Raw genomic sequence first — 72089 nt, 5'->3', positions numbered from 1 at the left:
ACTGACTTGATTAAATATCACAAATTGTTTACGGCTTTTTAAGTACAATGAAATTAATATTAAAAGGTTATCTGATAAACCAAAAGCTGATAAATTTTTAAGCAATATGTCATGATCTAATTTATCAAAGGCTTTAGCGAAATCTGTATAGATGGCATCTACATTATTCTTGCTATCAAGTGAATCAGAGAGATATTGAGTAAAATTAATTAAGTTAGTTACTGTAGATCTCCTGGAATAAAATCCATGCTGGTATATAGATAAATAAGATTTCACATGATTATATATTTTAGCGTAAAGAATCTGTTCAAATATTTTAGACGGAGTAGAAACTAATGATATCGGTCTATAGTTTTCAACTTCAGATGGATTACCTTTTTTGTGAATTGGGCGGATTTTACTAATCTTCCAAGTTTCAGGGAAAACTTGTGTTTTTAATATAAGATTATAAATATAACACAATGGTTTCATCAATACTTCGCCACAGCCTTTGAATATATAAACTGGTATTAAATCAGGTCCCGAGGATTTTGATGGCTTCAACTTTTTAATTGCTTTTACATAATCCTCTTCAGTAACAAAATTTATATTCAAGCATTGGGATAACTTCAAGTAAACCGAATCGGTTATATTATAATTAGCAGGATCTTGAGAATATACACTTTTAAAGAACTCAACAAAACCATTGGAAATAAAATTGTTGGTATCTAGAGATTGTTTTCGATAGGTTATATTACTAGTTGCTAATTTATTTTCTTTTTTGTTGTTGAATAAGTTCTAAAAGGTTTTCGGATTTGTATTTATCATATTTTCAGTTTGAAAAATATACGATTTATGTGCCTTATCCATGATACTTTTTAATTTTCTACGCAATTCCTTAAATTTGTTTAGATTATAATCTGAATGCAGTTTTCGTTTTCTATAATATTCTTTCTCTTTTAAAATATTAATTATTTCTGTAGTAAATCAGCATGGATATGAATGTTTCTTATGTAACGTCCTCTTTGGAGCATATGTATCAATAATATTGTTGAAAATATTATAGAAACAATCTAGAGCATTATTAACATCCTTATTTATAATTAGTCTATTCCAATTTTCCCTCTGTAGACCCTTGTATAAGTTATAAAAGTCTGCTTTCGCATAATTGTATACAGTGATCGGACTACAGTTGATTTTCTTAACCTGCTCCTTGATATAAAATTGACAAGTAAGAGAAGGATGATGTTTATCTTCTTTTACAAAAGGACACATATTATGACTTACTGCAATACCACTCTTCAAATTAGATAACACTAAATCCAAAGTTTTGTTATAATCATTTTTATAGAGTTATATGATTGTAAATTATATAAAGACAAAAAAATTTGCTAATGAGATACAAATAGATCCACCCTGCATAAAGTTATAAGAAGAATCTGTAACTGACGGAATATTGAAATCACCAACAATAATCATTTCATGATATTGAATATTTTGTATGCTCTCAACCCTGCTTAAATAATCATGATATGTATCAATTTTAGAATTGGGCGGAAAATATACCGATATTAAGTAGTAAAGTTTGCCACCCATTACCAATTTGAGACAAACCACTTCCATATCTTCAATATTCATGATCAAACTTTCAATATGTATTTCATTTGATACTGCAACAAGAACACCCCCTCCCGTTCTAGTAGGTCCGTCTTGTCTAAATACATTATATCTATTATCGATAAATTCACTATTGTAAATATTGTCACACAGCCAAGTTTCAGTTAAGATAATGATCTTAAAGTTTGCTGCAGCGATACCTATATATAATTCCCTTAATTTTGTTTTTAAACCTCTTACATTCTGATAATTCAATGTTATACAATGCTATCATCAACCATTTAGCTCACAGCAAACATTTGACCTCGTCTACAGTATTTAGAGTGTATACATACGTATCACTTTCCTTCTTTTTCAATTTTATGTTTCCCGCATTGTCGATCCAAAGAAAATCAAAGTTTTTTCTCTTTCTTAACTTTCCTAGCTTCACTAAATACAATTCTTCTATTTAATGACAGACTTTGGTTGACGTAGATAGTTCCCCCCCACAGAAAATCCTATATCTTTACAACTCAAGTTTCTTTTAACTTTTCTTTTCTTGAGGAAACTATCCTTATCAAATCGTCTAACAAACTTTACAATTATACCTGGGTTAGGCTGGCTTGGTGACTTTTTCAACCTATGGCAAACATCTATCATGCCATCCTTGATGTTTAAATCTAAAGCATTACCAACTTTTTTAACCAAGCTAGTGACATCCTCATTAGGAAGAAGAGGGACACCGTGATTCTCTACAGTATTTCGTCTACTGTATTGATCTATTTTATCAATCTGTAATTGTAATTTATCAACCTGTTTTTTAGAGTTAAATTTTCGTTTTTGAGTTCATCAATTACTATCATACACTTCTTTAACTCTTCACTTTGAGTTTTTAAAGCGTTTGCGTTTTCGTCCAGTTTTTCATGAGCTAAGTTAAGAGATTTGTTTAAGTCCTCTTCAAGCTGTTTATGAGACTGTTTTAGGTTGTCGGTATCTTTCTTGATGGAGAGTAATAATTGGTACATGTCACTTAACGAGGGAAGACTTTCGGCAGTTTCCAAAGGGGTTTCACTTGTCATAGACCTACGACGCACTTTCTTACAGTTTTTGCAACGCCAAATTTGATCCATAGAGCGAAGATACTTCGCATCTTTTTCATTTAAATTTACGCAAGAACTATGATAAATATTACCACATTCCCCACATTGTACTTTCTGGTTAATGTCTTGTCGAGGTACGACTTTTCCACACCCTTCACAAATTCCCATTTCGATAGGAATGAGCAGACAAGTTTTGTGGCCACTAAAAGTTTAATTAAAATGTCGATTTTTGGTAGTACCTATATCACTGTTCGAAGTCTATTTTATAAGCTTAGTAACTTTCTGATCACATTACAAGTTATTATTATATACGATCTGGTATCACTGTGTTATAATTATGAGTTTGCAATACTGCTCGTACAAGAGAGTTTGCAATACTGTTTACGGTTTGTTTACCTTCTATTGAAGTATTATTTTGTCACTTTTTTGTCTAACTAATTAAATACAACAAAGATTAAGTGTTCACTATTGACTGGAGTACTTACATTTCAGTTCCTAATATCTTCTTGTTACCAAAAATCAAAATTAACACTAGAATACACGAAAATATCGGACACAAAACTGCATTCACGTTCTTCTTCTTCTTCTTCCTTCCTCTATGTTGTATAGATGTTTGGGCCCATAAGTACTATTACTAACATTTTTAGCGTCATTTATATATATATTATAATTTCAGTGTTCACGTGCCTGCCTTGTACATTAAATCTCCACTTTTTAAAAAATAGTTTGAGAATATAAAGTGTCGTCATTATGCACGGTTAATCAGTTGTATGGTCGAAGTTTTCTTTATGAAGTGTTGCAACCTTAGAGTTTTATTAATTGGGATTATTGATTTGAAAGGTTAAATGATAATTGAGTATATGTATGTTGAGATATAAATACGTGTTGAATATAAATGTGATATTGAAGTAAAATGTACAACGTTGAATTGAGTAGATAAATATGTATAAAGGGTTTTGGTACCTGCCCCAAACGGTTGGTGGTTGCCATAGTTTCGAAATATTCGACGACTATAAAATGTGAATTAGAGTATAGCGCCGCATGTCAGATATTCTCTTTAACCTTTGTAATATGATTAATTAACATATTTAAATATCAACATCGTCTGTTTTTATACTAACTGATGTAGCATGAAATTAAGGCAGGTCATCGTAACCGTAATTTATCATTACTCTACCCACAAGTTCATGAACCTGGAATCTTCCTGTGCAAATATATTTCCATTTCATTCACCCTATACCAATCCTTGAACCTAAATGGTGTTTTCGCTTCATTAATGGTGGTTTCAATATAAAAGCAAAGCCTCATTGATCTAGAAAATTCTCGTTTCCTGTATATTGTGTAAATATAATTATAACTGTGTGCACCTAATGTGATACAAGGTGGTTGTGATTCAAGGTGCTAGTAAATAGACAGGATAATAAATAGAATAGAAAAGTGGCGTAGTCATTGTGAAATTAGTGACGAAACATCATTTCCTTAATTTCAGAGAATAAAAAAATGTATAAATGAATAAGTATACGAAGTGAATATATGTTGTTTACATATTATAAAGACTAGTTCATATGCATATATCTAAATAAAGTGAATTTAAGTACATGGACACCAAAAGGGTGCCTTACGAACGTGTGATACAAAAGTCGTCTGAAAGTACGAGAAGAGACTCGTTTCTTTATCATCGTTTAAATTCTCGTGAAGCAACGTTTCAGGAATAATGCACGAGACATGAAGACACTGCCAGGAGCGGACATTGATTCGGATCACAATCTCCTGGTGGCGGAAGTGCAAACCTGGTTAAAGTCGATCAAGAAAAATGGGAAGAGAAATCGAAAATGGAACTTGGAGCGACTAATAAATATCGACGATGATGTGAAAGAAGAAAATGAAGAAAAATTATGTGCAATGGGCGATATGGTTGACAATATAGAGAATAGTTGGGGAAAAGTTAAACAGATTCTACTTGTCACACTTCACAATAACATTCGAAGGATAGAAAGAGCACCGAGAAAACCATGGATAATTGAAACAATACTTAAGAAGATGGAAGAACGCAGAAGGGTGAAAAATACGGACATTAAAAAATACAGAAAGATGAATAATGAATTGAGAAGAGAGACAGACAAATCCAAAGAAAATTACATGGAACAGATATGTGAAGAAATAATGGAACTTCAACGGCGCAGCAGATATGATCTGATGTACAAGAAAGCACAAGAATTAGGAGGGAAAGCTAACAAAAGTATACAAACGTTCGGCATCGAAGATCAAGAAGGTAATGTAACCACTGACCATCAAAGAATCCTTAGAATTTGGGAGGAATAGATAAAAGATCTGTATGATCAGAAGAACCACCTCAAAGATATTGCGATCGAAGAAGAGGAAGAGGTGGATGATAATGAAAAGGGACCCAGTATATTGAAAAGTGAAGTAGTACAAGCAATCAAAGACATGCGAAGGTAAAAGGCCACTGGAGAAGACGACATACCAGTAGATTTGCTCAAGAGATTAGGAGACAACGCAAAGAAAGTACTGACTTCACTTATTAACAAGATCTATCTGAGTGGAGAATGGCCAAAGGATTTTCTTGATGTTACAATGATTGCGTTGCCCAAGAAAAAGCAAGCAAAGAAGTGCAGCGATCACAGAACCATGAGCCTGATTTTCCATACTGGAAAGATCATTGCACGCGTACTGAATAGGCGGCTGGAAAGTAAGATAGAGAGAGGTTAGAAGATCAATTTGGATTCCGGAAAGGAAAAGGCACCAGAGATGCTATTGGATTGATGAGAATTATATCAGAAAGAATTCTTGATGTAAAGAAAGACTTGTGTTTGTGCTTCATTGACTGGCGAAAAGCTTTCGACCGAGTCAATTGGACGAAACTTCTGAAAATAGTTAAAGAAATCGGATTCAACTGGAGAGACCGACGACTCATTCAAAACCTGCACACAGGACAACGAGTGAAGCTGCGGTTGAATGAAGGAGAAACCAATGGTGTGGAGATTGAAAGAAGTCAGACAAGGATGTAGTTTGTCGCCCCAATTATTCAACATTTACAGTGAATGTTTAATGAAGGAAGCATTAATGGGAACTGGTGACTTCAAGATTGGAGGGCAGATCATTAACAAAAGCAGGTATGCAAATGGTACGGTTATAATAGCTAAAACCGAAGGAGGACTACAGGAGATGATTGACAAAATAGTTGTCACTGGAAAACTGTATGGAATGGAAATTAACATCGAAAAGTCGAAAGTCATGAGAATATCCCGTGGAAACGCGCCCTTATGGATCAGAGTAGAACAAAGAGAAATTGAAGAGGTTGATAATTTCAAGTATCTGGGAAGTATTTTGACGAGAGACGCTTACTGCACCAAAGAGACCAGGTCAAGAATTGTCATAGCTAAATAAACATTAAACAAGAAAAGATCACTCTTAACTAGCAGGCTCAATATTGGACTTGAGAAGAAGTAGGTCAAGTGCTATATATGGAGCATTGGACTGTATAGTTCAGAGACTTGGACATTACGGAAATTAGAGAGGAAATATTTGGAGAGCTTCGAAATGTGGTGTTGGAGGAAGATGGAGAAGATGAAATGGACAGAGAGAGCAACAATCTAGACACCATCCTTCGTGAAAGGCCAATTGGATTGGACACATTTTGCGAAGAAATTGTCTTCTTCACACCGCCATAGAAGGAGAGGTGGAAGGGAAGCGAGGAATAGGAAGAAGAAGAACACAGCTGATCGATGATTTGAAAGATAGGAGAAAATATTGGGAGTTAAAAGAGAAAGCTGAAGATCGACAAAAGTGGAAGAAACATTTCCAGGCCAAAATCTAAAATTGAAAAAAAAAAATTCTCATTAGTTCCAGGACCTGCCGAAAGGCAGAATACTTAATAATAATAATAATAATAATAATAATAATAATAATAATAATAATAATAATAATAATAATAATAATAATAATAATAATAATAATAATAATAATAATACGTTTTTCCTTTCCTTTCATATGAGATATGGACTCATTTAACTATCATCTTAAGTTTTTTTTTTTAATACGAAATATCATAGAATGTAACTAGATCTTTTTTTCAAATGTACATTTTATGTTATCAATAAATTATTTTTTTTAATTATTATTTGTCTTTCTCACTTTTCTGCTAAGATTAAATTCATATTGATGTAATCAAAGATTTTGTTTGGAATGATACTTTTATATGTGTATTCAATTGCATGTTATATATATTTTCTTTACGTTTAATTTCTTAATAGATGTAATAAATGCTCACGGACTGTAGTTAGATAATAGTTACTCTTATAGGTACTGGTTTACCTATATGAATACATTGTCCTGTATGTATATGCGTGTGCGTAAATGAGTGACAAATTTAGTTTTAAGTGGTAACCTGTAATCTTAATTTATGACGATAGTGTTTGTAATATGTGTGGAATACTATATTATATGTGAATTGGTGCATGGCCGAGGTCATGAAAGATAACTAATTCTAAATTACCCCAAAATCGGCTCTGGGATTAAAGTCAAAACAATGGAATGAGCTTGGATAACGACAATCTTTTCAAAACATCTCGAAAACTTCTATTTGTGGAAGATATGTAAATCACTTTGATTTATTCCTTGGCTAATTTAGATATGTGTTCGATCTCCACTATGGAAATTCAGCTACTGGATAAAGATTATTCAACGTGTGGAAATAACAGACGAACGATTAAATTAATACTTCACATCACCTGGGCTGGGTCAGGGCAACTCCCACTTGTGCAGTTGCCTGGATCCAGGTCAGGATAGTATGACGGAACATGTCTCTTCAGGATGAATTCAGAATTGATTCTCAAATAATAAAATTCGTGTATAACTCACTCTTTTAAAACCATTCAAGTTCCTTTACCATATTTCCATTATTATATAGAAATTCTTTATATCTAGTTCCTTCTTCCTTTCTTCTTTTCCTCTTCTGCTTTTCCTCCTTTTCTCCTTCTTCCCCCTTACTATTTCTTTTCCTCTTTCTAATGAAACTGAAGAGGGGTCGTGACTGGGAGTTGTCGCTATAGACACGGTCATTAGATTCTTTTGATGTTTCTCTTCGGAAGTCCGATACTAAATTAACCGGTAACAAAACATATGTATAAGGTGAGAATAGTGAAATTCATATTTATTTATATTGACTAAATTAACTGATTGAAGATTAATACATAACGACTCCCCTTTCCCACTCACGATTTACGCATTTTCTCTTCAAATAACAATACTAATTACAAATTATGGGACCTAGCATATAGGACTTAATTCTAATAAAAGTCGAAAGTAAAAATCGAAAATCATTGCAAAATGTCAAATTCTACTTACAATCAAGTGAGATATAAATTCACAGAAAAGTGTATGTAATATATAATGAACATGAAAAAATATAATCAACATATATAAAAAGTTCATTACAGTTGTTGAGAAGTACACGTGCTTGCAAAATTCCACGTAAGCCACTCCATAACATAATCAATAGTAAAGTCATTAGCAAACATTTTGTATCTGGTATCTTGAAGTGTCTCAACTATGTACGCGTATCTAAACCAAAGAATTGTAAATTAACTGTGATGTTGTGACGTAATACTTATCCAATAAAAAAAAAAGTCGATTGTTGGAATAGAAAACACGAAAACGAAGAAACGAAAATAACCACCGCATCAAATGAAGTGACAAAGCTCTTTTGTATCGGTTGATAATGGCATTTATTAATGACTGCAACGAACTACATAGGGAGAGATAGAGAGAGTAACTATTTTAGGGTTATAGTGAGTGGTTTCATAATAAAAATCCTTGTCCTCATTTAGATTTGATTGTAACACTAAGGTAGAGAAAGTCTTGTTAAACGTATTATAACAGCATATTCATTTGTGCTAGTAGACCTATATTAATTTAAAGAGGGACAATATGCGTTAGCCTTCAAATGAGTATACGGCTTAGACGCTACGTTTCGCATTTTGTTTAAAACGTATGTAGCAGGGACGTACGCAGAGGGTGGGTCCTGGGGGTCCGGACCCTCCCCGAAATCTTGACTTTTCTGTAAATTTAGTCTAATTTTAGGGGACGAGTTTATAAGTTTTAATATAATTTATCCTGATATTGAATTTAAACCACACCCAAAGAGCTCTAGACCCCTTCCAAAATAAAATCCTACGTACGTGTCTGGTATGTAGAATATGTATGTACAACATCAAACATACATAGTTAAAATTTATTTTTTCCAAGCCAGCTACAGGAGTAGAGGAGGACAATAAATATCTTAGAGGAGGCAAGTCATTAACAACTCTAAACGTCTCTACATCAATAATTACTTAGATATTATGCATGGTAATCATAATTCTCATTATATACCTTCACAATAGCTACCTACTATAATAATAACTAGGTGTGCAATAATTGCAAATTTGGAGCAAAGTGATCGACCTTTATTAATTGCACTACCCAGCATTTTAAAAAACATTTTCTGCGGCAAGAGTTGTGATAGATGACTTTAACTAATTTGGGGTTGCTGATCGCGAATCCGTCGTACGTTTCTACGTATCAAGCCAGGTTTTCTCCTAATAGATACACCAAGATAAATATATTGCATATTATAATAAAAAGTACTGTCTAAATATAAGTTTGGAAACATTTACAAAGAAACACAATGATATGTTTATACAGTCCCTGACATGTATTCCATATTGAGGACGTGGGTAGATAAAAGAGAAGTTTCATCTCATAATTGCCAATACCTAGATTCGAACCCCAGTACTTGAGAATATACGTGACAGTCGTGATTTCTGTGCTCCAGCAACAAAACCTATGCAAGGAATTTACCATAAAGCGAATTTATATATAAAATAACACCTTAGTAGGCCTAAAAGAGACACTTGTGAAACTCACCCTAATTTGAGCAGTAATAAGTAATTGTTCCTTCGGAATAACCGCTCTGCTGCCCAGCGTCTGACTGTTGTATGCTTGCCACCTCTTTTTAAACACCTGCAGTAGTCGGCCATCTTGGATACATCCCTCCTTCCCTAGTATTTTCTTTCTGCTTCCTTGATGTCTTAAAGAAAACCCTCTCCCATTTCTTCACTAACAGCCCCAAGATTTTCCGGAAAATGATCGAGATGAGAATAAAGGAAGTGCAGTTTCAGGCTCATTTTACGTCCCAAAACTTTCATGTGACCCACCATCATTTTCACTATTGTTTCATACTGCACATTCTTGACACATCCTATGAACTTTGTTATGACTTCCCTCATTGAATTCCATGCAGCATACTCTACGGCAGGGGTTCTCAAACTCCCTGTTCATTTGGAAAGTTATCTGCGGACTCTCTTGCAATGCTATCTGAAATTTCACATGGTATTAAAAAAATATATTAATTAGAATTACCACTGACAAGAAAATGTTCAAGAAAAATAATGCAATAAGTAACTTATCCTAAAGATACATGATTGTTTCCTAGTGAACGAAATTTCGATTAAAAATACAGTAACTGTCAAGACTGAATATCAATGTTTTTTTTTTTTTCTTTTTAAGGAAATCCACTTGATAAACAGTGCTCTCAAATGTGGGGTCACTAATGTGAGGGATGAAATTCTTTGTGTTTTTCCATAATTTTAAGGGAAAGTAAAGTAACTTGTAACGCGTTACATTTTTACAAGTAACTTACCCAACACTGACAGAGTAACACTCTTATTGCATTCTTTTAGTTTAACGTCCCATGGTAATGCACCGACGGTAAGGAAGTTGGTGATTATGAGGGAGATGATAATGCGGGGATGGAGAAAGTGGAAGGAAACGGAAATACCCCAAATAAACTCATGCACACGGTATTTCTCCAACATAAATTTCACTTGGTGCGCAGCTCCCATCATTGGATTCTTGAGAATTTTCCCATTTTGAAATTCTATTTATCGGAGTGCGTTGTAAGAAGTTCAGCGTTTTAGTAGCGTAATAGAGTTACTAATTTTTCTTTATTAACCATTTAATTTTTTCATTCTTTTTGCCACAACTTCAGTCAAACCAAATATCGTTAAACTGTTGTTTTCTTCTTTAGCCTGGACAAAGTAAGTATGTTTCTCTTAATTTACGACCGATCACCGTATATACACGGCTCTGCTGTTTGGGTTGGTCACGGCATATTGCAAATCTTATGACATATCCTTGTATATTCCTTATTTGATAAAAGTTCCATTTCATTTTCCAAAAAATAAACAAATAAATAAATAAAATAAACGAGCTCAGTACGAAATGCAAAGCATATATATTAAGTTTGATTTGTCCTAATCATTCAGACGCGTCTTGATCCTGCGTCTTGTATCAAAAAAGAAACTAATATAATTTTTAATTCAAGGATTTATATTTAGTCAAGCGTATTTATTCTGACACACAGAGCAAAAGCTGAGAGATATTCTTGACTCAAATGCAGGGTGATTTAAAAAAAAACACGGGTTTCATTTGGCTCTAGATTTCTAACTGAAGTCCGATTTTCACGCGGTTTGTGGCAAATGATTAAGGAAGGGTGGGAGCTTTATGGAACTATGTTTACTGGTTTAAATTCATCCGGGGTAATATCGGCCACCCCTCAAGAAAAACAGCAAATATTCGCCAGTGTACCTTACAATTGTATTAGATGCGGTGCAGTGTGGAGATTTGAGTTTTCTTCCTTAGATGGCAACCTCGCCAAGGTCAATAAGAAACAGGAAACTGGGCCGTTGTATTGAGAATTGTGCTCTACAGTTCTGTGCTACTGTGTGAGTATGAGCAGGACACAGTGAGAATAGTGTACTCTTTTGGAGCAACATGAGTTTATCATTAAAAGTTTTTAGAGAATTTAATCTGTTTTTGATACGCAAAGATCATTTAGAAACAAAATTCGCCTCACGTTCTGCCCCAGACAGGAACATAATATGGTCACTAATGAATAAATTGGAAGAAACAGGATCGATTCTGAGTGAGACAGGGAAGCATCAGACCTCCAGCGGGTGTTGTGAGAGATGTCAGTTAACGACTCCTTAGGTCACCCAAGAAATCTCTCCGTCGTTTGTCGCAAGATACCTGCTGCAGTCATTCAACATGTGATTTATGGGTGTTACCACTAACACTTAAGTTGTATTCTGCAATTTCGCTTCAAAAATTTGAAACCTCATTCCAATTGTAAGGCACACTATCGAATATTTGTTGTATTTCGTGAGGTGTGTTTGATATTACCCCGGATGAATTTAAAGCAGTAAACATAATTCTATAAATTTCCCATCCTTCCTTGATCATTTGCTACAAACCGCATGAAGACCGAATTTCAGTTAGAAATTCTAGAGCCAAATGAAATCAGTGAGTTTAAAAAAAAATCACCCTGTATTTTGTCTAGCACTGACACATAGCATGTTTGAATCGATAGTATAAATCAAGCGTAAATCGTTTGATTGTTTAGCTCATTTGATAATAAACTAACAATAGGTGTCGTTGAAGTTGTAGTGAATATAGTGATGTAAACATATTCGTCATAATTTTACGACGATAACCTAATGACGCAAAGAAATTGTTTCTTTAGGTGTTATTACGTCAAAAAAAAAAAAAAAAAAGACAATAGATGACCTCTACAGATCAGATTACTGGAAATCTTTAAGGTTAAAAATACACGCCAAATACTTAGTTTCAGTGATTGTGAAAATCTAACTTTAATTTCTTTATCTTTACTGTTTCTTAGGAGTACGTATTTTGTCTTCTTCTCTACGAAAAGCGACGTAAAGTAGTGTTGCAAATCAACTTTGGAATTATCTTCTTATAACGATGGAAATAGGGATTTTAAAACTATAGTCAGACAGGGGAAGAGGAAATAAGTTCTGAATCACCAATATTATATTCTTCAACCCTTTTTCACTAGGAAATATTCACTTTAGGACAGAGGTGTGTATGTTCATACTTCTCTCCTTAGGTTTTGCCTCTTGTCAACATTATTTAATATATCTGGAAGATATAATGAAGAAGGGCTTGCATAATGAAGATGATATTTCAATAGGAGATAGAATATTTATGTGTACGTTTTGCAGATGATATGGCGCTTGTTGTGGATTTTGGAAAGAAAATTAATAAGATATTAGAAAACTTGAGTAAAATATGGTAATAATATAGAATGAAAATAAACTTTGAAACACATAAGCAATGATGATTGAACGAAAGATAGGAATGACGTAAGAAAAGTATAATTTGTGGGTTTTTAAATAAGTTAAGGGGAACGCTCATAAAATGTTTCGTGCGGAATTAGAAATATGAATATCACACAAAACAGTCAACAAAGACTGGAGGCTTTCAAAATGTGAGTATAGAGAAAAATGAAGAGCTGAGTCGAATGTACATGAATGAGAAAGTGTTCGAAATAGTATGCTAAAAAAATAGAAACAGGAAGAAAATTGGTAGAACATTGGTTAAGATGTAACTACATAATGAGAAAATGGGTCACGAACATCGTGACTCGTGACTCGGAAGATTCGGAAACAATCAAACCTATGACCTATCTGATCTTATGAACCGTACAATCCATTGGACCGGAGTGACGCGGAGACGACGAAACATTGTCATTTACATCAGTACGGTTTTATGACGGCTGTGAGGCTACTAAGGTAATTCTAACAAACACGATTCTGTCCTCTCTCTGTCTGTCTGTCTGTCTAATCTCTAAATTTTTAATTGTTTCTCACTTGTCTTCATTGTGTGTCAAAGTATTGCACTGAAAGATAACTCCAAAGTCTAAACGTATAAACGCATTAGAATCACAGAAAAGATAAGCTACATATTTTTTGTATGAGGGATCGTCAAAGTTTAATCGACCAAATCTGTTAGTTAAACTTGTCGTTTAAAATGACACTAAGGCCAAATAGTGTTGTGTTTAATCTTTTTTGCATAGTCTATGAGCAAACACCACTGTATTATTTTTTTTAGTATGGGAAGACAAATAAACATATATTAAAATATTCAGAACATTGTACTTTAAGAAATGTCACGCCGGGAATCAAATGCAAATGAATGTTCGAGCTCGAGTCGTGAGCATTATTAATCCACTCTGAAGTTAGAGCTGGTATTTTAGCTGCTTAAAAATGAAGTTACTGAAGATCATGCTGCATGGAAGTTTTCAGTTTGCGGCCAGTGATTTGCCAATAATGACAGAATACCTATTATGGAGTTGAATACTCTTTATCCTATTCTTCCTGTCTCTTTTAATACGTACTCAAATCATCATAAAAACGAAATAATTTTCGACCTCACTCCTTAGAAAAAAAGCAAAATATTCTACACTGCAAGAATGAGAATAAAGTTACTGAAGACAAACAAGGGACTCCCTCCTGGCTATATGGTGAGCATATGCGCCTTTAGCACAGGAGATCAGAATTCTATTCCCAGTGGGAGCTCATATCGATGCTGAAAGATACATGATTATACTTCAAATTAATTACTTTGTAAAAACAAATAATAATAATAATAATAATAATAATAATAATAATAATAATAATAATAATAATAATAATAATAATAATAATAACCGAAAACATCTGTGCGATTGCTTGTCGACATAGTTTACCTTCTAAAAATGAAATTTTAACTTCCTAAGATTAAACTTTATGTGAATTACATTCTGCTGGCTCCAAATCAATTGAAATCAATATTTTTTAGTTTAATGTTAAACGTTTAGGCCATTTATACTAAAGAAGACGAATGATTTATGAAAGTGGATGATTGTGAAGTTAAATTTTTTATACGCTCTCATTGGGAATCTAATCCCAGCATGTGCAACAAAGATGCATTCGCTAGCCACAAGACCAGCAGGGAGAGCTCTGTTGTCTCAAAGAACAGGAATCAAAGTTAAGTTGAAAATGCCGTAAATTGTCCTAAATACGAACCCTTGAATAGATTTTGATATATTTCAATCCTTAGTAATAATTATTCATTGTTTCATGTGTCACAGTGGCGTGGGGAAGGGGGCCTCCCAAATGGTTCCGACAATATACTTTGGTTATTTGATGTTTGTAATTTTTCTCGAAAAAAAAAATCAATTTCCTTTCAAGTACTCTATTTCAAAACAAAATATGTCACTAAACAGTTCCTAGACAAGCTGTGTTCACCAACGTCTTCTGTGTTCTTTAAACATGTTTGCATTTTGAGGGTATGGAACTCGAGTTTTACAAGAATCCTTGCTGTTCAAAGCGAAAAAGAAAGGAGAGCCTAATGTATGCATATGGTGACCTTCAAGTTATTGTTCTACTGTTTGACGTAGCAATGACCACAGTTTTCACGTGACTTCTTTCACCCAGAGCCAAAGTTTGCAGACTGAACTAGGCAATACTGAAAAAAATCAGTTCCTTTCTAATCATAAAAGGAGATTCCGAAAAAAATCTTTACTTTGTTCAAGAAGCAACGGACATATTTGAGCCCAAGAAATCACTGACCTCGACAAAAATAACCAAACACGTGGATGTGACCCTTCATCATCTATTTTGAATCATTCACCGCTGTTCCCAATAGGATTAACTACAACAGGAAAACTTGGTTTAATACTACTAACTTCTAGTCGCAATTGGCATCAAACAAAGCGACGATCAATTGATTTCGATAAATGCTTTACAGCTAGTTTCCTTAACCTACAAAGGAAAAAAGAAAAATCAAAGAAAGGAGGAGTAAAAATAAGGATTTTCATTTGCTGTTTTGGTTTCATTCAGATGAAAAATATTTTGCAAAAATTGTTTAGAGGAGAGGGTGGAAAACAATAGTAAAGACTTGTAGCGTGTCACTATGTCACAGCAATCTCTGATGTTTGATTAGTTATACCATTCAGAAAATTTGCAGAGTTAGACGTGTTTAGGGTGTCAAAATAAGAACTTATTTTGCAATTGCAAAATATCGGAAAATGTTTTGCAAAAGTGGAAAAAGTGAAAAAAGACAATTGTCTTAATTTCGGTGAGGAAAACATGCAAACAAAGAAACCAAACAAACTAAGCAGAAAAATCTATAGAAGATACTAATTCAGGTAAAGACTCGTAAAACGTTTTAGGAAAGAAGTTAGAACGAGAAATAAAGACATAAGTGGTGTAAATTTTGGCGAAGAAAATTTGTAAAAACAACAATCGTAAAATATTTGAAGAAGCCAGCACTTCAGATAAATATGCAAACATTATTATTATTAAAACTATAGCTTGCGGCGCAACAAAGCTATATATATCCTGGCTATGCTACTGATATGTAATGTTTCTTTGCGAGGGAAAACACGATAACCGGTTCCAGACAGAACATTACAATTAACCAGTCTTCACAGCGATAGAAAAAAATCAGGTTCTCAAACTCAAATTATACTTAAATGATAACTCATGAGTGATATACTGGTATTTCAAACGTTGCTACTTCTTGAGAAGGGTTTGTTTTGTATAAAATTTGATTTGGTTGGATAGAGAATTAACATTTATATTTCCAGTTTATAAAGATCAATAAACTGTACTTCATTCAAGAAAAAGTTTTTATTTCTAACCAAAACCTACTTGGGAAACCCTATACAACTGCAAAATATACGTACTTTGCAACACTGAAATTAAAAGGTGATAAAACTTGTTTGGTGACTAAATCCGTAATTAAATTTCTATCTCCATTGTGTCCTTTATCTTGAACCTCTTGAAATGCATCAGGAAGCAAAAATTGGTTCGTTATCAGTTACCGTACTTGAAGATGTAAGTAAGTAATCGTCCTCAGTGGAGCGCGGCATGGCGTTTTAACCTGTTGGCTTTGGTATTGTTCTACCCGTCCTGTACTTGAGAAAGCAGCAATGGATTCACAAGGTTCTTCTACGAGTATTGTAGCAGAATCCGATTCAGAAGACTTAAATGATAAAAAGTCAAAATGGAAAGATTTTGTCCATAACATAACAGTGGAGCCAAGTGCTGCTTGCTATATAATAGCTACATCAATAACAGGTATTTGTAATCAAAATCTTTTGCTGCAAAAGACGTGTTATTCATATCTCAATTACACAGACCAGCAATGTGATGCATATGCCGCAGGAAACATTACGAATGTAACAGCAAACATTGAGGAAGAGGCTCAAAAGATTGTGGCAGGAATTTACACTTGGAAATCCATTCCTGAATTTGGAATTCCTTCAATTTTAGTATTATTTCTGGGTGCCTGGACTGACAAATATGGTAGGAAACCAGTGATATTGTCACCTATGATAGGATCTATTGTATCGTCTATTTTGCTTATTTTGTGTGTAGTGTTTCGAGAGTGGTCTCCTGAAATGGCAACTCTGTGTGATATTCTTCCAACAGCCATAAGTGGAGGAAGGGTTTGTTTCCAGCTTGCAGCTCACAGTCACGTATGCGACAAGTCCAGTGAAAAAAGTCGAACTGTTCGCATTGGCCTTCTTAGTTCCTGTCTCCTTCTAGGAGCTCCTATAGGGACAGCTACTGCTGGTGTACTCTACCAGGCCACTGGATACTATGGTGTATACGGTGTTACAATTGGTTTGAACTTTATTGGTATAGTTTACGCATTTTTCAGAATTAAGGAAGAAATTCAACAGGAAGACACAAGTGCATCATGGAAGGAAGTTTTCCACTTAAAAAATTTCACTGAGACTTTTCGAACTACATTTAAATCACGAAAGGGATCTGATCGCACCCAGGTGTTGCTTATTATTCTGGTTTATGTATTCACATATGGACCGTTTGTCGGTAAGTTTCTTTTTCTGGAAATTATTTAAATATATTTCTTAAAATTTAGTACTTTTTAAGCAAGCGGATTAGAACATTCAAGCAGGCAAATTGTTTTCAATTCGTCTTACTAGTTTACTGTATGCGTTTCTTCCTATCAGCAATATAAATGTTCGTTTGTCCCTTAATTTTACTGGACTAGATTCTATATTTTACTAACAGCACACAGAACTACAGGTGCATCATAGGAAATTTGAAACATTTACGTGCATCAAATGGCGCGTTAATATGTATAAATTTAGTTTTTCTCACTGATGCGCAGCATTTTCAACCCGAGAGAACGTTCGAAAATAAGAAACGGGTCATTTGAGACATTTAAATGCATTGTGGTTTAAGATTACTCGATTGATGCATCTGTTTGCATCTGTTTGCAGATGCATTTCTTCTTGATAAGCGCGTCACCTGTCGTGTTTTGTTTGAAGCTAGTCTCCAGCACTTGCTGCGCATGCTCGACTGGCTTTCGTGGTGTTATGGAGCGAATTCTGACTTGTTATTGTGTGTGTTCGTTTGTCTGGTGCTGGAGAGAACTGCTAACAAAAACGGAGGTAAGTGTATATTAAAATACTATATTAGTGTGTTAGGTAATAGAACTATGTAGTTATTAAGAAAACTACCGTTAGCAAAACAAAAATACCAACAGACAACAAGAAAAAAGACAAAGCCATAAGGAATTCTCAGAAGGAACTCGTTTCCTTCACAAATCCACAAAGGAGTGAACAAATAAGGAATCTCACTTGCTTGTGATTCATTTCCCAGAAGTGAAGAAAAAAAAAAAAAAACTTGACAAATTAATCGTATCAACACACCAGTAATACGAGACGATTGCATGCAAATGACTCATGCTACTATTTACATAAAAGTACCTATGATTTCGAAAATAATTTCAGATTTAAAACAAAAATGGTGCTGGCTACTAGGTTCTCATTAAAAATATCCGATGCATGCGTGAACTCCGAAGCGCTATTATTATTATTATTATTATTATTATTATTATTATTATTATTATTATTATTATTATTATTATTATTATTAATAATAATAATAATAATAATAATAATAATAATAATAATAATAATAATAGTAGTAATAATACTTAATATTCTTATTAGGTGAAGGTTGATTACTTAGAAAAAATTGATTTAGCTCGCATAAGTTGGTAGTCCTGCATCAAGTGCGCCGATCCGGGGGGGGGGGTTAGTGACCTGGGACCCCCAAAGTTGAAATGGCCCTCTAATGAGGGGGCCCAAATTGCTAAGTTGAAGCAGGTTCTTCTATTTCTACAGTACATGGTCATTCGTTTTTCCCTTTTACTAATGCATATCTTTCATAGGACCCCCCCCCCAAAGTTACACAGAAAACGGCGCTCTTGTCCTGCACAAAACCAATAATACAGTACCTACTAAAGGTCACACATGGTCACGTAATTGTGATGTTTTGGTTACAGTATCGGGCCAAAAGCCCCGATTTCGTGACATTGAAGTAAGTATTGACAAAACACGGGTATGCCCACTATTGAGCAGGAAATAAATTGAAGATTAAAAACAGTAGCACGGCATTAATCCTTATATACAGTATATCGTATATGTTTATACGTTAGGGTAATATTTTCATTATTCGATTTAAAAAGTACTAATAAAGCTTTTTCTCCTAGCGTGGAAGCATTGTAGAACACGTTACATATGGTTTCACACCTTTTTGGGTCGAAATATAGGGTGTGATGGCGTCATAACTTAAAACAAAATAATTTTTTGTTAGACCTATTTTTACTACTTTTGGGTGACTTACTTTTACACCTATTAAGATTGAAAATTTGCACAAACATTCAGTGCACCCCTTAATATTTTTCAGATCTCTACATTAACACAGGGGCAGTTCAGAGGTGCAAGAATGTAATAATAATAATAATAATAATATAAGAAGAAGAAGAACAAAAATTCTCTTTTTCTCGATTTTCCCGCTCAGATACTCGACGGAGACATGCGAATTGTACCGGTTTAGAAGGCTGTTTTATTCTGAAGAGAATGAGGTACGAACCATAATCCTAGTATAAATAAGGATGTCTCGGGAAATTTTTACCTGAAATCTTGTTTTAAACGGGAATTTATAGTACTGTGGGCATATTATTTTTTTTGACAGACTTACTTTTGCACCTAGAGGATTGATATTTTGCACATACATTCAGTGTACTCCTTAGTATTTTGCAGATATATTTCAGATCTCTGCGTTGCCACAAGTTGTGTTCAAACGGGTAAAAAGGTTAAAAAGGGATATTTTAATAAATCCCTTTTTCGATATTTTCCCGCCTCAGATACATGATGAAGACATGTGATTGGTAACGTTAGAAAGTACTTTTCATTCTGAAGAAAATGAGGTACGAACCATGAACCTAGGGTAAATAGGGATGTCTTAGAAAATTTTCCGTTTTATGCGGAAATTTGGGGTATTGTGGGGATATTCTTAGCACATATGTTAATATTTTTTTTTACCTTACTTTTCTAAATAGAAGCCTGAAATTTTGTAGACATATTCACTATGCCCTTAACATTTTTCAGTTGAATTTGAGATCTTTGTGTTAACAAAGAGAGGAGGGGTCCAGAGGTGCTAAGAAAAAAGGGATATTTTTAACAAAAATCCCATTTTTTGCAATGTTTCCCGCCTCAGATACATGACGAGAACATATGAATGGTACCGTTTGAAAGGCTGTTGTATTCTAAAGAGAATGAAGTGTAAAACATGACCATAGGATGTCTCAGAAAACTTTTATATTACATCCGAATCGTTTTGAGTCATCTGGGCCACTGTGGGGATGTTCTTAGCTGATTGGTATTTTTTTTTCCATATCTACTATTCAAGATAGAAGCTTGAAAATTTGTACACACATTTCGTACTCCATTTAGTATTTTTCTGTAGATTTTGAGATATGTGTGTTAACACAGGGTGTTCCGGAGGGACCCAAAATAGAAAAAAGGGATTTTTTCTACCAAAAGCTTCATTTTTTCCCTCAACTTTCCCACGATAGGGAAATGTGAATAGTACCGTTTGAACACAGCGTATAATAAGAAAAGGAAATTTCAAATGTAATTTCTGGCAACACTATCAGGTTAACTTTTCAGAGGTTAACAGGATTTTCCACTAGTGTTATGTTCTTCCAATGAATTCAATTTGATTATGAGATTTAAACTGACTGTTACTTCTTTTTAATTAAAATTCAGAGTTTCATGAACGGGAAATGAAAGAAACATAACTTAGCATGTCAGAAGGCTTCTGATGATGTGTCAGTAGAGGCAAGAGAAACACCCACTACAAAACATGCTACAGGCTAAACCAATAACTTCTTAGTTACTGTTCCATTCTCAGTTTTTTTTTTTTCTCAGAACACGCGTCGTGTACTTACGTAACATCATATATTACTGAGAAGGTAACCCTGATAGCGAAATTCTGCTTTCAGATTTGAATTTAACATGGTAAATTACTATAGACCTACAGACTTTTATCCCAGAAATATAATTTTTTAGAACATTGTAATTATACATCACAAAAACAGTTTTCATATTTTTGTACCTAATTCGAAACGTCCACGTATTTTTCCGTTTGCAAAATATATTTTTAATATTTAAACACAGCAAAATGTAAATGAACAATTCTTTCAGATGATGTTAAAATGAAACTTTGGGTGTCTTCCCGTTTGGCCTTTTCCCGTTTCACCTTGTGCCTGTTTTCATTACTTCAGGCTATGATGCTAAAATAGTATATGCTAATTTGATTGTAAGGCGAAACAGGAATTCCCGTTTGCCCTTTCCAATTCGCCTTACACCAGCGAAGGGAATTTTCAAATCATGATAGGGAAATATAGTGTTAATTTGGGAAACATTTGTAAGGCTAGTAGTATTTACGTTTGAACGAACAGAACAGCGTATAATCAAAGCAAGTATTCAGAATACTGTGTTATTTGCGTCACTGTTTAAAAAATTGCTCATGTAGCCTTGTATCTGTACCTCACATATGAAGAAGAGAGCGGCGGAAGAACGAACATCAACAATTACTAAGACATATAGGTAAGTATATATAATAGTTGTAATAAGGTATAAGTTATTTTGACACTGAAGCTTCTCTGCATGTTTCTAATATTTATTCTTGCAACTTGTCCAAAACTTATTTTAGAACTTTAGATGTGGAACTTTTCTTAAATGGCATCCTAGCTAGCACACAAATACATAGTCCATTTTTTATTTATAGTGTAACACAATTAACCGGTCGTATTTAAGCAATATTCCGTCTGTCTTTACTTTCTCGAGGGAAAGAATAACATATTTTTTTCTGTTGATGTTTAAAATGAATTTATTTTCTTCTCTCCAGGAAGAAGATTGCTAAGGGAAATTACTGTAGTGAAACTGCAACTGTTGTCCCTCTTTTTCGTGCCGTCAAACACTCTCTATATAACGTATGAGCATGAACCGGGCACCACTATCGCAAAGATTGAGTAAATTGAAGGTGAAAGGATCGTGGAGCGAAACGCACGACGGCAAAAACTTTTATTGAGGGATGAAGGCGTTGACACCAGTAGAATTCTTGTGAGTTATATTTTAGTAATCAAGAAAATAGTATATCATTTCCTACTTTCTTCTTCTTTTTTTTTTTTTTTTTTTTTTTTTTTTGAAATCGTGAAAATCAGATATGACAATAGTAATAGAAGTAAGAATATTAATATTAAAGCATTTTCTTTAGAATGCCTGTGTTATTTATTCTAGTCTTTCTATCTTCAACAGGTTTTCGGCACTGTTGGAACTTTGGAGATTCTTTGTCAGTGCGACAGGATTGTAATGGATGGGACACTTAAGACTGTACCTTGCCTTTTCTCCCAAATGTACACCCTGCACGGAAAATATTTCGGCCAGGTATTTGTTCTCCTCTTCTGCATATTTCCCAGTAAAAAGTAAGAGTCATATGTAAGATTACAGGGGGTAATCAGGAAAGAAGCTGAGAAATTTCGACTGCGTTTCAAATTGAAAGAAGTTTCTATTGATCCTGAGAAAGTAGCAATCAATGCTGTAAAGTATTTCCTGGTTAAAATCAGAGGATGTTCCTTCCACTTCTCTCAGTCTGTTGAAGGAAGGTTCAGCAGTTAGGACTTTCTCAATTGTACAAAGAAAGCACTGAAGTGGAAAGATGGATTCGACATGCAGCAGCACTATCTCTGGTACCAACTTCCCATTTAGATGTAGTGTTTGTACGTTTGCAAGAAGATGCGCCTGATGTTCTATGTAAGGAGGAGTTCCATGATTATCTTGTAGACAATTGGCTGGATGATGGTGATACGTTATTCTCTCTGTAAGTATGTTTTCTTTCCTACATAAATAGATGGCGTTTAGTGCATTTTTTTTTTTTTTTTTTTTTTTTTAGTATTAAACCATTAATTAAGCTATTCCGAGCACTCTATAGCATAGCATTTTACCCATTAACACCTCATGTAAAGTGTAATATAGATTTTCTTGCGACGTGCATGTATTGAAGATTCTGCATACACTGATTTGTAAATTATCAAAAGAACACATTCTTTTGATTTACAAAAGAAATAAATTAGGTTCACCCAAAATTTTGCTTCGACTTTCTAACGTAGATTCTCCTGCAATCCTTTGAATTTTTAATGTGCTAATGATGTATTTTTACCTATTTGTAGTGACTTGTGGAATCACTTGGAAAACGATCAAGAACGAACGACTAACAATGCAGGACAGTGGCACGTCAAATTACGAAGAAAGGCATCAAGGGATCACTTAGACATACATTCTTTCATTGAATTAATGAAAGACAAGCAACGTGAAAATGAAAGATTGCGAGTACTTCTTTAAGTGGGTTATCAGAAAACACTTAGAAAGCTAAAGTAGAGACGGTTTGACGACAGGATTCACCGCCTAAAAGATAGACTTAAGAACAGTGAAATTGATGTAATTTCATATACTGATGCTGTTTCATATTATATCCAAATAGAAACTTGATATTCTATTTCGGGTGTGATAATAAAATTTATGTTCTTCTAAGATATTTGAGTTTAATTTGTCTGAAATAGAAGAGACGTTGCAGTTGAAAATAAGATAAATCTCTCTTTGTTACAGAAACAGAGTGGAAATGTCCTTGTATGTTATAAGGTCAAGCAGGAAAAGGCCAAACGGGAATTCCCTTTCCGCCTTAAGATAACATTCTTATCGGTTGTATGGCAAAATGTTTTGAGGGCATAAAGCGAAACGGAAAAAGGCCAAACGAGCATAAATTAGTATACTTAAATATATTATAAAAAGCGATAGAAAGATTCAGAGAACATAGACATACAAAGTTTGATTTATAATCTGAGTTGGTAGTTTCCACTTTTTTTTTTTTTTCACTGTAAAGTTTTGTGTTTCCCATCGCTAGATTTGCTATCGGTACGATTTTTCTAACATTGACCCATGTTCTTTTATTTTACCAAAGATAATTTGGGGTTTTAGCAACCTGTTAAAAAAAAAAAAAGCTATGTACCTAGGTATAATAAATTGAGTTCTTTTCCTTTTTTGACTTGTAAGGTATACTATTTGAAGGCCTTATGTTTGTAACTATTTTCTCATAATGGTTGTGACATAGTTTAGATGGATCTCATAAATTGAGTGGCCTAAATTGTATATTGCACATTTGATATACAGAGTTGTCAAGGGTATGAAAACGATGGAATAAATTTACAACACTACCAAAACTATGAAATCGAGGTTTATTGGTGTGATGCATGACAGAGTGAAAATATTCCACTTTACATGAGAGCCTCTGCGACCATTTTGGAAGGTATCATACTGGATTTTAATTAATTCAGTGAAATGAGAACTTCACGATCCGATACTATTGTTGAAATAAGGTGTGATTTCGTAACGATAGTGTGGTAGTTTCCTCTCTGCTTGTTTGCATCCTGAACAAAATTATGATCATAAATTTAGAATGACAAGTTTTTGTATATGTTCTAGACCTATGTGATCAAAATTTCGTTAACAAGAATATAGAAAACAATCTTGTTAATGTATTTAAAAATCACACTTTATTTCAAAAATAGTAGTGTTTCGTAAAGTCTATATTTCATTTAATAAACTCAAATCCAGTATGACAACTTCCAAAATGGCCGTAGAGGCTCTCATGCAAAATGGAATATTTGCACTCTGTCCTGCATCACCCCCAAAGCCTCGATTACATATTTTTAGTAGTGTTTTAAAGTTATTTAATCATTTCCACATCCTTGGAAATCCTGAATATTTAGGGAATATGCAACCAGCGACACAAACCACTGTTTCAATTAATGCATGTAAATGCTTCAGTAGGAGACAAAAAAATGCATAACATTTTGTGATTTCAGCAAAACGTTTAACTGCATAATGAATTTTATGCACACAAGTGCATCAATTAGCACAGTTTTCATTATGCATTTAGTTGCATCCTTAAAAATTATGCATCTAAACGTTTTGCTGGAGTCACAAAAGTTATGCATTTTTTTGTGTCAACTAACGCGTCTGTGGTTCTGTGTGAGTAAGATCTTACCGTTCAACATATTCAAAACAAATTCTAAACTTAAGCTTTTAATAAGATGTTCCAAGTGAGAGTAAGATGTTCCAAGAGTTCAAAGTAAAATTTTTCTTATACTCTTAAAAGTAAGGGGCATTTATTTTTTTTAAATTCAATTTTCTCGAAACGACTCTAACAACTTCATTTATATTTCATTAATAACGCTATCATATTGAATGTCATTTTTTCTAGAAAAATCCGTGTATTTTGGGGGCTAAGGTCTTTTGGACAATTTTCACAAAAACAACACAGGAGATTTTGTTCTCATTTCATGAATGAATGTTTCTTTAACAATCTTACAATATGGCATAGTCGTTTACATTTGGAGGTGAGTTTGATTTTCGCATTTCTCCCCTAAAAAAACATTCAGATGATATCCATAATTTATAAATAAACATTTCATTAATAACCTTACAATATGACAATTTATTTCTCACCATAAAAAATTCACAAGTAGTAGTTTACTTTTATGCGTTTTTCCCCTTACCCCTAAATGTTCAGGCAATTTTATTTCTTATTTCATACATAAATATTTAATTAAATATAGCCCTAAAATATGATGTGAGTCATTCCTCTTAAAAATGTCCATAAGAGGACTTTCGGGAGGTTTTCTTTCCAAACAATTATCTCAGAAATTATTCAGGAAATGTTGTTCATATTTCATAAATAAATATTTTATTAACAACATTGTGATGTGACCTAAATTTTTTTTTTTATGAAAATAAATACATAAGAAGTATGGTAGCTAAATTTTTCGGATAATTTTCACATAAAAATGACTTACCGTGTTAGATAATTTTGTTCATATTTTGTAAATAAATATTTCATTAGTAATCTTACAATGTGCCATAAATACTTGAAATTTTTCATTTTTAAAAAATTCAAAAGAGGAAGTTTATTATTTGAGGTGAGCTTTTTAAATATTTTTCTTTCGAAAATGTCTCCTGCGATGTTATTCACATTTCATAAATAAATATATCGTTAATAACCTTACAACATAGGGTAAATGTACCAGTCCTCGACCACCTAACTCATTTTCGTATGGTTCTTAATCGTTGTTCACTGACTGGAACAACTTAGAAGGATGCAACTAGCTCACATGTGTTCCTAAACCTATATTTTATCTATATTTTATCCAAAACTGAGATAACTTATAGCATTTATGTAATATTAGTCTTAGAAACACCAATGACTGATTTCTTTTAGTGTTCGACCACTTTTTGTTAATGTTCGACCGCATACTGTTTAGTCATCGACCACTCCTCGATTAATGTGCTTTTAATTACAGTATGAAGGATAAAGCATAACTTTACCAAACTAATAACATCTATAGGTGTTACAGAACTAGTTTTTCAGGTATCACTTCGCAGTTTCGCACAATAGTCGCTGAGAATAATGCGACTATTGTGATAGTTTGTCAAGAAAAGAACCACCAAATTAATTTAAGGTTCAGTGGAATGCAGCACTAAACACGGTTCGTCTTCTCTGGGTTGAAAGGGTATAAACCCCTACTTCTAAATTCGGTTTTAATTACTACATGGTGTTGCTACCTTGTATATCACTCTTTTAATTAGTGGTGCAAAAGTAACGCGTATAACATTTTGCTCATTTTCCATGTAGTACTCTCGAAGTGTCTTTTTTCATTCAGTTTTCAACGATTTGAACAATGATACGGCGCAGGGTTGAAGAACATGTGTGGTGCTAGGTAGCAGGCAGAAGAGTACTATACCATACCTAGAACAAAATTTGCTGACTCATTGTCAAATAAGTCTTGTGGCCGTCGATTAGCAGAAGGGCTGGTTTCTAAATAGAGGAATCATCCACCCATTTTAGGAAGCCGTTTGCTATCCATTCGTAGAACGTTTCACTTCGCATTTAGCCATTTTTTGACCTGCCTATAAAAATCTCTGAAGAAACTGCACTGATGACATTCTTATATCCGGATATACGACCATCGGGAACACAATTCCTCCTGCTATGGAAAAAGTGCAAAGCACTGTTAATGTTTCCTTTTCGTTGTCCTTCACCTCGTACGTATTTTTCCACCCTTTGGGCCCCAACACTTTTCCTGATTTGAGACGCAGTTGAAAGCTGGATTCATCAGCATTAAATATTCGCTCAGAATCATTCAGAATATCAGATTGCCCCATTTTTTTCAAGTATTTCTCAGGGTCCTGAAACCACAAACGAATGTTTCCCTCGGCTACAGCGTATTGCGCCTTGTTCAAAGTTTCAGGACACGATTTGTGGGTGTCTTCTTGTGTAAGTTTACGTAGAACCAGATTTCACCAGGTCGATAGTCTTTGAACGGCTTTTTACCTTTTTTTGAATGGACATCTTTTTAACACTGTTCAGAAGATCATGTTTATTTTGTAGAAAGCCATTTTGCTCATATTAATGAGCCAGTTTGCTAATCCCTCTTCTTTCTGTGTTAGGTATGGTTCTGGACCCAATCTTTGCTCTTTGGGACTGTGACTATGAAATTTATGCATCAGCGTTACCCGAGGAATTCCATAGATTGCTGATGTCTTTTTTTGCGACAAGCCTCCATAGCTTATTGTAGATCCGCGTTTGAATAAGCTGGCAGTTTAAGCTTAGGTCTACTCAGACTCATTATCCCTGAAAGAAACAGGAAAATTCTTAAGGACATGCAAGGAAAACAGACATATTCCAAACGTAAGCTGATAGCTATTTCGCTAACAATATGTGAATGCAGTTCCACGACAAAGCGAGAATAGTGTAGTTCACTATTAAACGAATTAGACTAAATATAATAAATTTATTATTCAAATGAAATATCATACCCTAACAGAGCCGTTAATTTTCCATGAAGATCTTGGGGAAATACATGAATATTCAGTTACTTGAATTTGAATTTATTTTATGGCCTTTAGGCATCTAAGGTTCCGGCCGGGATAGAGTAGAGGAAGAGGATGTTGGAAATTAGATGCCAGGACCTATTTTGTAGGTGCCATCCCAGCATTTTTCTGGTGTGACAGGAAAACCCCAAAAGAACTTAGTCAGGATGGTGTGTCGCTAGGCTCAAACCGAGGACCTCCCGAATGCTAAGCCAACGCTCTACCATTCTTTTAAAATTCGTCTTAACTGAGACATTCAGTCTGATGGCTTCTCGCGCCAATTTGTTGTAATCTAGTCACGACAGGGACACAAATACAGAAATATCGAGGACAATTAAAAATATCTTTGCTCCTCAGAGGGATTGCCTCCTCATGATTCGAAGCCTAACGCTCGAGACCACTACCACTGAGCCACGGCCATTCGGTGAATATTCACTTAGTAAGAGTAAGATTCAGCAGATGATTATACAAATGTAAATTGATCACTGAATTAATGATTGAATCAAGGAATTCTGCGAGAAATCACAAACGCAAGGCGTGGTCGGACACTGAAAAAAAGTTAATCCTCGATCAGTACAAATGTATTACGAAAGTACGGTAGTGGTCGAACACTAGTAAATATTTTTGTACATCATTATAACTTCAGAATTGGCAACTAGGAACTCACTTCATGCAGATGAATCGAAAATAAGTCGTTATCGACATTTCTATAATTTTTTAGTGCTCGACCATCCCGTCGTCGAACACTAGTTAACAAAGAATATTTCATGTCATTGTCTGACCACTACATTTTATTGATTTATTCTTCAAACCTTACAGTTATCACTAAAATTTTATTACGAAATGTGCTCTACAATTCTATGCAACAGAATAGTATGTGCATTTCTTACCTGGTGCGATAAAACCACGGAAAAGCATGAAAAACAGGGCGCTGTCGTTCCCATTTGCAACAGATTAAACCTATCGAAAACTCGGTGCGTCTCCCGTACGCATACATTTGATTGGCTATTACCGAATGCATGTGCAATATATTTTGACAGTATCTTTGTGATTGGTTCAGAATAAGCTGCAATTCAATTATAATGAAAAATCATACCTTTTTATCGGAAAATAAGACTAATACATGGTTTTAAAGTGAAAAGTGGTCGGCAACTAGGGGGTGGTCGAAGACAGGCACAGCCACCCTACCATAAGTTACTTCTCATAAGAAACTCACGAGAAGTTGTTTTATTACTGTAGGAAGGCGGACTTCTTTCCGAATATTCTCATAAACTGTTCAGGTTTTGTTCGTATTTCACAAGCAAATATTTAATTAACAACCACCTAATATAACATAACTTATTTCTCATTAAAAATCCACAAATGGAAGCTCACTCATGGTTTCTTCGGACGACGTTTTCCCAAAACACCTACTATAATTTCGTTCAAATTTAATAAATATATGTTTCAGGAGTAACTGCAGATTAAACTCTAACTTGGTTAAAGTTTTGTTCGCTCAGACGCACCCTAATGTAGAAAGTAATTTGGTTTACATTATATATATACTTTACAATCTACATTTATTACTTAAAGAAGTATACTGTTTTCAAATAAAAAGTAATAATAAGGAGAATCATAGTGATAACACAAAGAGGTCACATTTTCTCTCTCTTCTTATCAGATTGAAAGGAAATACCAGTAATTGTCATTGAAAATTATAAGGACCTATGAAGAGATTAATGTATACGCAAAAAACGTGCAGCTACTTCATATGTATTGTGTTCATAATCAGTAACTAACACTCCCACAATTTTCAATTATATTATACTCGAACCATATTCTAACGTAATGCATATTCTTTGATAACAATATTATAATCATAATTTAAGAACTTTTATTCTTACGTATTTGATTCAAAAGGTTAAACAGAGGTTAGTGAACAATGCTTGACAGTATGCATGGGAATCGAAGAACGTTCTCGTCTTACTTTGTTGAATTGTTGGAGCGAGAATTATTGGGAAGAAAATGTGGAAGAGAAGGAGAGATCCCTAAAAACCTCATAGACACGATCTTTTCCACCACAAATTCACATGGCCGAGGATCGAATCAGAAGTGGGCTCCCTACAACTGAGCCACCGAGTCCTTTAATAATGTTGTAAAGAGTACGTTCCTAAGTGAGGAACTAAGACATGAAACTAGTTGAAAAAGATACAACTATATGTTGGGTTGGTAACAGTGTTAATTTGGTGGTATTACAAAATACATCAGATAATTTCCCTCTGCCTTTCAGTATTCGAATCTTACAAAATTTCGGTGTTTTATATTATTATTATTATTATTATTTTTATTATTATTATTATTATTATTATTATTATTATTATTACAGAAAACTGCTTCCTGCTGTTACCGTTTTCACTCTATAACGATAAAAGTTAAAAGTGGAAGTGGGTTGATTTGTGGCTTCTTTCCGGGTTGATTTGTGGTTGGAAGTGGATTCTTTCCGTTTTCAATAAAGAGATTAGAATAGAGATGGAGTATATTTTTGAGACGTTTAATTACTTACAGAAAAACTCTTCTTACCATCTATTATTCTAAGTTGATCAACGTACAACCCGAAGTGGTTGACTTTTTTACTACTTCCGGTTTGAAGAAAGGTTAAGAGAGAAGATGGTTCTTACTTTTAGAACTCTAAATCGATTTGCAAAATGTAGTCTTTGTGAAGAAGTTGATTCTTTTAAAAAGTAACAAGAAAGTAATCTTGTCTTTGTACTTTTCAGGTGAATTCAGTTTCTTATACTTGTACGTAAGAAATAAATTTGGCTGGGATGAAGTGAAATTTGGGTTATATTCTGCTTACAAAACATTTATAATTTTGATTGGTAAGTAAATTATTTTCTTCAAGCAGATTTTTGTAATAAAAAGAAAAAAACAATTATTCTTTTCCATGTTCTTAATAATTGATAATTGGCACTAGAGAAATGACTGATGTTATATAATCAATTTAGTTATGATTGATTGTTTTATTTTTATTTATGTCCTTATGCAAGGGCGATGTTATGAAGAACGGAATACTTTCTTGAGCACTTGCAATTATCCAGTGCAGTTATGTACTGGTATAGACACAGTATATCAAACAGAACCACATTGTGCACCCAACCCAATCTCAATAACTTTTCATTCAATGGACCAACTTCGCGTAAGTACGATATTCATTATTTTTTAGTCTAACGTCACTCGATTATGATCCGAGTCTAAGAGAGACAGTGATGATGGTGAGTGAAGTGATGGGATGTAGGAAGTGGGAGAATGCGGGAGAGTCTCGAGAAAACCCACCCACACGGTCTTTGTCAACCATAAAGTCAATTTAGCTCGAGTTGGAATTGAACCAGGGACCCCAACACCAGAGGTGAGCGCTTATGCAATTGTGTTAGTGAATATTATGTAATCTTAAAATGGCAGGAATATTTATTAATTACAATACTTATTTCATTTGTCTTCTATTACCAGCAGTTTATACTTAATTTTGTAAATGCTCAATAGCTCAGTGATTTTCAAATTGAGGAAGAGGTAGTAGCAATTTCGTACCATGTCACGTAACACTACGTCTAATTGCTATTTAGTGCCTAGAAGCTGAAGTAATTACGTGTCTACGTAAAATTAGAAACCAAATTTTAACAACAAAAGCTGCGACGATGTTATTCTGTAAGACAATTGGGAACCAAATGACAGATCAGCTGTAAGTAGTGTTAACCGCAGACCGCTTAACAACCCCTTCGACCCTTGAACTTCCTCTGAATACCACCATCAGACCCTTGAACACCCCCTCAACAAAATACCAACAAGCAACCCCTTTTGGGAGTGAGATACGTTACATAATTTGTTATTTAACTTTGTAATGTACAGGGTGTCCAATGTACAATGGAACCCGGAGTTTGGGATAGTAGAACTCTTGAACCTGAAGTGATACACGAATAATGGTTATACCAAAATGAAGCTTTGTTCATGCATATATTTTTAAACTAAGAACAACGATTGAAGTACACTAGGAACCACACAGTGTTGCCAGATGTAACCGAAGGTGTAAATCAAGTTTTTTGCAAAACATGTAAATTGACTCATTACTCATAGGTATGGATGTTCTGTCGTTAATTTTCAGTTTGTCAGTAGGAGTAGCTTGGAAACTATAGAGCAGAAAAAAGAAATTTTCATTTACGACGATAACTAATCGGATGAGGCCTCTGTAAGGGGAAACTAGAGAAATCGTAGTTTTCATAAATTAACACTCTGAATTGGCAACTTTGCTGATGTTTCAGTGCATCAAAAGGTGTGTTAAGGATCTGTCTACATTATGCAATTCCTGGAAACAATGAAAAACAAACTTTGAAATTATCATGATAAAATGTTTACTTACATGCACCCGGCAACACTGCTACTATCAGAAATGAGTTACCAGCTCTACACCGGATGCTGGGAATGTCCCCTGTTTTAATTCAAACATGGGTTCACACGTTTCACCAGGTTGGTAGCAACTTTACGAAGATTAGAAGTGTTAATGTTGTTAGTGGCACTGCGAATATTCGTTTCCAGGTCTTGAATAGTTCGAGAATTGTTCTTGTGTACCTCTTGCTTTAAACAATCACATAGAAATGAATGTCAGTGTTGCCGGGTGCATGTAAGTAAAAACTTTATCATGATAATTTCAAAGTTTGTTTTTCATTGTTTTCAAGAATTGCATAATATAGACAAATCCTTAAGAAACCTTTTGATGCACTGAAACATCAGCAGGGTTGCCAATTCACGTGTTAATTTATGAAAACTACAATTTCCCTAGTCCTCCCCCTACAGAGACCTTATCCGATTAGTTATCGTTGTAAATGAAAAAATCTTTTTTCTGCTCCATAGTTTCCAAGCCAGTCCAACTAAAACTGAAAATTAACGACAGAACATCCATACGTATAAGTTATGAGTCAATTTACATGTTTTGCAAAAAAACTTGATTTACACCTTCGGTTACATCTGGCAACACTGTGTGGTTCCTAGTGTACTTCAATCGTTACTTCCTAGTTTATAAATATATGCATGAGAAAGGGCTTCATTTTTGTATAACCATTATTCGTGGATCACTTCAGGTTCAAAAGTTTTACTATCCCAAATTCCGGGTTGATTGTATATTAGACACCCTTATTATCAAAAAGACTGATATGTCTAGTTCAAAATTTTAAAGTGACAACAATCATAAATTTCAATTTACAAAAGTAATTGAAAAGGTTGACAGAAAGAACCGAAGAAGAATCTCAAAATCCTAATTTTCGAAGAAACGGGAAAACTGACTGTGGCATTTTAATTTTATCGAAGAAATGTCAGCTTTTCAAAGTATAACTTAAATGGAACAAAATTTATTTTTGAAGAACCTAAATTCTTTAATAAATCTATTTTGAAATTTGCTCTTTTAAACCTTACTTTTGCTTAAACAAAAATTTTGAGAAATAGTCGTGTAATCATGAAGGAAAATATACCTATCATGAAATCGATTGATTGATTTGAGTTTACCATCCCGTTCAGAACCGGGATTATTTGAGACGTGAACCTACAGCTTAATGTGGTATTCGAAATTACATGAACTCCCACCAGGAGTCGAACCCGGGCCTCCCGTCTCAAGGGCAGGTACTTGTATCTATAAAATAGCTCAAATATAAACACGAAACTTCGACGGAATTTAAACGTTTCATGCCTTACGTACAGAGGCGTAGAGACTTTACTGCTCACTGTTTTGAGACCGAATTTTAAAAACACTGTTTTAACAAGATTCGCCAGAGAGCGTTTCAAATTTTTCTCCTACACCAAAATTTAAGAATAATGTACGAAAAAGTAAAAGAAAGAAAGAGAAAAAAGAAGAAAAAGAAAAGAAAAGAAAATCCTTTTTCTCAAAAAAGCGTTCTAAGTAATGCGTTCATAGCTACCCTATTAAATTGCGTAGTTTATTTTTCCCATAATGTTTCACCTGATTGGTGTGTGTGTTTGTTGTTCGAATGATTTTGTGAAAATGGTTCCAATGATTTACTGTTAAACACCTAATATGGAATATTCCGTTTCTTTCCTAAGAACACAGAAAAAACAACTTTCCCTCGGATAATTATGATAATTTTGTTGCTATTTCATTAATTTTATGCCTTTTAATATTAGACGTTTAACAAAAAAAAGTTTAATGATAATACTTATTATACTAATCAATAAAACTTACTGAGCTAAACAAAATAATATCCGTGAATGTCAAATCTCATGCGTAGTTTTCGAGAAAATCGAGGAAAAGAAATTTATTTGTAAACCGAACAAGTACCAGTACCACGTGTACACATTAAGAAGTTGCATTTGTATGACGTGATACTCTTTCAATAAACACTGAAACTGGAAGTGGTAATAAATTTCTATCACTTCCGGTTTTAGTAGAGAGATTAGAGTAGAGCTGAAATATATTTTTTGGATACTTAATTTATTCCAGAAAATCGTTTTTCACTATATATTACCATTTTTGTTCTATAATTATCAACGTAAAAAAAACGGAAATAGTTGATATATAAAACTTCAATTTTGAATATCACATCTATCTACGAGCTCGCTTTCTAAATGTTGATCCTCTGAATCCTGGCCAAAATCCATCCTGATCTATCAAGTTTTTCCAGATGAACGGACATACCAAGTAACTCTACAGCCTTTGTAACCTGGAGGTTCAATGCCACGTTCACCAAAGCTCTCCACTGACTTCTATCCTTAACCAACTGGATCCAGTTTCTACTTTGTATTCCTATCTCTGCTAGATATATCTTAATATTGTCCTCCCATCTGCGCCTAGGTCTTCCTAATAGTCGTTTTCGGATTGGTCTTCCAGTCAAGACTTTCAAAGCGTTTCTACTTTCTTCCATTCTGGCTACATCACCTACCTACCTGAGACTCTTAGATTTGTTGTCTCTAACAATATTTGGCAAATGGTATAAACTATATAGTTCCTTCGTATGAAATTTCCCATTCCCGTCCCCCATATTCGTCTCAGGATTTTATTCTCAAATACTTTCAGACGGACGTACAGACAGGATAAATTTATAAAGACGTCTAGAAAAAACAAACTCCTTTTAAAAAAATAGATCTCAATGACAACCACGCCATTTCCTATGGTGAAACTAATCCTAAAATATATCTTCATTCGACAATACATTCAGTTAATGAGACAAAGCCTGAATGTAAATTATAATTTCTATTTACTAAAATATTGCACAAAAATTATATATATATATATATATATATATATATATATATATATATATATATATATATATATATATATATATATATATATATATATCAGAAAAATGGAAACACCTGTAGTTGGCAACACATCAGATGTATGGGTTGGCAGTGGTGTCGTGGCGCCTGCAGCGCCGGACCGCTGGTGGTGGTATGTTAGGTCGGTCTCCATACTACGTCAGGCGCAGTGGAACAGCAGTGTCCAGTGGCTGCAGCAGACGGAGGTAGTGTAAAATGGGAGACCTCTCAGAGTTTCAAAGAGGGCAAATTGTTGGTGTGCGGTTATGTGGAGTGAGTGTGACGGCAGTGGCTACTGTGTTAGGTGTGTCGCGTGGGACAGTGTCGAAGGTGATGACGGCCTACACAACACACGGGAAAACCACATAGGGGAAGCGGAACAGTGGGCGGAAGAAAATCATGAGTGACACGTCACACCGGGTATTAAAGCGCATTGTCACGCAGAACCGTCGTGCCACTGCGGAGCAAGTGACGGAGAAACTCAATCAGCACCTCCCCCACCCTGTTTCGACAATCACAGTCCGCCGCGAATTACATGACATGAACTTACGGGGTCGTGTTGCAGGGGCCAAACCGCTCATCAAGGACCATAACGCTTTCGCACGCCGCAAATGGTGCCGCGACCATGCAACTTGGACCGTTGAAGACTGGAAACGTATGATATGATCGGATGAGTCATCCTTCACCCTATTCCCAACCACGGGCCGTGTTTATGTGTGGAGAACGCCCAAAGAAGCTTATGATCTGCAGTGTCTCCGCCCAACTGTGAAACATGGCGGCGGCTCGGTGATGCTGTGGGCCGCAATATCATGGTTTTCATTGGGTCCTGTGGTCACACTTAGCGGACGAATCACTGCCAACGATTATGTCGCAATTTTAGGAGACCACTTGCATCCCATGGTCCGGATGTTGTTCCCGGACAGTGACGCCATCTTCCAGGATGATAATGCACCCATTCACACAGCTGGCGTTGCTGCAGCGTGGTTTGAGGAACATCGTGATGAAGTTCAACACCTTCTCTGGCCCGCCCAATCCCCAGATCTCAACATAATTAAACATCTGTGGTCCGTCTTGTAAACACGACTCCGGCGACGATTTCCATCTCCATCCTCTCTCACAGAACTGGCCGATGCCCTGCACGAGGAATGGTGTAAAATTCCACTTGCTACCATTCACGACCTCTATGCCTCCATCCCACGTCGCATCAAGGCTGTTCTGAAGGCGAAAGGTGGCCCGACACCATATTAATCTGGTAAGTTGCAACTTCGTTCGGGTGTTTCCATTTTTCTGATCACCATCTGCATATATATATATATATATATATATATATATATATATATATATATATATATATATATATATAGATATAGATAGATAGATAGATAGATGTCAATAGATCATATCGAACTAAAGAAAATAGCATGCTTATGATTAAACTCACATGCGTAGTTTTTGAGAAAAAAAAGGTAAATGAGCTTTCCTGACTCTAAAAAGTATGTTGTTCGTTATCAGTAATATACAGCGCTTTCTTTTTGTGCGTGAGGTCCTTGGTCCGATCCCCGATCAAGTAAGTTTGTGGTGAACAATATTGTGTCCATGGTTTTTCTCGGGGTACGACCGTTCCTCCTACATTATCATTCCATCAATTCTTCCATCATCATTCACTTGTCTTAATCACCCGTCTCCCTGAGCCCAACACTCATAATTGTGTGACGTTAAACGGAGAGATTTCATTTTATCAGTAACAACTGACAATTTTCAGTTTGCTGGCAACAATGTTATTTATGTACTATATACTGTATGTAGGGTGACCAACCGTCCCGTAAAAACGGGATTGTCCCGTTTTTTCACTACCATTCCCGGTGTATCGAAAACTTCTCCCGGGACTCCAAAATGTCCCGTATTTACGTACATTGGGTACAAAAAAACCTGTTGAATCGCTAAAATTTCCTAACTTATGTTATTATTTTCTAAGCTACGTGATTATATTGGAATATGTCTAATTACTGAGCAACGTCATTAGGACGTTTGCAATATTGGATGTGGTAGCTGCAACTGTTTTCCCTCCTAGGCCTCCCCACTCCGCAAACGACAGTGCAAAGGGCTGAAAGTCTTATGAAGAACAAATGTAACCTGTTTTTACTCTGTTTCGGGCGGTGGAAGATTGAGGCGCTGTCATCAGTACGGTACAGTGTTTCCGTGATTTGACTAAGATGTAACACCCTACGAAAGGGGAAAGAAGGTACAAAACTATAAAAGTGAAAGTAAAAGGGAAACTAGTTGTAAGTGAAATAATTTTTAAAAGTAAGAAAATGCAAATAAAATGAGTTAGAATCCGCTGCTGAGAGTAATTATAAGTCATGTCGGTGACAGATTTGAGCGCTCATATATTTTTAGTAATGTTTTCAAATATTTCATTTTTTGTTAGCTGCTGATAGTTACTTGTTATCTAATTAATTCCTCAACCTTTTCAATAGCTTTTAAAACGAAAAAGTGTAAATTTGCCCTACAAAGAGAAAGAGAGAACGGAGAGCTTAAAAAATATATTTAGGGAAGCAACCTATCCAGAAATAAAAGATGTCCCGTTTTTTCTAGTTGGCGATTTGGTCACCCTAACTGTATGTAGCAAATTACACTATTGCATTTATTGTTGTTTGTCCTTTCCTAACAGAGATATACGTACTACTTGTAAATATTTCAATAAGAACTAGAGCAACCCACATTATGCTTTATTTTTTGTATAATTATGCTTTATTTTTCCAAATTATGCTTTATTATGCTTTATTGTTAATGTCAATCATTGTTTTATATTAATCATGTATAACGTATGTGGTAATATTTACTATACATTAAATATTCTAAATATCTTGATCTATTTATTAATATTTTATGCAACCAGTTTCTTTCATATTTAAATGAACTTTGTACTTAATGGACTATAGAGAGGTATGCTTTACTCGAGTTGTTTTTTGTTTCACTTGTGTACACCTTGCAGGTGCATATATAAGAAAGGGAAAGTGAAAGATGCTACCAAAAAATACAGAAAGTGCTCAAGTTCCAGAGTTACACGTAACAATATAGTGTGGAGTTCTTCTGTACTATTCATTGTTGGCGGAAGGTTTTCTTCTTTCTTCTTTTCTCCACATCAAAGGATTACACCGAAAAGTTTACAGAAATAAAAATTAGTTTCTCATTGTTGCATTGTTATGTTCTCAGTGATTTTGCTATGTAAATATTGGTTTTAAAAAATATTAATACAGTAGTGTTAAACTTGCAGTTAAACAGAATTTTCCAAGAATTGTGCTATGTATTTTAAATTATGCTTTATTTTCTAAAATTATGCTTTTAAAATTAGTTTCTTCTGGACCCTTAAACAACCACAACTATGTTCAAGATACCAACCATATGTCTAAATTGCTATTATGCTATTTGTACCGTGTTATGCAAAAGTGAACTAAGCGCCAAATTTTGAAGATCCACGTAAATGCGACGATTGGTTCCTGATAAGCATTAAAACGTTTTGCACAATCGAAAAGAGAGGAAAATCAACACCTTTCCAAGAAAAGAAACATAATTTCACTTTTGATTACGGCTACACTAATGCTGGACATCAACCTTTAAACGTAATTTTCTCAAAAGTATGAAAGTGGCGCTTAGTTCGCTTTCGCAGGACACGGTACATTTATGCTTTTGGGTTGCTCTAATAATAACTTGTTGAGTTGATTTCATTTCAGCGTCCCTTTCAGCAGCGAGGCTATATGAGACGTGGACCTACTGATTAACGTGGAATCCAAACCACATGAGCTCCCGCCGGGAATCTAACCCGGGTCTCCCACGCCTCTAATAATAACTATGCATCATGATTTGATAAGAGAGCAAGAAAGTTTAGTGCTGTAGCTCTTACTTTTCATGTTTCTCAAACTAGTAGGGAAACAAAAGGAGCAAAATTAAAATTTGGAAAAGAATGTTCTAGAATTCAAAAAAATGTATATGAAAAAGATAATAAGAAATGCAACGTTGTTTGTAATGAGAAATGTCATGAGCAATTTATTTCTAACCTGTAAGCATTATTTTTCAAAGAATTTTATCACAGTATTTCAAGATACTTGCATTCTTCAAGTTCTGTAATCAGGTCATGTAATCTGATATTATTATTATTATTATTATTATTATTATTATTATTATTATTATTATTATTATTATTATTATTATTATTATTATTATTATTATTACTAGGAATGCAATGGATGTACCCGATTGCAATGAAATGAGCTGAGCGAGCTTAAACTACGTAATCATTCCTGGCCATTATGCAATAATAAATGCCATTTTTAATTGTTGACAAAAAAATCGCGTGAAAACTTTTTCCCCATGTTAAGTCTATGCAAGCGTTTTTCGTTGATTATTCCTCGATGGTACATCGGATTTTTGATTTCGACCTATGTTGTCACTCAGCACGACATACTCTATCAGCGTGCTAAGTTTGGTTGAGATCGGCCAAACGGTCTAGGAGGAAGCGTTTCTCGGTGATTATTCCTCGATGGTACATCGGATTTTTGATTTCCACCTATGTTGTCACTCAGCACGACATACTCTATCAGCGTGCTAAGTTTGGTTGAGATCGGCCAAACGGTCTAGGAGGAAGCGTTTCTCGGTGATTATTCCTCGATGGTACATCGGATTTTTGATTTCCACCTATGTTGTCACTCAGCACGACATACTGTATCAGCGTGCTAAGTTTGGTTGAGATCGGCCAAACGGTCTAGGAGGAACCGTTTTTCGGTGATTATTCCTCGATGGTACATCGGATTTTTGATTTCGACCTATGTTGTCACTCAGCACGACATACTCTATCAGCGTGCTAAGTTTGGTTGAGATCGGCCAAACGGTCTAGGAGGAGTTCGCGGACAACCAAACGGCTAACCCGAGTATAAGAGCTTCGCTTCGCTCAGCTCAATTATTATTATTATTATTATTATTATTATTATTATTATTATTATTATTATTATTATTATTATTATTATTATTATTATTATTATTATTATTATACAAGTACTCCTTTATACACAGATACAATAATGTTTAATGAACATAAAACTAGAAAAGTTAATACTATAAAAATTACACGTATTAAGTTATTTATAATCAGGGGGTTAAATACCGAAATTCATATCTCTATATTCTAAGATGCATGATATATTACATTCTTCTCAAAAAGTAGTGCTCTGTTTATGCCATTACAATGTGCACTCATTTAAAAAATCTTATCCCTAGCATTTATGGTAAATGCAATTTTGTGTTCAAATTCCATGTTTCTAGCTATGGCCTGAGCATGATGAATGATTGACTTTTAATCTTTGATGTAATGGTATAGGGTATAGAATATAGGCATAAATGCATGAATGTTATAAATGTTGTCCGCTTTACCATCTCTAAAAACAGAATTTTCGAAAACGCTGAATCCGATATCCTCTTGGTTTTAATGAAGAATATATTTACGGTAGTTTCCATATCCAACTTCAGTAGAATCTCACTTAAGACATTTTTAGATAAATATTTGGAAATCTTAATATTACAGAAATTGTCCCTCTTCCCCTTCCACTTTAGAAGCAGAAATTTCCTGAAGACTGAAGCACATATTCCCTTATTTTAGTTAAAAGTTGATGTATCGTGTTTTACACCTTCAACTTAAGCGAATCTTCACAGTGGAGACTTTCTGAACATATAGTGGGAAATTTGAATCTTTTATAAAGTGACCCCATTTTTCCTGTAGGTGCAGAAACGTGTTCAGTTATCTTAATTAGAAATGTGTCGAATCATCTTTCTAACTTCAGAAATGTGTGAGATACGCTATTGTTGAAATAAATTCTCACTTAGGGAAGGCATTTCCAAAACTCCTTCCTTATCTCTTGCTTTCGTGGCGAAATGAATTTCCTGTCCATGAAATGAAAAACGAAATCTTTAAGTTTTACATCCCACGGTTATGCCGGTTACGTTAAAAGAGAGGGTGATGATGAGAAATGAATGAAATGAAGAAAGTGTCAGGAAACAGGAGATCCTCGAGAAACCTACGCACATGGTGTTTGTCCACTACAAAGTCCACTTGGCACGAGCTGGGAACGAACCAAGGACCACATGCACCAGAGGTGAACGCTCTAGCACTGTGCTACTGCGACTCAATTTTCTGTCCATGTTTCACGTTCCCACTTATAGAAGTATGGCTGGGCGATTATGTGACGGGACACATAATCGCCAGTCACTTCTACTGTTTTATGAAATCAGCACAGATTATTATTTTACTATTACTTTAAATAGAAGCTAAATGGTACCAATATCACTTGAAATGATTGTTAAGGATAATTTCGGACACATAACTTCATCAATGCCGAGAAGTTTCAAGCCATTTTATTTTCTTTTATGAAAACAATAAAATGAAAGTTATAAAGCAATTAATGAAATTAAGATTTAGGGGACGTAATCATTTTGCTAAAGTGTATTACGTATTTCTAAATTTAATGCTATTAAGTCTATTATTAGTTTTTCTTCATTATAGGAACTATCACGTCGATGTTGATATTCAGTAAGAAACTACAATGGGACGACGTACTAATGGGTATCATAGGATCTATAAGTCAATTGGCCGCCGCCATATTTCAGGTATTCATTAACATCGGATGGCTTATGTATCTGGGTAAGCGATTATTGCTAAATTCTAACTTTAGGTACGAACTTGAAACTAATTTGTTATTATTTCAAATTCTTGAAACCAGGAATTAATGTATTATTCCAGGTGTAAAGATTAAATTTTGACTAGTATTTACCACAGGGTGTTTTATTATTGTAGTTAAGTTTTTCCTTTTACTTATTGAAATCAGATTTTGATTTGTGTGTGTTGTGTTTGATGGGAAATAGAGCCTTCTGATGGTGCAAAGTTATATTTATCGATTTACGGTTAACACTGACGAAGATGTGTATAGCCTATAAATTTAATGGTACATTGAATGTTCTGTAAGTAGGATTGTGTGGATGTATTTTTGAAATCTTGCTTGTCCTTGTCTTACTTGTTGGATACGCCTTATCTTGATACTTAGGCTCCTGGTCTCCTTCGTCATTTCAATTTGTTAGTATCCCAGATTGGATACTCTAACACACAGGAAAGTATAATCACTTACAATTACAGAATCCATAATAATTGTATTGGTGCATCTGCTTTTGTCCAATAATCTACGTTCAGTCTGCCACTTGGACATGGCTAATCTATCCTTATTAATTTCAAATCAGGTAAAATAGTGTGCTACCTAGAAAGATTCAACAAATTTGCTTAGCAGCATCGGAAGCAAAAGAGAAGTAAATTCCTACTGTTCTAACGCCTCGGCAATAAACCTTTTGAAGACCTATGGAACTTAACATTGCCTGACCCGCCTACCAAGCCTTTCAAACAGTTGAAAGAGAAGTTTTTTTTCACAGTATGGAAACAAAGTGAATCCAATTACGGAAAGGTTCTAATTACCAACATGGTGCAAACAGAGGTCTAACATGTTATCTACTACTTACAAGGAACGGACACGAAATTGTCATTCGGACATCCGAATAGGTATGAGGGGAAAGCGTGTATTGGTATACAAGCTTTGCCCTCATATCTATTCCGTCTATGAATATAAAACTTAATACAGTCATTTCTTATCCCTTATAGTATTTTTCGAGATACATTTGGATTGTGTGTTATGAGAGGTTTAGAGTTCGATTACCGTATGTCCCTGTTCGGGATAAGCCAATTTATGAGGGTATTTGGGTTCGTTTCCTGTGGGCTACCGTTTGTGTAAACATATTTAATGGTATCGGGTTTCCTCCCTGAATGTCCTTGTACTGATTAATGAAGAAAACAGACTCTTGGACTAAATGATACCAACCCACAAGTAAACATTAACCAACTAAGAAAAGTGGTGAAACTCGGGATTCGAACCATGGACTTTTGGTAAATACCGTGTTCGTGATTATTCCCTGGTTCCACCTCAGCTGAATCAGCTGATCGTTCCATTTGTGGTTGCCCAGTGCACGGTTAGTGTTCGGGAAACGTTGAGTGCGACATGAATTTCTTTTCTATGTATTCTGTATAAGATAATATCAACCTGTTGCACTGCTGAAACTGTAAACATAATAAAACAAATACATGCACAATACTTATCCTCTAACACAAAATATTATTATATAACATGCACACTTTTACGTCACTTGCTTATCAATTACACACAAAATATATATTAAATACGTATATTTCAAACTTTTTAATCATTGTGGCACTTCACATTTTATAAACACAAGAACACATTTCAAAATGTAATAATGTGGCCCCGTATTGCGCTGACGAACGAATACCGCTATATCCGCGCGCGTATTTACGGTAACGAAAGTCGAATCATCGAGGACGTAGGCATAAACACTGTTCACTGGAGTTGAGAATCTGATGCACCATTAGTTGGAATGTTCCCTCCTCCCACATGCTGGTTCCATCGTAATTAACACAAACTTCTATATTACATCATTCTGTCGTTTCATTAACTATTGAAACTTGGACTTATCTTAGTTGCAGAATTAGTGACGAAGAGTTGCATTGAGAATTTTCATTTTAGAAGATTTATTAAATGAACAAAACTGGAGTATTCTCTTTCGTGGTTCATATTCCACTCTCCGCGCCCAGTCATTGCTCTCTCTTCTCGCGCAATGAAGGCGTATGGATACATTACTGGAATGAAAGATAGTTCCCACGAAACATTTAGTTTTTAGGTAGCTACTTCACTAATAAAAATTGACTAATTGATTATTGCATTATTGAAAGCACATTAATCACATTTGAACACATGATAATATTAATAATTCGTAATTAATACAAAATATGCACATTATTGCATATAGTCCACTGCTGCCTTTTAGCCGTGCAATTCAACTTCCGAACAAAGGTGGGGAGAAGGAAATTAAGCTGAGTTGAATTCTTTACCCATATTAGGCCATACGAAGAGAAACGTGGGCGGTCAACTACACACAAATATAGAAACTGGTGAGCGAGAAACTTCGCAGCATTTCAATTCCAAGAATTTTGTCTCGGTGCACGATAATTCTAAAAAAAATCCTCTTCCTTATACGAGGGTTATTCATTTTAAAACACATTTTTCTGACCAGAACAAAATGAATTATTTAATAATTATACGATTTTTGTTACAGTTTCAAGGACCTAACGTCCTCTTCATCAGACATTGAGAAAAGACAGATGACAGCAAATCTTATATCTTCCTCAGACGTTAGTTAGCATTATCATTTATATAATTTTAATTGTTGTTTTTATATATATAAAATTTAAATTTGTAATATGTAACAATATCATATAATTACATTGTTAATATATGTTAATTGTCAATGCAATTTACAATTCTATTGATCTTTATATAAAATAAAATAAAATAAAATAAAATAAAATAAAATAAAATAAAATAACAGAAATTTGGAAATATTCAAATTGCACTAATAGTCTTATGCATTTTTCTTTTCTATCACTTCTAATAATTTCTCCCATTGCTCATGTATATTTATACCACTTGTCCAGTTCATTAAGTTTTCCTCTTGTTCTTTCTTTATTCTCGCTTCCTTCCACTTCCTAATAATCTTTCTTTTTTCTCTTTCTAAACCTTTAGCCCCTTCCCAATCTATCCTATGTCCCGTTTCTTTCACATGTTTGTAAATAGCATTATTTTCTCTTTTCATTCGAACATCATCTTTATCTTGTTTCAATCTGTCCATGAGCCTTTTTCCCGTCTCCCCTATGTATTTCATATCACACTCACTACATTTCACTTCATAGATAACTCCTTCTTCTTCCTCCACTATATTGCTTTCCCTCCTTTTCTTTTTCTTCGTTATACACCTCAACAACGTTTCTCCTCCTTTTCTATATGTCTTATTACCTCCTTCTCTTAATAACCTCTTTAGCACTTCCGTCTTTTCTCCTATGCTCTGAATTCCATACCACTTCTTATTTCCTTCCTCTTCTTTCTTTTTTGTATTTTCTTCCTTTTTCTTTCCTTTTATCTGTTCTATCCTATATCCATTATTTTTAAGTTGTTTATAGAAATTTTCCAAATCTTTCTTCTTTCCCTCTTCTTCACTATTGATGTTCTCTATCCTCCTTTCCATGTTCCTAATGAAGTTCTTTTTAGTTGCTTTGTCTACATCACTTCTCCAGTGACAATAAATACCTGCCCAACACGTTTTTTGATACCAACTGGTAATTACTTTCTCACCTTGCTTCTCTATCTTCATATCCATAAAATTGATGGATTTATTTTCTTCTACTTCTAATTCTAACTTTATACCTTTTTCTTCATCTTCTATGATTATATAAATGAAAATGCTAACTAACGGCTGAGGAAGATATAAGATTTGCTGTCATCTGTCTTTTCTCAATGTCTGATGAAGAGGACGTTAGGTCCTTGAAACTGTAACAAAAATCGTATAATTATTAAATAATTCATTTTGTTCTGGTCAGAAAAATGTGTTTTAAAATGTGATTATTGTGATTATTATTGTGATTATCCAGAACCATGGAGTATATTATGAGGGTTATTCAAAAGATATATAACTCAGTCTACGATTTTCTTTACACTAACAGGGTTAATGGGCCCCAAGGACTTATCCCGTTGTCCATGGCACCTAATGTTTTGTGCATTAACATATCTTTGTTATGTTTACCGAATGGACTAGGTTAGATTCGGATGTTTGAATGATAAGTTCATGTACGTTCCTCGTTAGTTACATTGAAAAGAAAGACATTCTGCGAATATCGCGTTAATGCTGACGAAATGCTGATAGATCAATTTATATTTGGGATCAGAAGAGACATTGTACGTAGACAGATGCTCTACACCAACCTTTCTTCACAAGATACAATTGACATTGTATCTTTCATCCAACAAATACAGAAGAGATGCTTTTATTCAGATCTTCACATGCTAAATAGTAACAGACTTGGTGTCAGTAAGAAACCTACATTCTTCAGTAATGATGTGATTCAAAATATTCAGTTGGCAAATGAACCAATAACACCACAATCGGATATTATTGGTTGTAACAACTGCGAAATATTTCATCTATCATACCAGGGTCTTAGATAAAACGTATTTTATTTGTGGTAGACTAAGCCATTTTACCATGGCTTCTGAGAGGTTGAAAAGGAATGAACTGATTTCACGAAGAAGATTGGAAGGAAATAAGTTCGCAAAAGTTGCACAAATACAACAGCGTATGTATTTATTGTTTCAAATAAGTATTTTTGAAAACAAAATTCTTATTTGTTTACTTTATACAAATTTGCAAGCCAAATTAAAGGGGATGTAGTTATCTGTTTTATTATACTCTGCTTTCATTAAATGGCTTCTTGCTGTACTTTAAACAAACTGCATTATGCATACAAATAGAAGGAAACGGCAACTTCAAAAGCAAGTTGTAACTTTTTCTCTGAAAAGCTGAAAGGATTTGTATGAAGATTGTAGTTTGTTTGGTGTTATTGAATTATTTTATCTTTATTTAGATCCTTTATCTAAATTATTGCAAACGATGTCCTATATGCTTAAAACTGAAACACTGAAGTTCACAGCGCAAACAGTAAAACATGTCAGAACCACAATTCAGTTTCATCATCAGAAGTTAAATATTTACTTCAGAAATATTATTATTTTTAGTACTTACTAGAACAATATCAAAACGATACCTCTCATAGTTTCTGACAAGAAAGTATACATAGAATACAATTGTACTTTGGGGAAAAAGACGCATGTAAAGATTAGGAGACTATTCACAATATGCTGTGGATTAGAAAAACTTAGAATTTGCCATATCCATATTCTTCATTGTCTTCAATTTTCTTCTCTGTTCGTTTCAGTTTTATTTGCTCCTTTATCAGTACTCGTATAGGAAAAATCGCTGTTGTATAAGAACCTTGTATCACCACCAACTCCTTCAAAACTTCACATCTTACTCACCATCAACTACTTATAAAATACAAATGTGTTATTTATCAGCAGCTGTTTGCACTTTTGAAAAATAAAACGAGGCTATGGAGAAGCATTGTCAAATCTTATACATACTGCTAAACTCTCATTGGCGTTCTGAGTGTGGCATGAAGACGTTTCTTGAGAATCTGCGGGTCAGCAATGGCTCGAAAGCTGGATTTGATTTCATGTACTACATCATCTGGTAGATAGTATTTATATTTGTAATATTCCCCTGCGATATTTTACTTGCGAGGAGAAGAAAGTATGATAATCGTGAAAACAATTGAATTCGAGATTAAAACGGATTTACATGTTTCATGACCTCTACATACCGGAGAACATTTTACAATAAGATTCTCTAGCTTTTTTTTCGAATTTACCCTTAAAAGTAAAGGTAATTTACTGAAGGGTAAAAAATTTAAAAAACGTTATTTTCTCTAGAATGGCTCTGACGACTTTGTTTATATTTCATACATCAATAGTTCATTCACAAGTCTATTATGTGGTGTAAGTCATTTTTCTGAGACAATCAACGAGGAGTTGTTTATTATTGGGGGTCAGTTCTTTCCGGACGAGTTTCTCAGAAACGACCCAGGCAAGTTTGTTTCACATTTCATAAATAAATGTTTCCTAAACAAAAAATATGGCATAATTTATTTGTCCTGAAAAATTTACTAGGAGTAGTTAATTTTCTAGTGACTCTTTTTCTGTCGATTTTCTGAAAAACGAATCAGACGATGTTGTTCATATTTCACAAATAAAACTGTGACGGGTTGTGTACTCTTGAAAATGGGCATTCTTCGGACAATTTTCTCAAAAACAACTCAGGCGATTTTGTCCATATTTCAAAAATAAATATTTAATTAATATCCTAATAATATGAAAATCTTTTTGTCTTTAAAAAAAGGAGATAATTTACTCTAAAGACTTAACTTCTTTCTGGACGATTTCTTCAAAAATATCTCAGGCGATTTTGATGATATTTTATATACAAATGTTTCATTAATAACTCTAATATATGGCATAAGTCATTTTCTATCAAAACGTCCACAAGATTTAGTTTACTTCCGGGTGAGTTTACTACTATATATTAGTGTAGTAGATGTTTGTTTTTAAATATAAAGCTAACTGAGAAAGTTCTATCGCTTTTGTAGAGGTCTGTGTTCAATTGTCCCCCACACCGTGAGTTCGATGCGAATGGAGATAAGGCGAAGGTTAGTTGTTGGGTGGGTATATCCAACATACTACCTGATTGTGGCAGTTCAGTTACACCGTGAACTTTCGTAAAGACAGACTGAACATGGGACCTCCGCAGAGCATCATAAGGGCGTGTATGCTGTACGAGTTCAAACTGGGGTCAAACACCGCTGCAGCGGGACAAAATATATGCCAGGCCTTTGGTGAGGGTGTCGTAACTACGCGGAAAGTGCAGCGGTGGTTTAACAAGTTTAACGACGGTGACGAAACACTCGAAAACGACCAACGTGCCGGAAGACAAACACGTACAAAATGAAGGTCTTCAGGCACCAATTGAGGCGAACAGTGGCCAGACATGTGAGAAACTGGAACTACAATTCAGTGTGAGTGGAGAAACTATTCAGCAGCACCTCCATCAACTTGGGAAGCACTACAAGTTTGATCGATGGGTACCATATGATTTGACTCCTGGCCAGAAGGCAACGCGAGCAGCCATCTGTGTTTCTTTGCTGTATCGTCTCAGGAAGGAGCCATTTCTGGGACAGGCTGTTGACATGTGATGAGAAGTTAGTCCTATATGAAGGTCCACGGCGCCGTCATCATTGGTTAGCATTCCTTGAACCGGTTCCAAAACAGTCAAAACCAACACTGTAATAGAAGAAGATCCTTCTGTATGTTCAGTGGACTGCATCGTGCATCGGAAACTGCAACCAGCTGCTCAGAGCATCAATGCGACCGCGTACTGTCAGCAGTTGAGCCGTGTTCAAGAAAAACTCAAAACTCTGGAACCAGCACTTCTGAATCGCAAAGGGGTCCTCCTGTTACAGGACAACGCTAAGCCCCACGTAGCTAGGATGACCCGGAACATCATTCTACGCCTTGGATGAAAAACACTATTGCATCCGCCATACTCCCGACATTTGCGTCGTCCCATTATCACCTGTTCCATTTCTTGGATAATCATCTTAGAGGACGCCAGTTCAGTTCCCTAGTAGAGGTGCAAAATTAACTTGATATCTTCTTCGCTTCACGGCCCACCAAGCTGTATCGCGATGGAATCCATGGCCTTCCAGAACGTTGGCAGAAGGTCGTCAATGCTGATGGAGGCTACTTTCGACCTTCCAGGTATGCCTTAGGTGGCATACCGATGTCCGAAGGTATTGGCTGAAAAAGTGACAGAACTCTCTTGGTTACCTTTATATCTTGATCATTAATGTAGTACATGATTATTTTCATAATGTCTTGCTCAAGGAGGGGGTTTAATTCCCGAAATCACCCCTGTGTACTCCACTGTGTAGCATAACATGATTTAGTTTAAGAAATTGGAGCGAGAAAGTATAGTGTAGTGGGACGTACCTTTTATTTTAATTATTTCTAGTGCTACATGAGTTCTTGTACATATCATATGTGTTGGTTTATCATCGATCAATAAGTTAAGAAAATGAGTTCCTTCAGAAACTCAAGCATTTCTTGAAGATCCTTAAGTTTTCTCTTATAACTTTTTTTCATTATTTGCAATGTATTGCTTTCCTTCCCTCTATCTTCTATTGTCTAATTTTTTGACGAGATACTTTTGTCTCTCAACGATACTCTAATGTACTTGATCAATACATACTACTTTTACTATTTCACACTGATCTCCATATAATTTGCTCTCTATCATCTATCTAAAGATTCGCCATCGCCATGAATGAAAGAAGTAAAAACTGAACTAAATTAAACGGAAATTATATTAGCATGTTTAAGAATCTCGTACCTCAAAATAAATATTGAAAAGATTTCTTACTTTGAAGCATCACTGCATCTTAAAATTTACAGATTATAAAGAGGAAGTTACACCATTCAAACAAATGCTTACTTAGATAAATCGAAGATTTTTAACAAGTTATAACCAGTTATACCATACTAGCAGCGTTCACCCCGCTTCGCTGCGGTCACCCCGGAACGCAATAAACTTTGTTACTTAGATAATTTTTACCATAGTAGATTGCAGTAAATGTTAACATTATATCGCCTGTCATTTATGTTAACCCGCCGAGTGACACGGTCATGCGGGTTGCATATAAATACGTTTATTTTTACCTATGATGAACTAATAACAAAGGATTTGTGGACACCTGAATGGTCAATTATCTCAAGACACTGGTAATTGAAAATTAAAGTGATATGATAAAAACCATCTAGGGTCCAAATCCTAATAACCCCCAAAAATGAAAGAAATTGGTTCAGCCGTATTAGCGTGATGAGGGAACAAAGGATTTTGTACGTTCTCTTTTATATATATAGATAATGACTAATGAGTCAATAGGTGAAGGTAACGTCCAGTAATTGCGGTTGCAATTGCTTTGCATAAAGACAGTAAGGTTATTTACCTTACAAAGTCTCTCCATGCATTTGCAAACACACAACACGCTAACTCCTTACTAATTGTCTACAGATTATCAGCCGAAAGAATTAGCAAGCAGTTAGATAATAAGTGATAGATTTTCAGAAGAACGTTCAACCAATTTAACGTAAGCAATGTACTCAGTATTAAACTTACATGACGATGTAAATAGCCTATACGAGTAACGAATGTCAAATCCTGACATTCATATTCATTCTTCTAATTTCGTTTATAAATGGTATTATTAATCATATGTTCTTTCTTTATAACCTTCTGCATGAATATAAATATGTAACATATACACTAATTAATTAATTATTATTTTATGCTTTGTTTCAGTTCCCCTTGTAGAAATAGTTGCAGGAGTTGCAATGTCAGTTGTAAGGTCAATTATATCCAAGATTGTTCTCAAAAATGAAGTAGGTAAGTTGTCAAATGAAGCTATATTGTTCTTAAATTGGTTTATAATGAATCAATGATGTGCATTTTAACATGATGTCATTATTTGTATTTCAATACTAATTGTTCACATTAACAGATGTTTGAAATATGCTTCATTTATGGGACGGACAAACAAAAATACTGTGCGAAACGTACATAAATAATAAATCAAATCAAGTAGGAGATTGAGTGTTATTACTAGGTTAGTACGACTATAAGCTGAGCTAGTAAAGACTAATGGCCTTTATTTCACAGAAGAGGGTTCAAACATTAATGATGACATAAAATTTCAATTTAGGTTATTTTAAAGTAGGTTGGTTACTACTCTAATCACACAAAATGTAAATGTGATTAGGTTAAGTTAGTGTAAGGTAGTTTAGATTAGTTACTTTTTTTTGTTAGTTTATTTCTGGTTTCCTCCTAAGTAAATTTATTCTTTAATAATTACTACTAATCAGTCAGAACAACTAAAATCAGTTTCTATAGAAATCCTTGGAGATAGAAAAGTGTTATATTTTACTAGTTCACTTTAAGAACATCTATTACCAGTTTTATCTGTAAAGACGGGAAATATTATTTCAGAACAATACATAACTGATTTCAATACTTTTTATGTATAATTCTGAAATTGTCTATGTTCTTTAGTATATATAGACATTATAGTTGATAAATTTACAAGTTGCTAGATCATAAAAAGACTGATACTTGATCATTTTCACTACATTTTCTTAGTTGAAGGGAATATTAAATTGCATTTGTTCTACGTTGCAGGAAAAGTGATCTCCTTCTTGGGTTTGCTAGAGGCAGTAGCGCCAGTGGCCATATATCCAGTTTACAATGGTATCTATGCCAACGCCTTAAAGATATTCCCAAATGCTGTGTTCTTGTTTTCAGTAGCTCTTGCTGTTCCTGCAGTCGTCATTTACAGGTATTGTATATTCATAGTTATACTTATTTTTATGTAGAGACATTTTAATTTCAAATATAATGATCAAGGTTGGGATTTTTGGAGGCAATTTTCATAAAATTACACACAGTCATAAGAAGATCGACATTTATTTGACTTTTTACATTTTACGTATGACTTTAAACCAAACGTTCTGTATACTATAGTATTTTACAAACTCGTATAATAGGGCAAGATTTACTACGATGCCATTTGATCCAGATCGGATGAGTTCGGTTGAATTCGAATTTGTGATGTTTAGAACGTAGTTCCTGGTGATTTCTTAAGAAAAGGAGTGGTTAAAGTACCAAAACTCTCCAGAAGTATCTTGACAACGCTAATGTTTGTTTAATTCTAAGAGCGATGAATTGCAGCGGTAAGTTATCTCAACTGTTTTGACAACTGCTCTTTCATTTAATTGAAAACGTATGTTTCTATATTATAGTATATGGTGTTTGAAAAGTGAATACTTAGTTTCAATTGCATTCTTGGTGGTAGCTACATAAATTCAGCATGAATTTATCCATGGAAACGAAATCAAACTTATTATTGTTGGAAATCATCACTTTTAGAATTGAACGAACGCTAACATTGTCTAGATACTTCTGTAGAAGTTTTGATATTTTACACGCTGTTTTTCTTAAGAAATCACATGAAACTACATTCGAAATATTACAAATTATTTTCTTAAGTTCACCAAGAGTTTTTGGATGAGTCTTCAAAACTTCTTTGGCCCAGCCCCACAAAAGAAAGTCACAGAGTATAAGATCAGGGCTTCAAGCAGGCCATTGTGTTGGTCTATGACGACCTATCCATGTTTTTGGGAACTAAGTGTTGAACCACTACGGAATATCGAGAGTGAAATACGAAGGAGTATCATTCTGCATAAACATGAGCTTTGCAGCGTTATTTTATTGAGTAATAAAAACACCACAAAGTTCATAAGCATATCCAAGTGGCGTTTAATGGTCATTGTGTTCCGTAGAATATTGGTCGACATCATTCTATACCATCTGTTACCTTTAGAATTGACTACACGGTAGCCCTGGATTAGCATTATTTCCAACATTAACAATTATGCTTATTAACAAAACAACCAACATGAAAAGTGCCTCATAAGACCATAATATATTCTTGAACTGATTAGGAGTTTCTTCTTTTCACCCCAACATGATTTCTGCAAATTTCATAATATGATTGCAGTCCTCAAGAGAGATTTATAGGATGTAATTAGACTTCCAAAGTCTTTAAGTCTTGATAATATTACATGTTACTAGCTTTCTCTGGATGCCTAACAGATGGACTTTTGAAGACTTCTGTCGAATATATCTCATACGTTGGTAACATTTTCTTTAGACCCTGAAGTTCACGGTCGTCCGAATTGCGTCAAATCCAATACAAACTCTGTTGTTATTAATTTCTGGTAGGAACTTCTAACACTTTTTGGATTAAGCGTTGCATTCCACATGTCCACCAACGCCTGAATTTGAAAGACTGATTCCCATACTTTGTACCGTGCAATTGGTTTTGGCTCGGTCATGTTTGTTGAGGACTGGAGTCGCCTTTAGTTACTTTAAACACAAATGGTACTTAATATGCTTCACATCTACATAATACTTATCATAATTCAACCATTTTCAAACATTGTGTCCCAGCACACTAGTTTGCTGCTACGGAACCACTGGTGTGCCGGGAGAAATTTAGGACATTGAAACTAATGATGCAGAGTCTCATTACGGAATAATTATCTTTTATTTTCTTAAATAATATTTTCTGTTATTGAATTGCATTTCTTTTTTAAACTATGTTTGTTTATGATCAAAAATACAAAGTACCCTGACATTTGTTGTACAAAAGAATAATAAAAACACATTTATTTTTTTATAGATTTGCTGTAGGATTTTGAATTTCATAGTTACGTTTGTCAAATACCAAAGAAAGTTGAAAAACAACACAACATCTTAATCTGACGTTTCAACATTATGTAGTGTTAAACTAAAATATTCTGTGTATTAAGTTTTAAGACACCCGGTACATGAAAATATGAATTGACCAAGTCAATACCTGAACTATTGGTTATGATAGAAAAGTTACACGAGATGAAAAGAGCTATGGTACAGAATAAAACTTAGGGGGCATATTCGTGTATTTGAACTATAATGTTGAGATAAGTTACAAGGTCACAGCATTAAGCATGCGCATGCAATTTCATGGTGCATATGCAAAATATGTTTGCTGTAGTTACATATGAAGCTGTTCATAAGCATTCATGTCACAACGAGAGGTTGCAGTAGATTGTACTTCGAATGCAGAATTTTAAAAGCCAACAGTAATATCAATATGGGCATTTAATCCAGTCTAAGCAAATCTGTGTGGTTAGGATTACCATTTGACAGTCTTTTGACAAGATGACACTTAGATTTCACAAAAATATTTATATTACTCGAAATCTCTTAGTGCAAAGCGAGAAAAGAAAATTGATTCAACAGAATACCTACTACGGAATTAATGTTTCTTAACTTGTTTATTTATTTATTTAATTAATTTCAAGGATATTACAGAGGTGCGGATTTTATTGTATTAATAAATTCTTCATATTGACAGTTGAGTTTGTGTTTTAATTAGAGATGCAAAAAAGCCGGCTTTTTTGAATCGATGGTTTTTTTTCACATAAAAAGCCGGCTTTTTTGGGAAAAAAACGAGAATTTTGGAAATTTTGGCTTTTTTCATTTTCATGATTTTTCTATCTAAATAGCTTTCTTATAGTATATTTAGATAAGAATTCCATGACCTAAATGCCATATTTCGCTCTAAAATTCACCATCCCCGATGGATGGAGCATATGTTTTACGAATTAAAGCTAACATGAAGAATGTAGTATTTGAGGGCAATTTTAGAGGCTATTTAACTTTATTTTAACTTTTGAGTTTCGATATTTTTTCTTCTCAATATCATTTCAGTTTGTCGTCTGTTTCATTTCTAAGAGCTTAGTACTCTACCTTCTAACGCAGAAGTTAAACTTACGTTTTTTCTATATATCCGTCAAAGCGTACGTTTTTCAATATATCCGTCTAACCGTACTTCCACATTTCTGTTATACTGTAGCTGTGCAACGATTTAGCAATAATTTTCCAGATACAACCTTGAATACTAATTTATACAAATAATCAGTAGCGGATTTAGAAACGTACTTTGGGACGGGTTTCTCTGATTGTTTCATTTTCTAAAATCTCCTAATTTTATTTGGGAGGAGCTTGAAGTTTATGAGTACAGGCATAACTAATACTGTATTTCGTTTCGTTTATATATTTAGCGATAATCTTCCGGATACAACCTTGAAGATCATTTTATACTGAGAATCAGTGGCGGATTTAGAAAAGTATTTTGAGATGGTTTTTTTCTTACTAATGTTTAGTTTTTCTAAACATTCGTAATTTTTATTTGACGGCAGCTTAAAGTTTATGAGTAAAGGCATAACTAATAGATATTTCGTTTGTTTTAGACATTCCGTAATTTTGGGGAACATGGTTCAGTCCGAAAGACCGCCCCCCCTAACCCTCGCAAAACCGTCACTGCTGGTAATTAGTAATAATAACGATTTAAAAACAATAAGAAATGAAGTCAGCCAACTCACAGTACACGCACTATTTCTACTTCATAGATGGAATGAAGAAAAGTTTTGTCAGAATGGTCGAATGCTGAGTTGAATTCCGGACTTCTCGATAGAAGCGCAAAAGCTCCAGTCAATCATGTTTGTTGTGCAGTTGTATTTATCTTAACTTAAATATATTCCGTAGTTCTTTTTTTTTTTTTTGGTGGTGGTGGTGGTGGCGGGGTGGGGAGAGTTCCATAATAATATGAAGGGTGTGAGCCAAGAACATGGTAACTAACAAATTTTCAATTGCTGAGTTACGCAGCATCAGATAGGCAGCAACGCATACCGCTTCGTTTAATCCCTCATGTATAGACTTATGTGAAAAATCAGCTTTCCGACTTTCAAAATGGATTGTGCAGCAGAAAATTTCTAATTTCTTAAAATAGTAAAATTATGGGTTACCATGTTCTTATCTCACACCCTTCATGTTCAATCCCTCTTGTTAAAAATACAGAAAACTTGAGGACTGAATAAACCGTGATGGTGCTTATATAAAACTGTAGAATTTCAAGAATATACAAAACCAAAAGCTCTAGGTGTGCAGCCTTTAAGTGTATCATATAAATCTAAGTATTTTTCTTTTTTTTTTATTTTAATTTTATTTTGTTCCAAAAAGAGGGTATGGAATATTTTGAAGTAAAAATACTACATAGAATTTTGCTACTTATTTGAGTATTTTTTTAAAAGAAGTATTTACTTTTAGGGTTGGCTGGTTTACACCAGCTGTTTTTCTTCTTTTTTTAAAATAAACAACTGGTTTAAACCGAAAAAAAAAATAAAAGGTACGAAAAATGCGAATCGTGTGAACTTCGTGGTGATGTTTCCATACATCAAACCATCTGCATTAGTTTTATTTCCTTTTCACCTTTTAATCAAGGTGTCCCATGTTCAATTCTCGGTCGAACCACAACCCTTCTTTCATGCGTAAACAAAGTAGCGGTTCGGATGTCACTTTAAGCGAAAGTCTTCTCCTTGATAACCTCGGTATTACGTAAGGATGTTAAGCCTGAACATACGAAACGAAACTAAATTGTATATTTCTGCATGCCTGAATGCCTGTTGTTTTATAAAGAAGTCAAGGTTGCTTAAATATACTGATATAAATTGACAAAATTTATCGATTGCCTACGTAGCTTTCAACATTAGCTTGGATTGTACTTTCAATGATATGTACGCACTAAATTTGTAATTTAATACCTCAGTTTTAGCGTACTGATTATGATACGTTGACCTTTAAATTTTACATGCAAAGCAATAACAGGATTTTTTCCGTTATTGTTTTACATTTAGAGTAATGACGGGATTTTCCCGATGGCTAGGGCGGGAGTTTCTCAATTTAAGAAATTTACTGACCGGACTTCTTTAAGCTTATGTGACCTCTTCCAGCATAACCCCGTTGTTGTATAATAACACCAAGGCGAAACAAACTTATTTCTGTCAATATGTAATATAAATACATAAAGCAAAATATCTAAACCCAAAAAAACCTGGTTTAAACCAAAAAAGCCTAGTTTAAACTCCCTCCAAAAAACGGGTTTTTGGCATTTTCAAAAACAACCATGGCTCTTGCTAACCCTGCTTACTTTTGTATGTAGGAGGTTAAAAAAAATCTTATTATATACATTGGTTAATCCTTTGGAATTCATAATGTAAATATGTTGAGAAGTAAAACTGTTTGAAATATCTTTTCGAAATTCATGGTTTATTTTCGAGGTTTTATATTATTATCGGCATCAACCACTAATTAAATGACTTTTTGTGTTGTAGAGAAGCGAAACAAAATCTGGTTTATCAATTTAAAGCAGAATTTTCAAAAAAGCCCAAAATTTCCCAAGCAAAAAAGCGAAGCAGAAAAAACCGAGTTTTTTTCCAAAAAAGCCGGTTTTTTTCCGAGCCCTTGCATCTCTAGTTTTAATTATTGTTCACAATAGTAATAATGTACAGAGTGTCCCACAAAGATGTTTACATTGTTTGAGCTTTAATACCTCGAACCAAAATAAACAATATACGATGTTTTCCAAAACATTATTGATGATGTTCTAAAAGGAATATGTTCAATATGCCCTCTAGTGGCAGAAATACTTTGTCGGCAACGCTGTTAAACAGATCGACAAATATGTAATATGGTTTCCATTGGAATTGATTTACAGCAGTCTCAGCCGCCTCTCTCATTGCACCCAGCGTATGTGGTTTTGTGGCTTAGACAGTGTTCTTTAGAGTTCCCCACATAAAAATATGTAACGGCGTTAGACTGAGAGATCTGGATGCATACTCGACACTTCCTCGTCGACCTATCCACCTCTCAACAAATATTTAATCGAAAAATTGCAGCAAGTTTCGATGGTAATGTGGCGTTATGTTGTCTTGTTAAAAAATCTTAATCTGGGTACAGTTGATGAACAGCTGTCATAATTTTTCTCCTGCAACATGTTAAGGTACTCTAGATCTGTCACTGTACCTTTAAAAAATAATGACTCGATAAGTCCTCTGACAGATATACCATACTACGCTGATATCCCAGGAAGATTAACAGCTTGTTCTTCCATAACATGGGGATTAACTCTTGCCTAGTACATACAGTTGTGACGATTTTTAGTTCCATTCGACTTAAAAGTCGTCTCATCAGACCAAAAGTGAATTTATTATCCCAAATCCATTCACAAAATTAGAGGTGCCTATCCGGAGTGTACAGTGGGAAGCGTGGCCGTCAAGAATGAGTAATACCTTCCCGGTGTGCGCAGGTCTACGTGGAATGAAGTGCTGCTGTAACCAGGTCATGAAAAAGTCAGAATTGACGTACGCAGATTTTTTTTATTTGTTATTATGTTTGCACCACTGGGCATAGTCTGCCCACTTCTACTTCTTGTTCTTACCTTTAAAAATGCATGTAGGAGGCAGAAAGACGTCTTCTGCTCTGCAACATATGATGACAGAAATGGTTTCACCTTTTTCGCCAGACATAACTTGGTTCATTGGAGACCCTTTAACACCAATAACGTGTTCTACACGTGCGTTCATTTGGAGACGGTTTCATCGACATCGACGGAATTTGGTAGAATTGTGATGTCTGGAATGCATTCATCCCTCCTATTCGTATTTGTTCTACTGCGAATTGCAAACTTTCTTCCGACCACTCCGCTCGTTGAGACTTTTGTTGATATATCCTTGGAATTATCTTCAAGGACAAAAAGTGGCATATTTAGTCATTATGACAGCAGTATAATCGTGTATATCGAATGGGAAAAACAACTGTTATCTTAGCTTTTACATTTGTATCAATCTGCAGGTATCCACATATTTGTCTTGCATTTATGCTGCCCTGGGCATCTTGTACTACAGCATGCAACTCAAACGTTACAGGCATCTTGCACCGCACTTTTTTAGGCATCTATTCCATTCAGCGCTTCAAGGTGCCTAATACCTTAACTACAAGCCATGTGCCATCAACTGCATTTGACTCATATCTGTTCATGGCATAACCTGTCTTCATGTTTCCTGCCCAGTTTCAGAATAATAACTTTAATAGCTACTTATTAACCACGTCTTAGGTACACTTCACCAACTATTTTTAGCCATAACAAAGGGTACTCACCGCACTTTTTCTTCTCTTCGTTCACACACTACTTCAATCACCTTATGGTTTTGGCAAAATAACAGACATACAATTCTCTCTCTGATGCGCGCATTTCCCTGCCATCTCATTGCGTACGTTTCAAGCAGTGCATTTATAGGTATCTTCAACGCATAGGCATCTCACCCTCACCCACTCTATATTATCAGTTACGCGACATCAAGCAAGGCTCGTAGCAAGGGAGAAGCTAGAGCGGACAGTGTCCAATCTAATTTATTTTTGGTCCCTCTAAAACAGAATGTTGGGAAGATCTTTTAAGCAGTCTCTCAGACATTCTTACAATTTTAGAAATAATGCATTAGTCACTTTCAGGTAATATGAAACAATAGCAGATGCAATCTTCTAGTTAATAGTGTCTATTTTTATATACATACAGCAATAAATAAAATCTATCAACTATCATCTGCATCACATTGGCAATGAACGACATATTTCTAGTGCCTTAAATATTTGGTTTTTCTCCATTTTCTCGAAAACTTGCATGAGAGTTTATTCTCTACAATGCCATTCTTTTAGTCGCACAACTTTGCATCGATGCTAAGCAAGATGGTAATAATGAGATAGATGATGGTAGAATGGAGACTACAGGGAAACCCATGCACAAGGTATTTGTCTAGCACAGAGTCTACTCTGTTGAGCTGGGATCGAACCAGATATCCAGGGCGCCAAAGGTGAGAGCTCTACCACTGAACCAACGTGACCCAAGCATGCCATTTTGTTCAGATCGATGTGATCTATCAATTGATTTATATCTCATGTCAGAACAAATTAAATGTTCAAAAAAAAATTAAAAGTTTAAGAATTAAAGACGTGAAAAGCTACATTGCCCATTGTTCAAAAATGGTATCGGAAATACAAGAATACGACTGGACGAAGAAGAGGTGATGACGAAGAAATTCAAGTAATGGGTCGATACATAAGTTCTTGCGGTTCTTATATTTTATATTTTATTTTTATTCTGCTGTTCTATTCAAATACAAATAACAACGTAGACATAACATTAACATATTCTATGAGTGTAACAATACATTGCATACATTTTACTGTTACTCACATTGTATACATTTCATCAAGGAATTCATTCTAACGATTTTCGTTAAAAATCTGAAGGTCTTCCAGAACGTGGATCATCAGATAAGTCAAACCGTTCTGCTCGAAAGCGGGAGAACCGTTTATGTGCTGTTCTTTCAGCAATTGCTTAATTCCCGTACACTGCACAAATTGTTCTCGCAGCTTCTGCTGTACTGGATCCTCGGTTAAACTAGAAGAGTAAAATTTGACGGAAATGATCACTTTTCTCAACTTGACATTCCAGATTAGTTCGTCTGAAATAGGTACAATAATATGTTTACAAGCAAGAAAACCTGTGTTTCTCAACACAAAAACTCCAAACTACGGCAAAACAACGGACTTGAGTTGATTTTGAGTTTAACGTCCCGTTCAGCAGCTAGGCTATATGAGACGTGGACCTACTGATTAACGTGGCATCCGAACTATATGAGCTCCCGCCGGGGTAAAACAACAGAATAACGATAAACAATCGCTTCACGCCGCATTGTTGCCAACCCAAAAGGAAACCGCACGAACTTATGCATCGACCCAACACTTGTGATCAACACTACAGGAAAATGCAGGAATAGGGGAAGATATAAGCGGCAGAGATAGCAGCGATTTGACAAGATGGAGATAAATGGTAGGAGTCTTTTGTGGCATTAGGGTGCCAATAAGCCTTAGAGAAAAAGTTTACAAAACAATTGTGAGGCCTGCCATATTATACGGAATAGAACGTTGGACGATAAAGAATAGAGAGGAACAGATGTTGCATATTGCTGAGATTAAGATGCTATGGTGGATTGCTAAGGATAAAATTAGGAATGAAATGATGCGAGGAACGATAAAACTGAAGCCAATAGCAGAAAAACTGCAAGAAAATGGACTTCGAAGTTTTGCGCATGTAAGAAGGAGTCCTTTTGAATATGTATCTCACCGAATGGATACTATAGAACTGAATCGGAAAGAAGCGTGAGAATGGTCAAAGAAGAAGCACGAATGAGAAAGAACACATGGTGCAGCGTAGTCTGTCAATGGATATGACACAAGATAGGGAAAGGTAGAGGTCAACGACCCGTAAAGCTGACCTCAACTAACTGAGGAAAGGTTTCAGAAGAAGATTTCATTAGCCACACTATGCATTGTCTTCTTGCTAAGCGTCATAATGAAGAAGTTGATATGAGGATATACTTCAGTATCAGTTTGATCTTAATAGGGTGTGTGTTTTTTCTACAAGATTATCTTTTAGGGTTACCAAAAAAATAGTTTTTTTTCGAGTTTTTCGAAAATTACGCATGGGATTTTAAACTTACGTATCTAGGTATAGAATTTTCTTCAATTCAGTAGAGTTGTCAACTTTTGAAAATGGAAATACCGGACACCTTCCTGGAGTACGCATATTCTTAAGATTGTGATACAGTACAACCCCTCAAATCCGAACTAATTGGGGCTGAAGCCTGTTCGGATTTCGGGGGGTTCGGATTACCCGGGAAATAATATTACGTACTTATTTCGTCACTGAATTGGCGGTAAAACAACGACTGAGGTTAGACAGGGTGGCCCAGTGGTCGAAAGGGCAGTGATCTTGACTGGCGGGTGTACACTCATGCCCAAAATGATTGTCGCATATCTATAACTGCTTCTTGTAAAAATATAATTAGATAATGATTTAGAATAAGCATTAAGTCTAAAAATGTTAAAACCTTAAAAAACTAAATTTCTGTGATTAAATCTATTTTTTTTTTTCATTTTCCAGCTGTAGTTATTTTTTTTTCTCCTGAGAACGTGTTCTGATTTGCCGGGTTTTCGGATTTCCGGGGTTCGAATTTGAGGGGTTGTACTGTATCATCGATTGCCAAAAATGTGAACAACCTGAAAGTTGTTGCTTTACATAAAATTGAACGATTCGGAGTTTGAATTTAGTAACTTTAGTTACTATCGGAGCATTTATTAAAGTTACTTATTCCAGGTTTGATTGAGTCGGCAAATTAATTTTTGTAGTCTACTATCGATAATACACCATATTTAAAACAGAAGAGCAAATATAATTGGCAATATAAGTATGGCATGAACAATATATACTTGAAAAATAAGTCATACCAGCTGAGTTAGGACTAGTAATGCCTCATAATGACTGTATTTTTACTGGATCTGGATCCTTTTAATGTCTGGTTTTGGGTTCGTACAGGACACCGGACAAGGAGGTTAAAAACCGAACTATCTGGTAAAATACCGAACAGTTGGCAACCCTACAATTGAGTGATTCTTTGGATAGGTTTGCCATATGTCCGTATTTTGTACGGACTATTTGTATTTTGGGGCCTATGTCCGTATCAAACAAAGCATGAAATAGGAAAATGTCCGTATTTGACAGTTTTTGAAGCTACCCGAAAATTTCCGAGTCGGGAATCGCTAAAATCTCGGGTGAAAAGAATTATGTTTTCATCATATAACTTACATTTTAGTTACTATAAATAAAATATGTTATGTTTTTAAAAAATGTGTCATTTTTCCATTCCAGGATTCTTTTGGTTAGGTTTAATATTTTTTAATAGCATGCTTTATTTGTGTTAGTGAAAAAAAATATAAAACATGTTAGTTTCCAATATTGTTTTAAAAATTATACTAACAATTGTGTGATAAACTATAAAAGAGATTTTTAGGTAAGAAATCTCAAAATATTTGTTCTGAGTTTGGGCACCGTATCTTTGAAGGGTCGTCATATTAAGGCTTGTCCGTATTTTGGATCAACAAATTATGACAACCCTATCTATGGAGTGATATATGTCATTGTTGGACATTTTTTCGTTAAGTACTGATAATATTATAGAATTTACCGAATTAAATACAGTTCAGCGCATTTTACATATTTCTGTGTAAAATCATGCTCTTGCTGCTAGATCCACCAAACATTCCCCATTGGGCTTTTCCCATTTCAAGAATTCCACACATAAGTATCCTATTATTGCACTATGACAAACATCGAAGGCAATGGGATAAAATACCCTTCCAAAGTGAAGCTAGTTACCGAGTTCCACAATATTTACTGCAAACATAAACAAACTGTAATATAAAAAGTCCCGTTTATTTTGGGAGGTAGTAAGTTGAGTGCAAACAGTGAATTAAATGTAGACTTCCATTGTTTATTAATATCATATAAAGTTGCCAAAATATATTATAATACTCAAATTTATAAACGAAGCAATACTTTGATTTTTACGATTAGTAAGAAAGATAACACCCTGCAAAACAACTTTTATTAATTGTTTAAAAAAGGAGTGAAACAAAGGAAAACTTTTATGGCTTCGATTTATATTAGTAGGTTATTTTCCTGTCCTATTAATAAATGCAAGTTCTTTGCACTCAATATTTTTGTTTGCCTCTTAATATAATTTTTGGACTTACATGAAGTGAAATCTACGTAGAATGATAGATAAACTTATTTGAAAAAAGGCTCTAGAAGCTTTTGCTTAGTAAAGGTAGTGTAAAACTATTTTGTATAATATTTATGTACGTTATAGACAAACATTCGAAACCTGGATTTGCGTACTGTGATACTTGTCAGTATTAGTGTGATCTTTATAAAAGGATCTGTTATAGATCTCATGAATAATATGTAAGTAAACAGTTTTGAGCTGTTCCTTGATGTTTTTGTCATGCCTTCTCAATATTTATTTCTGTTCCCCCTAAGAAACCGGAATGGCAATGAGGCTACATCAAACTGAACAAATGTATTTATATGAAGTAAATTTTCATATGGTATGTTTTGAAGAAAAGCCAAAAAAACGAACTTTCATGGTACTGAAAGGTATCCTGTTTATAGCCAATAATAATCATATGTTTATAGTGGTGGAACAGAATACTTGTTTATTCCTGTATCTTCCTATACCGTACATGTAAAATAAAAACAATTGCCCATGTTTTTTGTCTTATCCTGGCGGTAATAAGCGTATTTGTAATATAAGGGAATCTATTGTCTCATTTTCATTTCATACCGTAGCTCATTTTTAAGCATTAGGATGTTGTGTACTCCAAAGTATTTAAAAGAATAACGTTAAAGGAAAAGAACAACACACATTTAAGTTTAATAACGAATTGAATCTGTATTTGTTAAAAGAAACGTCCATCAATATCTTAAATATTATCTTTTTTTCTGCTTTTTGGAGTCTGCAAGGACACAGCTATTATATAGTAGAGTTGAAGCAACATTGAAAGACAATATTTGCAAATAAGACAAAGCACACTGTTTTATCAGTAAATGATAACACTATGCTCACAGATTCCTTAAAAGCAGTAAAAAATGATAGTCGTTAAGCTAGTGATTCATGTTGTTTTCACTAATACCAATTCAAGTATATTCTTTAAAGAAGAGAAAAAAGAATAAAGAAAAATAGCTTTACTAACTGGTAAGCGAGAAGTTACAATGATCATTTACTTTTATTTCTTGCAGTTCTGTTTATCTACTTCGGAGGAGAGATAAAGGACTGGATATTCATGCACCTGATTGATAAAAACCAGGAAAGCAGAAGCAGGAAGAATTCTGGTTAACGTATCGAGTATCATGCATCATACATGGTTCATTCAATTTAAAATTGAATGTTAACACAGCTTTCGATATCTCCCTCTTTCTCTCTCTTTTACATCCTATCCATGAAGTTTATATCTCCAATAGAAGCACGTTTTATGTTGTCTCTCTACATATGTATGAATTCATTTCTTTGTCTAAGATAGAAAAAATAAAAGTAATTTTAGCCTATAACGTGTTATTTTTATTTCAGAAAATGTGTGATATTTTTTTTCGTAGAACATAAAAATATAACATTTAATAAGCAAGTTACTTTTACTAAAACATAACAAAGTAATTTATGTATTTCCGGCTGCAGGGACCCTAGATACAAATAAATGCACTTCCTTGACAATTGCTAGGGAACAGATATATATTGACTCATGTCATTTAGGAATATGATCCGGGTAATATATACATCAAGTGATCATACATAACGCATTCAAAGCACAATTTAACTCTACTTTTAATCATTTTTGGATATATACTATTTCATCTTTAAAATCTCTATCGGAAGCTCCTTTCGGAGCGTAGAAGATTCATGTTTCGATATTGTAAATAGCTCTTATAATGTAAAAAAAAGTTAACTTTTCTATTTATTTAAGTATATCGTACACACTTTATGTAGGGTAAGTGAGGGAAAGTTTGACACCATTTATTTTTTGTCTTCTAAATGAATTAGGGAAGAAGGACCAAATTTATACTATACATAAAGTAATCATTGTAGGTTATGAGGAAAATAAAATAAACACTGTGTTACTTATACTTATGGCATAATATTAAAAATACGATAATAAAGAAAAGTGGCGAACTTCCCATCATATGCTGGGAAATTTGCCATATAACCTATATATCATATTATTGTCACTCTGAGTGTATGTAGGCCTATATACAAAAACAGATGCCGAAAACGACAAAACGTAAAAGAGCCAGAATTACTATAGAAGACAAAAAAAACTACTGAAAAATACAATACAAGCCTGTATGATTACCATGTTTTAAAGGATACAATTGAAACATATTACAAAGAAAGATAAGCGTAGATCTATAAATGTACACGACCTTAAAAACATTCTTTTAATCAGATTCTAAATCGGAACCAAGTGCGTCACCATAATTGCACATTGTACACAAACCATACCGCTTTATTGTACCTTGTCACAGTCTGTAGAAACCAACTTAGTCAAATTAAGCATTGGGACCAATACACTTTTGTGGTTGAAGTAATCCTCTCCACAGTTACCACAAAATGTTGATTTTATCCGGTTAGCTTTCTCCACTACTTCTTTATTCCACTACATCCTGGTTGCTGAGAAGCCTCTGTACTTTGGTTTTTGTCTTCATATTGTTCACTCCTTGAAGTTGTAGGCCTACTTCTGTTACCATCGGAGTCCAGTTTTCCTACACTTTGCTTGTTACTGGATTTTGTCGCAGTACACATGTTCTTCCGAGTTAAAAGGACAGCAGACGAATTTTTGGACTTTCACATTTTCCATAAATTCTAAATTTGCCACATTGTACTTTACTTTGGCGAACTTACCTGCAAATGCAGAGTCGAAAGAAAACGACGTTTGTTTACTTGTATATACATTCACGACTTCCAAAGTAAATCTTTTTATAACATTATTGCAGTTTATGGTTATGATATCAATAATTACCAGGACTGAATATAATTCTTTCCTTACAAAAAATTAGAATTTTGAACGTATTACTGTAATTCTGCGCCTTTCTTTGTCGTTCGTTTCGACGTAACTGCGCATTAGAAACTGTACTGCTTCCTTGCTGGTTTCCTCACCACATTGCAGAAGTCAGTGCAAACAAGGTACATGTTACTTGATTTTTTAGAGGCATGACTGAGCGTTTCCTACCCATAGATTTTATTTACGATTACAAAATCCACAACTACTGAGAATTTCCCAACATGGCGAACATCCCTTCATTTACCCTATGTTTTTTCTCACAACTTGGCTAATTGGAGTTGTTTTCTTGGTACTCTGAGCACCCCATTGAGAACCACTATTAGTAAACCTTTATTGTCAAAAGATGGCTTGGATATCCTGCCATGTAGAGAATTAGGATATGATAAAACAGAAAACGAGATGCAAAACAACATTAAAGGAGAACATGAAATGGAAGCTGGCATGAGTGTAGGCTGATCATATCAGTTACGTGTATGGGAGTAGTAAGAGCTTCAGTTGTATGGGAGTAGTAAGAGCGAACGTTTATGCTCTTGGGTACACGGCTAAGGGCTCATAATACGTGACCCACGGTCAATTACCTAGGGGTATATGGGCCCAAGTCCTAGAAATTTTGTCATGGATACTTTGGCATTCCCGCTAAATTTTGGCAAAGGTACATAGAATTACTCCCTTAAATTTTAAAAATTGTCAAAAATTTTAAATTTGATGTTAGTATAAGAAAGGGGTATGCACCTCTACACGTTCGGGTGCTCCATCTTGTTCCCTTTCATGGATAAAAAATTGTCAAAAATTCAAAACTTGGAGGTTTTAGATTTACTTTATTATCTTTGATAACGTTTTAACACGTAGGTTATGTGGTTGAATATAGAGGTCCATCCCCTTTCATAGAACATGAGTACATTAGCACACTTAAGTTTAATTTTGGATTGATTTGACTTGATTTTCAGTTTAGTTTTTCTTTCAGCATCGTGGCTATGAGAATGGAAATGCAGCTTAACGTAAGATCCGAACTACATGAGCCACCGGCGGGGATCGAACTCGGGTCTCCCACGCCCAATGCGCATACACTAACCGATTAGACACGAGGGAATTCTATTTAAGTTTAAGAAGGGTGCATAGGACCACCCCTTAAATTTGGGAATTGTTAAAAAGCGTTTGAAAAATGTTCTTTAGGACTCGAATATATATATTTTTTGTAAACTTGGTTGGTCCATCTTGTTCCTTATTATGGATAAAAAAAATTGCCAAAAATATTAATTTGGACTGTTATGACCTGTGTGTACAGTTTAATGAGGCTTTATTGTAGTATATGCTTATAAAGATGAATATAGGAATCTATTCACTTTCGTAGGACAGAGATACATTAATGTTCTTCTTTAAAATTTGGGAGTAGTATATTGGTCAATCCTTAAATTTGGGAATTGTTAAAAATATATATATTCGTAAATGTTCTCTAGGACTTGAATATACAGTATACTTCTGTAAATTTAGGTTGGTCCTATATGTAATCTTATAAGTACAAAAAATGTCAAAAATATGTTATCAAAATTAACACTTTATATTTGGCAATAATTTTAAATTTTGGAATGAAAAACGAATTAGCATAAAGAAGGAATTTTAAATGTTGTGCTTAATGTTTTCTAAGATAGATTGTAACATACGATTACATCGATGAATAGAGGTCTCATTGTTTTTCATTGGACACGAGTAGGATCTTGACACACTTTTAAATTTTTGGAGCAGTACCTTTAACCCATCCTTAAATTTTGGAAGTAAAAAAAATATAAAAAATTGTAATTGTTTTCTAGGACTGGTAAATTGGAATGTTTAACTTGTTCCTTACGTGAGTAAAAAAATACAAAAATTCAAATCTGGAAATATGTTGACCTAATAATTCATCTTAAGACTTTGGAACTTACAGACAACTCATAGTCTAAGATCATTGGTGCAATCTGGTTGATCCATTCCTCAAATCCACAGGGTCATACTTGAACCTTAAGAATTGTAGTCTAACATGTAAGTTCATTCATTGAAGTTTTTGTTTGGTGCAATTTGATTAGCTGACCACTGCCTTCTAATTAACTTCAAATTCTATTTTTGAAATCAAAATTTGGGATGTGAAACCTGATGAGTACTTATTAAAACTAATTGATATAAATAACATTTTTCACACTTTGAACTTTAGGTTTGTAGCAGTGACTCACACATAATGTAAAGTTATTGGTATGAAGTTATCTTTAGTGAAATCTGATCGGTTGTGCCGTGACTAAAACTTTAAATTTTGGACTTGAAACCTAATAGGTAATTATTGAAACCAAATAGGTAATTATTGAAACCAATTGATAGGATACAACAGCAATTCCATACTTCGAACTTAAATTACAATTCACAATCTAAGGTATTGGATGGAAGTTATTCTTGATACAATATGATTAGCTGATGAGTGGAAAGTTATTCTTAATGCAATTTGATTGGCTGATTACTTTCAAGTCTTTGATTAATTTTGTAAAAAAGTTTGAAAAATTTTGCTTAAAATTTTTAATTAAAACAATTTCGTTCTCTTGAACCCTAGGGTTGTAGCTACGACTCACAGTTTAAGATTATTAGTGGAAAAAATTTAGTACCTGAAACCTGATACGTAATTATTAAAAACGGCTAATATATGACAATAACAATCTTATACTTTGAACTTCAGTCACAACTTGTAGTCTAATGTTATCAGAGGAAAACTACCCTTTGTGTAATTTGATTATCTGATAATTTTAAAATTATAATTTAAAAATTTTGAAGATTTTTGAAAACTTTCGCTTACTTTTGATCAGTTTTAAAATTTTAGTTTGAAAAATTGTAGAATGTTAGGATTGTAGGTTATTGGTTCACTAAATTAGGACTTGAAATCTGATAGATAACTATTAAAGTCTTTTTATATGTAATACCAATTTGACACTTCGAACTTTAGTCACAACTCGTAGCTTAAGGTCATTAGTCGAAAGCTATTATTGGTGGAATTTGATAAGCTGAACATTTTCAAAAGTTCTTTCTTCCCGCCAAAACTTAAATTGCCGTTTGTAACGAACCTTGTGCCGAGGATTGCTTGACACCCACCTTAATTCTATTCAATACAAATAAGCAGTGATTAAGTTTAGCCAAACTATCTTTTGACACGGTTCTGATATCTGGCATAAAAAATTCAAAGAATCCCCAAAGTGATGCAGGCTTCAAATCTCCCAAACGAAAATGCAAGGTTATCAAGATTATAAATATTAAATATAATTTTAAATAAAAGAAAATATTCAATTGGCTTTTTATTACAAATAATCAAAAATTAAGGAAATAAATACAAATTAACAACAACAAATTTTAATTCTGAGAATGAGCTTTTTACTATGAAAAGTGAGAAAGTAATTTAATTGCAACTGAATAATAGGTGAAAGTTACTTGAAAAATAGTTAAATATACTTTGATAAAATGAATAATTCCAAACAAGAACAATTCTAACGCTATTAACAATTTCAAAAGTTAATAAAAATTTACTCGGAATAGAAAGTGTCGAAACTTAGTCAAAAGCGACCGCGACTCGATCAAACAATTTTAATAATACTAAATAACGCGAAAACTATTAAACTCTCAAAGCAAGAAACAAGAAAAATTTAATTCGACGTCGAAATCAATCTCTCAAATAGAAATATCAAAAGACTATAATGGGGCGCTAAATGCAATATTCCTTTCAATATCAAATTACGAATTAATTTCATACCAAGTATTAAATCTAATAATTAATAGTCTAATAGCTACTTCTACTTATGTTAGCAGGAAAAATGTATTAGTCAAATTGTTATTTAGTTAACCAAACCAAGGTTATCTGGGTTTTAGGTTCTAGAAACTACAGCTAGGTTTGTACTTACCAATTTTCAAACTGCTCTAATCTGTCATTGGAATCGTCTGTCCTCAATCACCTCTACTCGATTCTACTGTTCCCAATTCATGCAGTTAATAGAAGAAAACTTGGTAGGAAATCTGAAGTTTTTATAAAACGCCAAACCGAATTTATATAACTTCGTATTATTCCGACCCGTTAATTCAAACGAAGAAAAATTCAACTTCAAACTTTCTATTCCTCCATCCTCCGTTAACATTCGACCAAATACTACAGTCAGGTACTTCCAGAAGGACAATCCAGATGGACAATCCAGATGGACATTCAGCGCAGCAACTAACCTGGCTCACGGCTTTCGCTCACGAGCGAGGCAGCTGTCTACGCGCAAACGACCAGACATTACGTCACGCGATTTAACCTTGAGTTTGTTGCAAACAAACTCGCTTCTACAACCTTCGCTCTTATTCTCATTACCTACAATTTTTACTCTTTTTCTTTTTTTAAAAAAAACGTAAACACAATAGATTCTCTTAATCGAGGAAATACAAAAATAGGAGTAACTTATACAATCAGATATAATACATTTTTCTTTCTTTCTTTCATATTCTTGTCATTGTCCATATTTCCGTTTCACTTCCAGAGACCAGCATATACAGAGTGTTCCAAAATACAGGCAGCTCCAACTCAATGTAGCTGAACATGCTACATTTGTCCCCCTCCAAAGAAAAAAATCTGAGAAGGATTTTTTTGGCTACCAGGAATCATCCACCTTAATGTCTCAGCTGGAAAACTCACAAAAAAATTTCATAACAAAAATAGGCATTAATATAATGAAAACTCTCTCCTTTAATTACATTTAAAACAATTCACAAATCACAATTTAAATTTCACTTGAAATAAAAACCATTCTCAAAGTTACTAGAAATTTCAAATTATTATTTAATTATTTAATATCGCAAATTTTAAAAGTTTTCTTTCCAAAATATTTAACTTTAAATGTCTCATTAAATTTTAAAAAACATTAAGATCATGATCTTTTCAACAATTTTAAAATTTTAATCAACACATTAAAAATTTATATACAATTTCATACAAAATTATATCAAATTACAACAAATTAAAATATAATCTGATCTAAGAGATCTTACTCCCTTTACATTTAATCTTACCATTACTGTAATTCATTTTCCCAGAAAGCGACGAGAAAAATCATCTGATTGAATTTTCAGAGATTGTAATTAAACATTTCTTCTAGGGAAAAACTTCTTAACATCCGACACATGAACTCGCTTATATGAGTCTCGAGAATCATCAGCATCAGATATCAATAATGTATTAGGGGTCAAAAACCTCCGAATAATAAAGGGTCCATCCCACTTAAAACTCAATGACTTAGCTACTTTATCAGCAAGAG

At 34.3% G+C, this 72089-nt stretch overlaps 1 protein-coding gene across 1 annotated transcript; it reads left to right on the top strand.

Moving 5' to 3' along the window:
- The first annotated feature begins 16512 nt into the window (after positions 1-16512).
- On the top strand, positions 16513-65284 carry LOC145679453 (putative peptidoglycan muropeptide transporter SLC46). The gene is made up of 7 exons (XM_081750033.1): positions 16513-17419; positions 17833-18003; positions 30648-30749; positions 41741-41878; positions 51151-51234; positions 52024-52180; positions 64985-65284. Exons 1-7 carry the CDS (start codon positions 16513-16515, stop codon positions 65040-65042), a joined length of 1617 nt encoding a protein of 538 aa, XP_081606159.1. The 3' UTR covers positions 65043-65284.
- The last annotated feature ends 6805 nt before the right edge of the window (positions 65285-72089 follow it).

The sequence above is a fragment of the Thermobia domestica genome, chromosome 2 (genome assembly GCF_964235325.1).
Source record: "Thermobia domestica chromosome 2, izTheDome1.hap1.1, whole genome shotgun sequence".
Lineage (NCBI taxonomy): Eukaryota > Metazoa > Arthropoda > Insecta > Zygentoma > Lepismatidae > Thermobia > Thermobia domestica.
This window is presented reverse-complemented; position numbering and strand designations above follow the sequence as displayed.

Excerpts from the sequence above, each read along its gene's own strand:
- LOC145679453 (XM_081750033.1), top strand. The coding sequence starts at position 16,513 with ATGGATTCACAAGGTTCTTCTACGAGTATTGTAGCAGAATCCGATTCA. Across the intron at positions 17,420-17,832 it reads CACATATGGACCGTTTGTCG|ATGCATTTCTTCTTGATAAG; the intron begins GTAAGTTTCTTT and ends ATCTGTTTGCAG. Across the intron at positions 51,235-52,023 it reads TGTTCTCAAAAATGAAGTAG|GAAAAGTGATCTCCTTCTTG; the intron begins GTAAGTTGTCAA and ends TCTACGTTGCAG.